Here is a 65,611-nt window from a genome sequence, read left to right as displayed (position 1 = left end):
AATAAAAACCATATTTTAACTTATCATTATTGTCTTTAATTTGGATTCAGAATATTAGAGCAGGTGTTGTAGAATATTCGTTTAAGGTGTATTACATTGGTTTATGCTGTGGAATATTTGTTTAATGATGCAAAGATGTTACATTTGTTTAACTCTGTGAAGCTGTGTTACTTTGCCTGCCTAAAACATTTTATTGGTTTAATAAAGAGCTGAACGGTCAATAGCGAGGCAGGAGAGAGAAATAGATGGGACTAGCAGACAGAGAGAATAAATAGGAGGAGAAATTTGGGAAGAGGCATCTAGGAGCAAGAAAAAGGAGGAGAAGAGGGAGCTAGTAGATGGCCCTCCAGCAGCACAGTAAGCCACAGAGTAAGAATCAAAGAAAGGAATATGGAATAGAAAAATGTAAAAGCCCAGAGGCAAAAGGTAGCCAGGGTATCTTAAGAAAAGTTATTAATAAACAAGCCGTTAAAATGCTCACCTTATATTTAAGGCAACTTTTATAGCGCGGTTCGCTCATCAGTTCACGTCAAAAAACAAGCCAAGCTAAGTCTGGGCATTCATAAGAAAGAATAAGACTTTATGATTTATTTAGGAGCTGGGTGTTGGTCCCCAAAGAATGAAAAATAATAAAACAACCAACAACAAGCAGGTCTTGTAATCCTGAATAGAACTCTCAGAGCCCCAGAAAAGGAACATCCAAACTGCTGTGAGATTATGAGTGCAACTTATTTGTGTTCAGAAAACACTTTTACCTTGAAGTCATTCACCACCTCTGGCTCTTTAATCTTTCCACCACCTCTTCTGCAATGAACCCTGAGAACTGGGAGGACAGGGTATGATATAGATACCCTGTTTAGGGTGGAAAATATGCAGTCCCTTATTCTCTTCATCTTATCCAGTTGGGGGTTTATGGTAATTGCCTTCTACTGCAAAAAGACGTTCCTCTGCTGAGGATTGAGAGATGCACTAATCAACAGATATAAAGATGCCACTAGGACTCAGTTTAATACAGTGCATATTTAGGACAGTAGTAGTGGTAGATTCTCCACCTGGAGCCTATGATATGTCTAGTCATAGGTACTTGGTACATGATAATAAGGCCAGGTATGAGTTTCAGCATATGGACTGTGCCACAAGAACAATAAAAAGGTGATTCATGCCACAATTGCACAAGTGTGTGTGTCTTACTATGTTTGTTGTAATTGTAATTACAAAGGTTACATAATCAAGACTAATAATTATTCTTCTCCTACAGTAGCATATGTCACACTTTTAGCACTTTGAAAGCTATCTAGGAGAGATGAAGCATCCAGATGAGTACCAGTTTGATTCCTCCATGTTCTGTGATTAAAATATGTGGTATTTTCAGCAGTAGGATCTTACCATCACGTTTTGGTGTTATCCAGGGGCCATGTCAGTAGGTTGTAATCTTTGTGGATCTATGGGATCTTACTGGTCAACAACTCCAAAAGAGAAAACCTATTTCTGGTACTGGGTATTTTATTTGCTAGCCTGTGATGTCTAGTAGTAAACTTGCTACTCCATTATAGGATAACTCCACTTAAAGGCCCTTAATAATTATTACCGCTTATTACATATTATGCAATAGTAATAATATGCATGCGTCTATAAACCAAGAAAGAAATAGAAATCATGGGAGCAATACCATTTACAATTACCTCAAAATATTGCCAGTTTCTTATGCAAATGTTGACAGATATTTACATAAACAATACCAGTAAACTGAATATCCTTTTGCCTAGATTTAACACCTTATTATGGTATCCAGCTAATAATGTCTTGTATGTCAGATAACCCCTGATTCATGAGGAGACTCAGTGAACATGATATTTATCAAAAGCTGAGCATGCCTATGAAGGATTTCAAGGCTTTGCTTCAGAGTTCTCAGGACCTAGACTGCTGTGGGATGGTCTGTATGTCAAATGTGTTGCTCTGATTGGTCAATAAATAAAACACTGATTGGCCAGTAGCCAGACAGGAAGTATAGGAGGGACTAACAGAGAGGAGAATTGAGAGAACAGGAAGGCAGGGGGAGACACTGCCAGCCGCCGCCATGACAAGCAGCATGTGAAGATCCCGGTAAGCCACGAGCCAAGTGGCAAGGTATAGATTTATAGAAATAGATTAATTTAAGATGTAAGAACTAGATAGCTAGAAGCCTGAGCCATTAGGCCAAACAGTTAAATAATATAAGCATCTGTGTTTATTTTGTAAGTGGGCTGTCGGATGGCTGCAGTTTGGTGGGACCCGGAGAGAAAACTCCAGCTACACTAGACTGTAATTTATTTATAGAGACTTATAAATTACCTCAAACAGTGCCTCTTCCAGGTGTTGCCTCTTGTAGTAGCAGAGTTGCTGCATCACAGGGTCAGAACAGTTTGTAAAGCAGGTTAGGCTTGCTCTACAAATCATTCATCTGAGCTGTGCACAAAAGCAATGACTTTTCTATTACTTCTCAAATGGGCCAGTGTAAATAGAACAAATTAGGCCTATCTTGTATATATTATATTTACTATAACTTCTGTGGCCTCTTGACTCTATTTATTATATTTAGTATAACTTCCTTATTGACTCTAGGAAGTACTAGATGCAGCATGTTATCTTCCCCCTTAAGAGAGATGGCTCTGTCTCTGTCCCTGTCTCTTTCTCTATCTCTGTCCCTCTCCACCCTCTCCTATCCTTCCACTCCCTTCTTCCCTCCATCCCCACCCCTCTCTCTTTTCTTTCTCTTTGACTCCCTCACTCTTTTTCTCTCTTGCTCTTCCTCTCTTACTTCCCTCTTGAATTCTCAACTACAAATATGCATTAATAAACTTTTGTCTGCAGCACACTTCTTTGGTCTCTGATTTTCATTCCTTGAATTTATCATCCCCAAACCTGAAAGATCAAGATTGCTTTGGGGAACATCAAGATTTCTAGGATCCTAGACTCAAGACAGGCTCAAAGCAGCTGAGAAGGTTCTTTTTCTCTAAAAGATACCCCATAATTAACATATCATTTCTATACTAACCTAAAAAAGTATTTGACTAAACCTGTCAGAAGTGTCACTTGTGATCAGAAATAGTACTATAAGAGATTATTCTAAATTTTCAAGCTGGGTTACGATACTGTGAGTTGATATTCACAATCATGTAAAGTAAAAGTTTGTAAAAGTTTGTGATGCCCCATGGAGCCATTTGACTTCTCTGATGTGTCCAATCCACATTGCCCAGCACAGCAGCTGCCCTTTGTCATCAGGGAACGTTTGTGATCTCATGTGAGAGTTTAAGTTGTCCTCTCAGGGCTACGGTTGGTTGAAATCAACTCAAAAGAAAATAGATGCATGACATTTTTTTCTGTGTTTATGGAATAAAACCTCCAAAACAAAGCACTGCCTTAAGAATTGCTACCAGCCTTCCCACAACCCTGCACTGCTGAGTTCTTTACTGCTTCCAAAATCCCAGCAACTCTTAAAGACCTCTAAAACATGTTTCACAATATAGGTAAGAGAGAAATGATTTCTGAAATAATATGTATCTGTTCTTTTAAGAGTTAAATGCTGGTTAAATTGAAGTTGTTTTATACTTAACTTACCAGATTCCTACTTGGTATATAATAAAATAAAAACAACTTGACTAGAGTATTGATAAGGTATGTATAATTGAGGATATTGTGTGGATCAAGCAGCTGACTATACAGAAGCTTTTGAAGAAGCTATGTGAAAGAAGATTTTTAAAGGATGAATGCCATTACATTATTAATTTCTGACTCATTTTCTACTTTATGGATCTTGACTACAGACAGATGTTTGTCTTATAGATTTGTTCACTCAATTCCACACAATTTAGATTTTGTTATGGAAAGATGGAAATGAAAACACATAACAAAAAGAAAAAAGAATAGAGAAAAACAAAATAGTTTAACATTAATTGGTTTTGCTTGTGATGTTTTGTTATACAATTAAAAATGAATTTAGTTCTGGTGAACTAAAACATTGATTTTAAAGACCTAGGTAATAATTGTGTTTATATATGAATTTCTTCTGATAATTACAGTAAAAATGATTATTCTGTCTGTTTAATCATTTTTCTAATTAAAATTTTAAGACTGATTACATAAATATTAATTCCTCTGTATTGTCATATTCTTCTGAGATTATTTATTTGAATATATACACATATACATACACATATAGAATGATGAACATATGGAGGAAAGACAAAATAGAGGATATATGTTTCATGAAGTCATACATATTGATATATAAATATGAACATTTGTTATTGCCTGTAAAAAATACATTTTATAGAATAATTCATTTAATCACTGAAAATATTGCATTTTATGTATCACTTGTATAAAGATTAGATGTTTGGTACCATTTTATTCTGCCAGGAAACATTAAACTAATAGAGATGAAAATGCTATTAAATAAAGCTAGAACAATAAGTGGAGAAAAATTAGTTCTAACTTCAGTCATAACAACCATGAAGCAAGATTTAAATATGCAAAGAACTATTAGTAGAACATGTATCTATGTTCCCAGAGGACAAAATTTGTGGTATTAAATTTAAAACCAGTAACATTTGCAAGTACAGATTTATAGGAAAATGTATTTTCATATTATTCAGAAGGGAAATAAAAAACACTCAGAACTGGCAGTAATCAAGTAATCAATGAACAGCAGGGAGAAGACAGACATTCAGCCGGTGCATGGGAACCTGCCCCTCACTTAGTTTCCATTCTTTCTCTGTAAGCCCAATCTCATGACTTCACACTTTTTTCATTGTATGTTTTCTGGGACTCTTCTTCTCATCCTGATTTTTATTCTTTTTTTCATGCCTCCTAAGTTCCTTTCCTGTACTTTTTCTCCTCTTAATAATTTTCCTGTTACCCTATGACGTATTTGTCAAACAAGTTCCACAGGTAGCAGCTTAGAAATTATGAATAGACAAAAAACTGTCCACCCTCCCACTATCTTTGGCTCTTCCAGAGCGCCTTTCTTTTCTGTGACATTCCTACTGCTACTCAGTTCCCATTACTCTTCAACATATTCTTTTTCACATTCAGGAAACCATTCTCAGCAATGCCCATAAGTTTCTTAGTCTTAGCAGTCAGGATCTCTATTGCTTATCTTACTGGAGTATTGGCATTGCCTTCTGTCTTTGGTAATTCTTAGTATCTGTCTTGTCTTTAGGGTCACAATCCTCAACTCTCTAGTTGAACTTTGCTTAGTATGCCTTTCTGATTATTTTTTAAAGCAAATTTTTGACAACGATCTTACTATATGCTCCAGGCATGATTTTCATTCTACATCATTTGAGTGAGGGGATTGCACTATGTATAGCTTTGGCCTAGGGTTTCCTTTCTTATTTTTCCTTTCATTCTACTCGAACCTCTTACAGAAATTGTTAGGATGCTGCTGGATGACATGAAAAGACTGAAAGGAATAAAAAGGTCAGTCAAGAGGAATCATCACACCCCAACTTTTCATAGATAAAGGGAGTTATCACTCTTGTAGATTGTCATTCTGGAAGTTGCAGTGTACAGGGGCTGGATTCTCCACATTTTTATTTGGAGGACTTTTTGACTACATGTTTTCATTTCCATTTCTCCATAACAAAATCTAAGTTGTGTGGGATTGAGTGAATAAATCTATAAGATAAATACCTGTCTGTAGTCAAGATCCATGAAGTAGAAAATGGGTCAGAATTTAATAATATAATAAAACTTCCTTCACATAGCTTCCTTCAACTGCTTTTTCTATATTATCTTTATGGTCCATGCAATGTCCTAACTATCCATAGCTTATCAATACTCTAGTCATGTTGTGATGGAAACATTACCTGGATGTTCAGAGGTTGCTCATATTACAAAATTGTAAATGTGTCTACATGATCAATTTCTTTCTTTCTTTTTTTTTTTCTTTTCTTTTCTCTCTCTCTTTTTTTTTTTTTTTTTTTTTTTTTTTTTTTTTTTTTTGGTTTTTCAAGACAGGGTTTCTCTGTGTAGTTTTGATGCCTGTCCTGGATCTCTTTCTGTAGACCAGGCTGGCCTCAAACTCACTGAGATCATCCTGGCTCTGCCTCCCCAAGTGCTGGGATTAAAGGCATGTGCCACCACTGCCCAACAACCAATTTCATTTTATTAGCATTAACCTGGGAAGGAAGTTTTGCTTCCTTTCTTTACTGACACTTATGCCCACGCTGAATATGCAAAAAGCAATTAACTTAGTAGTCTAAAAATTTTAGGACTGATCTTTTATCCTAATCATTATTCACATTGTCATTTCCTGTGGTGGTATTGTGTTCCCCAAAATATTGTGCACCTTAATAAACTTATCTGGGGTCAGAGAACAGAAAAGCCACTAGGTACTTAAGATAGGCAGTGATAGCACATGCCTTTAATCCTAGCATTCCAGAGGCAGAAATCCATGTGTTCAAGGATACAGCCAAGCATGGTGACTCACGCCTTTAATCCAAGAAAGTGAGCCTTTAATCCCAGGGAGTGGTGGTAGAAAACAGAAAGGTATATAAGGCGTGAGGATCAGAAACTAGAAGCATTTGGTTGGTTAAGCTTTTAGCTGGTTAAGCTTTCAGGCTTCTAGCAACACAGTTCAGCTGAGAGCCATTCTTGATGAGGACTCAGAGGCCTCCAGTCTGAGGAAACAAGACCAGCTGAGGATCCAGCGAGATGAGATAGCTGTGGCTTGTTCTGTCTCTCTGATCTTCCAGCATTTCACCCCAATACTTGACTCCAGGTTTGATTTTATTAATAAGACTTTTAAGATTCATGCTACAATTTCCCATGTTGGCTGGCCATTTTACCCACATATTAATTATATGAGTAACATTTTTAAAAATCATATTATTTCATCACATTTCTATATTTAAAATCATTGCATATTTCAGTTTTTTAATTTCACCAAATGCATTCTGTGAATTGAAGTAATAAGAAATGAAATTAAAATGTTATATTGATATGGTTATTATTTTATATAAAATGTATTCTTATATTTGATTTATGAATCCTAGTGAACATTACTTTTCATGTGTTTCATTTCAGGGGATACACAGTGAGGACTCAGAAATGAAAAATTTAACTTTGCTGACAGATTTTGTTCTTACAGGACTCACGGGCTCTCCAGGGCTACAGGTGCCCCTTTTCTTGTTATTCCTCGTGATCTATCTCATCACTATTGTAGGGAACCTTGGTCTAATCACTCTTATCTGGAATGACCCTCACTTACACATCCCCATGTACTTCTTCCTTGGTCATCTGGCCTTCGTGGATGCTTGTCTATCATCCACAGTGACACCAAAGATGTTACTCAATTTCTTACAGCTGAGTAAGATGATTTCCTTCTCTGAATGCATGATCCAATTTTTTTCCTTTGCAGTCTTTGTTACTGCAGAATGTTTCCTGTTGGCAGCGATGGCTTATGATCGCTATGTAGCCATATGCAAACCTTTACTTTATCCAATGATTATGACTAGCAGACTATGCATATGTTTAATAGTCCTATCTTTTGTAGGAGGAATTCTTCATGCTTCAATACATGAGGGATTTTTGTTTCTATTAAACTTCTGCAACTCCAACATAGTGCACCACTTTTACTGTGACATTATTCCACTGTTAAAGATTTCCTGTACTGATTCTACTCTTAATTTTCAGCTGGTATTTGTTTTGGCTGGTTTAATTCAAGCCTTCACCATTGTGATTGTTCTTGTGTCGTATACACTAGTGCTGTTTACAATTTTGCAAAGGAAGTCTGTCCGAGGCATCAGGAAGGCTTTCTCCACCTGTGGAGCCCATCTCTTATCTGTGTCTTTATACTATGGGCCTCTTCTCTTCATGTATGTCCTTCCTCCATCTCAAGAAGCAAATGATCAAGATATCATAGACTCTGTGCTTTACACAGTCATAATTCCTGTGTTAAACCCAATTATTTATAGCTTGAGAAACAAGCAAGTCATGGATTCCTTGAAAAACCTGTTAAAGAAAAAGGCTTAGACCTTACACAGTTATTTCTTTTTTAAATTTAGCATTAAAAATGTCACATTTTTTGCCTGTGTAAGTTGCTTGTTCTACTAAGAAATGTCCACAGAACTTTGAATTTTACTTTTCTTGTCTTTCTTTGACTCTGTCTGAATAAACTTTGCAATAATTACTTGATTTGTCTAATAAAATCCCTAAAATGTTGGTGTCTGTGGTGGTTTGAATAGAGAATACCCCCCAAATGCTCATGTATATAAGCATTTGATACATAGCAGATGTTGCTGTTTTATGATAGTATGTAATTTCTAGTATAACAGACTTGATGGAAGAAGCGCATCATTGGAGATGAGTTTTGAGAGTTTTTTGTCTTGCCCTATGTCCAATTTGTTCTCTCTGTTTCCTGGTAGGCTGACAAAATGTGATCAGTCAGCTTCCTGCTTCAGTTGCCTGTTACCATGACATCCCAGTCATCATGGTATGTGATCCTTTGGAACAGCAAACCAAGGAAAACCATTTCTTCTTCCATAGATTTCTTTTAGTCATGGTGTTTTATCACAGCAGATAAGTCATGAACACAGAAGATGGTGCCAGAAGTGAGGGATCCATGTGAAGAACCTGACCATCTGTATTTTTGGAAGAATATGGAAGACTTTGAAACTTTTGAATAGAAAAGTGGTGGGATGCTCTAAGCAGAGATTAGCAGATTATGGTATGGTCCTGGTGCATGGGTTTAACAAATTAGAGATTAACCTTTAGTCACCAAAATGCATCACTATCACATTATGAAAAGAGCTACAAGCACTCCCCCTTGGAGTCATTCAACAAGAGCAAGCCCAGATTTGAATTCTCTCTTTCATGCTCCCCATGTCTTCACTCCTCTGTCTGTCCTTGGTGAGAGTTTGAATTGTCTATGTGTGTCCTTCTGTGTAAATGTGACTGTGACTATGTGTGTCTGTGTCTGTCTGTCCCTAGCAAAGGACTCTGCTCTCTTCGTTATTTGACAGTGTGAAAAGATCACACAGGAAAAGGAAGGAAAGGAATATTTTATAGAAATTGTTAACAGAACTTTAGAAGTCAGTGGTTTCAACCAACTGATTCCAAATGACCCAAAGAATAAACAATTCTACAAACATCATTTTTATCACTGAATATCCGTAAATGTTGAGTTTAACCTTTGTGATAGATTTTAGAACTTTGCTTTCAACCTCTGCATTTGCTGCTTTCAACAAATGATATACATGCATTATTCTGAGTAGTGGTGTAGAAGAGTACGTACTTTAAGACACAACTATGAATAAATAGGAAATACAAGGCAAGTGGGGTTGGTTGTTACATTGTTTTCTTATATGAAGGTTAAATAAACAGGCTAAATACACAGTAGGATAGCAGTCTTAAATCTAAGTTATTTGAGGTATATTATTAACTTTGTCTGTGAGATCTATAGCCTAGAAGACAGTAGTGCTGAGAAAAATGTGTACTGTGGAGCCTGGCTCATGAAATTTCAGAGGGAAGTAAACACTGTATAAGAAACTGGGCTAGAGACTATTTGTATTGCATTTTAGCAAAATATCTGCTTTTCTGCCCATATCTTGAGAATTTATATTAGGCTGAGTTTAAAAGTAATGGACTAGTTTATATAGTGGAGGAAATTTCAAAACAGCATGATGTAGAGTTGTGGAGTTGTTATTTCTGATTAGGCTTATATAGGAGTAAAATGGAAGAAAACAATTAGGGCAAAAATAAATAGAAAATGTAGTTCAGAGAGCAAAAAAACACTAGGAGCTTAATATTACAGCCAAGGCATAAGTGAGGCTATAATTCTTTTTTTTGTTTTGTTTTGTTTTTGTTTTTGTTTTTTTGAGACAGGGTTTCTCTGTGTAGCTTTGCGCCTTTCCTGGGACTCACTTGGTAGCCCAGGCTGGTCTCGAACTCACAGAGATCCGCCTGGCTCTGCCTCCAGAGTGCTGGGATTAAAGGCGTGCGCCACCACCGCCGGCTGGAGGCTATAATTCTTGAAAGATTGTTGCCAGTGAGGAGAGGCCTCTTGCTCTGCCTTGAAACAATAAGAAAGGTACACGGAAGTCAACACCATACTCAGCTAAATTTCCAAATTTTCAAACAGTGCCTAACAGTTTTCTTCTCCTAGAAAGGAACTAGATACAAAAACTGCAGCTGATAAGATTCAAGGTGGCGAGGGTCCATCTTAAGCAGGCAGACAAACTTGGCACTTTCATCTACGTGGAACTGGTTTTGGAGGCATGACAATTACAAGGGTGTGTGAGGGGAAGCACGGATTCTTCTCCCAGGGTGTTAGAGGTACGTGAGGACAGGCAATGTATGACAGGACTGGAGTTGTTTCAAAAAGGCCCCGAGAGGCCAGGACTCTGGAGTGGCTTCTGCATGAAGCCGTGGAAGTGAAGACTGATTCCCACTGGCCTCTCGAGGTCCTGGAGATGCCATAAGAAATCTGTCAAGGAGAGCTGTTTAAAAGAGTGTAACGGTGGGCGTGGTGGCGCACGCCTTTAATCCCAGCACTCGGGAGGCAGAGCCAGGCGGATCTCTGTGAGTTCGAGGCCAGCCTGGGCTACCAAGTGAGCTCCAGGAAAGGCGCAAAGCTACACAGAGAAACCCTGTCTCGAAAAACCAAAAAAAAAAAAAAAAAAAAAAAAAAAAAAGAGTGTAACGGGTCCAAGAGAAATGCACTTTTGAAGGCAGAGAAGTTGGAGGGTCAGAGTCATCTAAGCCTTTTAAAACTGAATCATCAGACACTAGACATTGAGCTAAAGGATTTCTACATGCCCTCCTGGGTTTCTGCATTGCTTTGGCCCACCATTTCGTCACTATACCCTCCACGTATTCCTTTGGAATGGGAATGTATATTCTGTGACAATGTGTATTAGAAGTGTACAACTTGCCTTTTTATTTTATAGGGGTCATAGTTAAGAAATTGCCTTGAATATCAAAAAAGACTTTGGACTTTTGACACGGTTAAAGACTACAGGGACTTTAAAACTGGAATAAATGCATTCTATATCATGTGATGGCCATTACCCCATGGGAGTCAGGGAGCAGCTAGTGTTGGTTTGAATGACAAATGTCCCTCACTAGTTCATGTATTTGCAGTTACATGTCTCCATTGTTTACAGGCCCCCAGCTGGTGATGCTGTTTATGGATGTTATGGAACTTTAGAATTGGAATTTTGATGGAAGTGGGTTTTGAGAGACAGCGTTATCCTTTTCCAGTTTATTGTGTTTCCCGGTGTGCTGATGAAGTGTAATCAGCCCACTTCCTGCTCCAACTGCCTGTACTGTCCTGTCCCCATCACTATGTACTCCAGCCATATGAGAACATAAGCCAAAGTAAACTCTTTCTTTCACAATTTGCTTTTGGTTATGGTATTTGACCACAGCAGCAGGAAAGTAACTAATACAGTGACTTTAAAGAAGTATTTATATCATGATAAACAATACAGGTTTCTGTTTAGGTGAGCAGATGAAAATCCACTAGCATTTTGAAGTTCCTTCCAGAGTTATTGAGAATTGGTATAATTTTTCTCTTTTATCAGGTGATAAGGGAAAATAAATATATCAAAGAGAGATGAAGAGTGAAAGAAAAGAGAGAGAGAGAGAGAGAGAGAGAGAGAGAGAGAGAGAGAGAGAAGAGAGAATGCCCTTAACTCAGTTTATTTCCATGAGGAGTGAAAAAGGACTTACTTTTTTAAAAATATTTTTATTTTATAATTAATTTAATTTACATATCAGTCACAGAGACCCCTGTTCTCCCTCCTCCCACCCCCCAGCCTTCGCCCTAATCCACCCCCCATTCCCACCTCCTCCAAAGCAAGGTCTCCCCTGGGGAGTCAGCCCAGCCTGGTAGATTCAGTTGAGCCAGGTCCAGTCCCCTGCACCAAGACTTTATTCATATAGTATTAGGTGATGTGTTTGTGAGCAAGGTAGGAAAAAATAAATGGCAGTATAGGAAATAAATGGTCTTGGTCATCTAGAAATGAAGGCAAAAGGAAAAGGAAATCATTAATGCATTGGTATTTACTAGAATATTTATCATAAATAAGTAGATTTTAATGAAATAAGTTATCAGCAAATAAGATATTGCTAGGGAGATACAATTATAAAATGCTCAGTAAGTTTCTTGAAAAAAGGGAAAAACTTATTTTGATGTTTTACATGTGAGTCCTTATTATCTTTTTTCATCTCCACATCCCTTAAAACTAATGAGTGAGAACTTCAGCAGACATTCCCTGATCAATGGCAGGTCTAGCAAGCCAGAAGAACAGGTAGGACACCCACGCACGGAACACTTTCATCTCCTCAGTGGTTCCCACAGACCCAATCTTTAGTTATCCCTGTCCTCCCCACTCCCCAATCCCATTGCTATGTGCCAGCCCCCTACTGGGGTGGACATTCCCTGCTCCAGTGCAGGCCACCAGAACAGGCAGGAGAACTCAGGCAGAGACTGTAATGCTGGACCAAAGACCATGTCAGCTGCCAGAACTGCAGGTAAGCTGCCTGCCCACGGACTCCTCCACTCTTGGTTCCCCACACCTGATATTATACCCAGTGACACTTCGCTCGCTCTTTGCCTTGTCCTCCGGACCCCAACTTGGGTGGATACTGCCTGCTGGACCAGAGGCTATGCCAGCTGCCAAAACTCTAGGTATGTGGACCTCCTCTACTCTTTTGGTGTGCCTCTAACAGTATCTCAATCCCCGCTCCTCTCCTCATCATTGTGTCTTAGCTCCCAATTAAGGTGGAAAGCCTCTGCTCAAAAAGAGCCCATGACAGCTGCCAGAAGTGCAGCCCCCACCTTGAGCAGAGAACCCCTGTTCAACCACAGTCCACATGGACCAGAAGACCAAAGAGGAAACAAAAACCAAGAAATAAAGCACCTATCCAAATTAAAATCCAAACAAGAAAATAAAAAAAAAATCCAAACATAACAAAAAGGTAACAAAAAAAGAAAAGAAAGAAAGAAGGAAAAGAGAAGAAAAACAAACCCCTGGAGTCCAATTTGTTTTGGCCAAGTCATGAGGCTTGCTCAGAAGTGTGGTGGATATGCTCAGTATGTGTTCTCGTTTTGTTCACCCTTCAAGTACAGTTTATTTATGTTGGGATTTGTAGCCCTTCAGTGGAGTGTGGTTCACCTACCAGAGGCAACATTCTTAAAGGAAACTGACTCTCCCTCCTGCAGCAGCTATCAATCAGCATAGTTTCTCATCCAGGAGTGGGAATTTGTGTATACCTCCCTTCTCCACACTAGGATTCTGTCTGGGCTAAGCTAGCAAGGAGTTTGTGCCTGCTGTCACGGTCTCTGGAAGTTCATATAGGCAGCTGCCCTGTTGTCCCTGGAAGACACTGTTTCCTTGTAGTCACCCACTGCATCTGGCTCTTATAGTCTTCCTACCCCTTCTCTTACAATGGTCCAAGCCTTGGGAGGAGGGATGCAATAGAACTGTTTTAATTAGGACTGAACATTCTGAAGTTTCTTATTCTCTGTACTTTGGCTCTGTGTGAGTCACCGTGTTCATCACATCTACTTCAAATAACAGCTTCTCTGATGAGAGTTGAGGGACGCATAAATCTGTGGGTACAACAATAAATCATTAGGACTCTGTTTAATACTATGACCGTATAGTAGAATAATAGTAGTAGGGACTCCCTAAGGACATGTGACCTTGTCTATCCACAGGTTCTTGGCCCAGTGGTGATGATAAGTATGGATTTCTTCTTTTATGGGAGCAGGACTTAAATTCAATCAAAAAATGGGTGGTTACTTTCATGTTTAAAAGGTCTGTAGTCACATGACCATTTAAGTTAGAAAGATTTTATGTACACTTTTGTGCATGGTTTGTTTTATTTTTCAGTATAAATAGTGAAAATATAGAGCAGAAACTTATAAGACCTCTTTGGGAAAATGCCTAATTCTATTTCTAGTTGGAGGATTTGCACATTACCCAAGATTCCACATATCCAGAGGGAGGATTGTACCAGAAAGTATTGATAGTATATAAAATACTCTCAGGAACAAAGTATCCAGATTGAATTTATTCTACTCAAAGAATAATTACTAACTTACTTAATCTGAGAAAATATGCTAAAATCTATGACTTTACGTTATTGACATTCAAACTATCGATAATTTCATATTATATTTATAAAACAATATGTACTAAAAACTAGCAATTATACTCATGGTATAGTTTTTCTGTATTAGTTGTATTTGTTTTGCAGCATCACAATGTTTCTTTTTAAAAACTGTGCAAAGAAAGAAATGACAGAAGAAAGGAGGAAGAAAAGGAACAATTTCAAAATGATAATCACTCAGGTTTTGTGTGGAAATTTAAAAAGTTTCAAACAATATAAAACTCACACAAAATTGTTCAGTTAACTAGACAATATTAATCAAAAGATACTCTTAAACATTTAAACATCTGATTGTGTGTGGTATTAATATACTGAAACCGTATATTGGAAAATCCCATGGGAGTAACAAGAGTAGATAAGACAGTTATCAAATTTACATTGACTTATTTGGGTTATATAACTTAAGTGAATAATTAACAAATTATTTTGGAATTATATTAGTGTACAGTTTAATAAATACAGTCCAATGATTTAGAGACTAATACTTTATATGTACAACAATTTTATTTTTTATATTTCATATCAATAAAATCACTTTAAGGAACTATAATTAGTGAGCTGTAGAAGTTGAGGATTTTTTAAAAGTATTGTAAGTGTTTATAACTTTCTTAACAGCATTTATTACCTCCTTATTTCTCAGACTGTAAATAAAAGGGTTTAACAAAGGAATTATTATTGTATAAAATACAGCCACTGGTATATCTTTATTCCCTTCTTCAAATGGTCGAATATACATGAGAAGACAGATGTAGAATATAGACACGGAAAAAAAGTGGGATGCACAAGTAGAAAATGCTTTTCCTCTCCCATCCTTCGATTTCATCTTGAAAATAGTGAAAAGAATGCAGGAATAAGAGACCAATACAGTACCAATGGTAAAGACTTGAATTGGCATTGAAAAAATATATATCATTAGTTCATTGATAAAAGGGTCCGTACAGGAGAGCCTATAGAGTGGAAGAATATCACAGAAGAAGTGATCAATATGATTTGATTTACAGAAAGTTAACCTTAAGAGACACCCTACATGAATCATAGAATGCAGATTACTGGCTATGAAAGTGGCTATACTCATCTGAATGGAGAGCTTCTTGGACATCATGGTGTGGTATTGTAGTGGGTTGCATATGGCCACATAACGATCATAGGCCATTGCTGCCAGAAGAAAGCAGTCTGCAGTTTCAGCAAAACAGAGAAAATAGAATTGTGCCATGCATTCATAGAGAGAAATCCTTCTGTCCACAGAAAAGAAGTTCTCTAGCATCTTGGGAGTGATGGCGCAGGAGCAGCAGGAATCCATGAGAGCCAGGTTACCCAGAAAGATGTACATGGGTGTGTGAAGACGGCGTTCCATGTAGATCAAGGCCACCAGTCCGAGATTCCCCACCATGGTCACCAGATAGATGGCAAAGAACACCAGGAATAGAAGGGTCTTCAGGTCTGGGTGATCCGAGAATCCTACCAGGATGAATACTGTTGTCAAAGAGTGATTTATCTTCTCCATTCTCATTTCTCTGATGAGACAATAATTAAGAAATTTGATTGATATTATGCGCAGAATATGTCTAAGTCTCCCTCTCTAGTTACAGTGAGCAAGTGAGGATATCTTCAATTTACCTTAGCTGTCCCCTGAAATATGTCATGGTAGGTTAAGTCATATGAGAAGAAATCACACATAGATTATACATATAAGTATAGTCTTGAGATTTCTGTTTAACTCTTAAATGCCTCACATGGATTATTATATGTCATTGTACAAATTCATGGTCAGTGTATGTGATTTTCTATTTTTCCATATCTAAAGAATCTTGATTGTGTACTTTTAAAAAAAATCTATAGGGTCAATGTGATCTTTAAAAATAAATGTCCCTGTAAATATTTTAGTGACTAATTTATAAAAAATGTCATAGAATTAGTTTGAAAATATTTTTCTGTCTTAGTTATCTTTTCCCAGTAAGATTGTTGTGGGATATTTTAAATGAAGGCTCAGTTAACTTTTTAAGTTTGGATAAGATTGTGTAATATATTTTTCTCTTAAAATTATTTTTCTATTGATTTTAATATATTTGGGAACTCACTTTATCTTGTTTGATAAATTTCCAAAGAATTGCTTCTCCTTTTAATTATCCCTGTATCCTAATATTTTCTGTGCAGTTTCTAGTGTTTAGCATGTATTCTTCATCCTGAGTCTTATGGACAAGGTGTCTGTTCACAGTGTACACTCTGACATGATAAATGTCTGCTGTGTACCTGCCAATATTGTCAGGATGAGGCAATGTTTTCCTATTGTTTAGTTGAATAAAGGTTTTTTTATTTATATGATTAGTTAAACTTTAAATTCTATTCCTCCTGATCCATATGTTAGAATTCAATAACCACCCAAATTTATTAGATTTTAGTTTGTCAAGTGTAACACTGAAATATTTAAATCCAGAAACAACATGTATTTTTACTGTTATAATCATTTTGTTTCCCTAGAAATTGCTACAACTCTTTGGCTTTAATAGAGCTTAAAAGGATTTTTTTAAGAACAGAGTACATAGTTATTTAAATAACATTGCTTTAAAACCACACTTTATGCTTTCCCAAATACACCTTCCCACTGCCTGAATAACCTTTATTCTAGAATAGAGTTCAGCATTTTTGTAGGCTTAACTTTGTGTGCCTTTGCTATTGTTCCTTTTATTCTGTGGCCTTCAATGTAATAAACTGAAATCATGAGTATTGCAATGAGGAAAAAAATAGAAGCCAATAATAAACCCTGGTAAGAAAAACTCCATTTAAGCAATCAATATAGATGGACTGAGCTATTTGGGGCCACTTGAATGCAACCCACTTGGTGGTCAGAAGTTTTCCTTGCACTGATCCCCTTCCCAGCCTCAGGACCTGAACCAAAGCTGAGGCTGGGCCACTGCACATAGTTATTCAACTAATATGAAATACTTTTACTACCCATCCTAGAATTATTTTTTCAGAGTTGCAGATAGCTTATCTGAGCTCAGAATGGACAGAATAACCTACTTACTTCTTCATTCTGTCTTTTCAGTATATCTTCAATTCGGAGACAAACGAAACATAAGTAGATAAAGTGTAAAAAATGAATGCTGAAGTATTTTAGATTTGCTTCTCCATATTTAGAAATGAATCTGAAACTCATCCACACACTGTGAGCTCACTACCCATCATATTATATAGCCAAATAGAGTCACCTGATGCTTACAGAGGCCTTAAAGCATTGGGGAATAATTTATGAGAATCTAGGACATCTCTCTCTCTCTCTACTCATAGGTCAGTGACAATTCTAAAGGGAGTTACTTGGCATTAACATTAGGTATTTCTGCAGAGACTCTAGTTGGAGAGGCTGGTTCCCAAAACACCATTAAACCAAACACCTTAATTAAAAGTAAGAGAAATGAGATTTTGAGGTTAAATCTAGTAGACATGAATAAAGTTTGCCTTAACACCACCTTTACTGTTCACATATTTGATTGCTTGTGCCTCATTGATCTTACATGGAATTGATATTGGGCCAAGAAACAACATGGACCACTTGGTAACAAACAAACTTGAAAAGAAATTTGGATTTCTGGATAAGACAACAAAACCTTGTGCAAACAACTGGCATTACATTATTTTCTTTCACAACCTACAGTGAATGTGACCATATCCTAAAGATCATTTTTGTAAGCACTTCTGACATTGTTTTCTTTGGCAACATTTATGTGTTGAGGAACAGAATTTTACATAAAGTTGGTGTGTACAAGGCTGTGCTCATGTATTCAATTCCATGATAAATTTACATCTATGAAAGTATTACCATGATCCTAAGCTAACATTTTAGTGAAACTCCTACTCTAATCCTTTCTCAGAAATAGATATTATTTTGCACAAGAAATGGTTTTGGCTCTTAATTATTCTCCATGTCACTATCCTTAGTCTACATACTCATTACCTTGGTTTCCTGAGAGTTTCATGGACTGGAAATTTAACATCATTAATGACTTTATTTCTCATCATTCAATATTAAGTATCCACCTCCAGGGATATAGTCACCATTTCTTTTTCTTGTATTAGATTTCAAATGAGAACATTTAATCTTAAATGCCCTCTTAGATGTCTTTATATATCTAAATAATTTTAACCATCATATAAAGTCTTATTCCTACTTCAAATATATTATCATTTTCTTTTCTTTTTATTTTTGGTTTTGTGAAATAAGGTTTCTCTGTTTAACAGTCCTGGATGCTCTGGAACTCACTTTTGTAAACCAGGCTGGCCTTGAACTCACAGAGATCTGCCTGTCTCTGCAGGCAGAAGTTATGAGAACACATGCCTTAATTCTTTCAAACAAGTCTTGTCCTAAGTCTGTCCTGCAATCCCCAGTGGTCGTAATGTGTCCACCTCCTCAACTTCACTGTGCTAGGGCTACAGGTAGCATGGCCAACTTGAAGCTTTTCACTTGGTTATTAGAGATGCAATGTGGGTCTTTGATGAAGCTTTCTGATGGCACTTTCCATTAAGCTTTTATTTCACTGAGGTTTTTATTTTAAAGATTTCATGTCTTTTTGGCAAATTTTTCTCAAAGACTTGATGATGCCTTGCCATTTTGTATATTCTCTAACTGGCATGTTTTCTGAAGTTCAGCACTACCGATTTGGCATGATTATCTTTTTAACAAGAACACTTCTCTCTCCAGAACTTCTAACTATGACTCAGAATGGAGAAACTGGATAACAGTAAAGACATACAACTAAGCGGGGTGTTCAAATATACCCAAAAAAACAGTTGGAAATGGGAACTGTGCACTCTGAAAAGATGAGAAGGCAAGGCCATAGATAATGGAGTCTGTCAAAGTTAGGCTTTCTATTGCTTTGAAGATACACCATGACCAAGGCAACTCTTTTTTTGTTGTTTGTTTGTTTATTGGGACAGTGTTTCTCTGTGTTGTTTTGGTACCTGTCCTGGATCTCGCTCTGTAGACAGGCTGGCCTAGAACTCACAAAGATCTGCCTGGCTCTGCCTCCCAAGTGCTCAGGTTAAAGGCATGAACCACTGCCTCCTGGCCCAAGGCAATTCTTATAAAGGAACACATTTAATTAGGGCTAGCTTAGAGTGTCAGAGGTGTAGTTCATTATCATTACAGCAGCATGCAGGCAGATGTGCTAGAGAAGCTGAGAGTTCTACACCTGGATCCACATGCAGCAGGAAAAGAATGCCACAGAGGATGTGCCTTGAGTTTTTAATACTTAAAAGACCACCCTTAGTGACACACCTCCTCCCGCAAAAACCACAACTACCCCAACAAGGCCAACCTCCTAACAGTGCCACTTCATATGGCTAAGCATTCAAACATATGAATATATGGTGGCCATTCCTATTCAAACTACTGCATTCTTCTCCCTGGCACCCACTGGCATATGGCCAAAACATAATACAAAAATGGATTTAGTCCAAATTCAAAAGTCCCCATAATCTATTTATAATAAGCTCAGTATTGTATAAAAGTTAAAAGTTCAAAATCTCTTCTGAGACTCATGTAATCTAACTGTAATGCCCTTTTAAAATAAAAATGAAAAAGCAGATCTCATAATTCCGACATATAATGGCATAAGACACATGTTACTCTTCCAAAAGAGAGGAAAAGGGAACACAATGAGGGAATACTGGACCAAAACAAAGCACAAAACCATCTGGATGAATTCCAGACTCTGCATCTTCATGTCTGATGTCAAAGCATTCTTCAGATCTCCAATTCCTTTCAGCTTTGTTGACTACAACATAATTTTTTTTCCCTTGGGATGGTTCCACTGCCTATTAGCAGCTTTCCTTGGCAGCTATCCAATGACTCTGGCCTCTCCAACATCTTGGGGTCTCCATGGCAACCTAGACTTCACCTTTACAGCTTCATCCATGGCCTCACTAGGCCTCCATGAAGAGATACCCTGACACATGCCTGGCCTCACAGGCTTTCCTTAGTTGAGGAGGAAGATTCAATAACCCCTTTCTACTATCCTTTACCTCTAAAGCCAGAGCCATATGGCAGAAACTGTCAAGTTCTGCTGCTTGCTGGTGCTGGAACATGGCCCCCTCTTTCAAATACATCTTTACCAGCTTTCCATTTTCAAAGATTTCCTTCACTGCCTAAGCTTGGCTGTCCTGGAATGCTCTACAGACCAGATTGGCCTAAAACTTAAAGATCTGCTTGTCTTTACCTCCAGAGTGTTGAGATGAAAGGAGGCATGAACTACCACACCCAGACCGAAATGTTAATTCATTTTCACAACTTGGAAGCTTAATTGCGTGGGATTGTTCCTTGTGGTCACCACTCCCTTCATTCTATCTAGCACCAGGCTTTAATCTGTTTATCTCATTGAACACGGAATTCATCTCCATTCCACTTCCTGGTGCACCTTTTATCCTCAAATTATACATTTTGTAACTTTCCTTTGTCAGCTTGCTCCTTTTCATTATAGGCCTTTGAAAAAATGAACACTAATGACCCCATGACAGAGTCAGTACTAGCCTGTTTTGAAATTTATGCCAACACAATTATCCAAAACTCTTCAATTCAGCCTCAGCAAACTTTTCAGACAAGGGCAAAAAGCAGCCACATTCCTCCCCAAAATCTCACAAGAATAGTCTCTAGGCCTCATACTAATATTCTTATCCTCAGAAACCACTTGAACCAGGCCCCTACTGTTCAAATCAACCTCAGTACCATGTCTTCCATGCTCCTACAGGGATGGCCCATTAAGCTCTACTAAAGCATTCCACTGCTTTCCTAATCCAAACTCCCCAAATCTACATTCCTCTAAACAAAAGTATGGTCAGGTCTATCACAGCAATACTGCAGTCCCTGGTAACAACTTCTGTCTTAGGGTTTCTACAGCTGTGAAAGGACACCATGAATACAACAACTCTTATAAAGGAAAATATTTAATTTAATTGGAGCTGGCTTATAGTTTCAGAGATTTAGTCCATTATCACCATGGTAGAAAGCATGGTGACATGCAGGCAGACATGGTACTGGAACATGAGAAGTTCTACATCTGGGTTCACAAGCAGCAGGAAGACAATGCCACACTATGTGTGGCTTGAGTTTCTGAGACCTCAAATCTACCCCCTGATGACATACCTCTTCCAGAAGAGCCACACCTACTCCAACGAGGCCACACCTCCTAATAGGGCCACTCCCTGTAGCCAAGCATTCAAACACCTCTGACACTCTAAGCTAGCCCTAATTAAATGTGTTCCTTTATAAGAATTGCCTTGGGCCAGGAGGCAGTGGTTCATGCCTTTAATCCGAGTACTTGGGAGGCAGAGCCAGGCAGATCTTTGTGAGTTCTAGGCCAGCCTGTCTACAGAGCAAGATCCAGGACAGGTACCAAAACAACACAGAGAAACACTGTCCCAACAAACAAACAAACAACAAAAAAAGAGTTGCCTTGGTCATGGTGTATCTTCACAGCAATAGAAAGCCTAACTTTGAGAGACTCCATTATCTATGGCCTTGCCTTCTCATCTTTTCAGAGTGCACAGTTCCCATTTCCAACTGTTTCTTGGGGGGGAGGAGCCATTCCTATTTAAGCCACCACAAAGGCAAAACAATGAAGTTTAAAATTAAGAATATAATAATATGACACAAAAAAAGCAAAAGGGGAGATAAAACAAGGTGAGGACAGCCAAGACTGTGGAATGAAAATACCAAAATAATAATGAGAGAAAGCAAACAAAAATTTTTAAAAATTAAGAATAATTACCAACACTCCTTTATAAGAATATAGAGTAGAAGACACTTTGATTCTTTCTCTCAAGATACTAGTTCTGAAGTTTACAAGGAACAGGAATGGAGGTGGCCTAAGATGCTGCTTCAATGTTCCAGATGTGTTAACCCAAAGAAGCATCCATGGATGCTGGGCCTTGCTCTGTTTTGCCTGCCTTGGCCATGAATAAAGACAACAACCACAGCGGGGATGAACTTATATTTCCAAATGTGAGCCTGGCAACGCAGTGAGTAGAAAAGCAATCTTAAATCCATTCCTGCCAGCCATGACAGAGGAAGAGCCTTTGATATTCTCTCGAGGCAGTGGCATTTGGCCTAAACAAAGATGTGAGGGATGCATAAAGAACACATGCTTTGCTACCCAAAGTCTCTGGGGCTCTGTGTGCTGGGTGACAAAACCAAAGCAATCTGCACTGATGGAACAGGCAGCAAGGATTGAGTGATCCTCACTGTCTAGTCATGCCAGTCTCTGCCACAGGCCCCTCCACTACCCACACATAGTTCAGTTCATTCATCTTCCTGGACATTGAACCTTTATTCCCAAACAGAAGCACCCTCTACTTTCCTCTGCAAAAGAGCTCCACTTCCTGCTGTATAGATTTGTGATTCTGCACCCAAGTTTCTACTGGTTTCCTGACTTCACACTAATACTGTGCGTGGTCCCATGTCTTGATACTAAACAGCAGAGGAGATATAAAAATACATCTGGTTCTGACCCCTCCACCCTAGCTATGCATTTGTCAGTAAAAAAAAACCCACCTTAGCGCCAGTGAGCGAGCTAGCAACCAGGGAATTCCTTTTCCTGTGCCTTCTTGTTGCAGAGAGAAATTTCAGGTCTCCCATTATTATTTACTTTACAAATCACAGTTTCTGCTGTGGTGGCACTGACAGAGACCTTCCTTTCTCTTTTGCTTGTGGCTCAGCTGAGGGGAGGGGTTGACTGGAGGAGTGCCCTTCCTGCTGTGTTCCAGTGCTAATGTCAGGTTCTTTTTGCTGTTGAAAACCTGTACTGTCTGCTGTTTATTGTTCTCATATGGCTTTCTGCTCAAGGCTATTGTTTCTGTCCCCGCAGCATCACACCTTTATTCCCCCAATCCATGGAGATGCCAGGATGTGTTGTGTGTCTCTAACAGGGCATTTTCTTTCTCTCAAATATTTTTCGTAATTACTGATCTGATATTAAAATATTTCCACAATTTATGATACTCCTCCCTCTATGGAATAAGTCATATAAGTCCCCTCTCTTTAAATTTTATGTATATTTGTTTTTTACTTTCTAATGAATGGTATGGGAAGGAAATAGACAACTTCCATTAGTGAAACCAAGCATCCTTACTTTTAGTCAAACAAGCTAAGCTATGAACAACAGCAGTAAGTCATGTTGATGCAAGTACCCTTAAGGGAATAAGCATACTTAAATTCTATGATAATCTATTCCAAAAAGATAAATCTAATGATGGAAAAATATGAGAAAGGTCCAAATAAAAATGATATAAGATGTATGGGCAGAACTCTTCTCAAGTGTCAAGATCATCTATGACAAGGACAGTCTAAAGCCCTGCCACATTGTATAAGAAATTAAGCAGAGTTGACAGCTAAAGGCAAGTTTTGTATCTGTTGAGATTTGCTTTGTGGCCAAGTATGTGGTCAATTTTAGAGAAAGTTCCATGGGATGCTGAGAAGAAGGTTGGAATAACCTCCTGTGTTCTATCAGACCACCATGGTTTAAAGTTAGATTTCAACAACAACAAAAACTACAGAAAACCTACAATCTCATGGAAACTGAATAATGCTCAACTGAATCACCAATGGGTTAAGGAAGAAATTAAAGACTTCCTAGAGATTAATGAAAATGAAGACACCACATACCCAAACTTATGGGACATTATGAAAGCAGTGCTAAGAGGGAAATTTATATCACTAAATGCCCACATAAAGAAGTTGGAGAAATCTCACACTAGTGACTTAACAGCACACCTGAAAGCTCTAGAACAAGAAGAAGCAAAGTCTCCCAGGAAGAATAGACGCCAGGATATTATCAAAGTGAGAAGTGAAATCAATAAAAAAATAAATAAAGGCAAGTTGACTTCTTAAACTGAAACATGGGCAAAAATTGACATTAATGGAAAAATGGATTAAAATTCAAAATGAAGCCTACAGATAATAGTATTGTATTAATGTATTAACATCAAACTCTGTATTATCAATTTGTTTGTTCACAATCTAATGCCATTAATAACAATGTTATCATGCATGGAGGAAAGGCTAGGAGGTCTCAACCCTATACAAAGAAACCTCAAGCAACTATGAAGTGCTGAGAATGTGGAAAATAGTTTCACCCAGATAAGAGTAGTGGTAACATTTGGTTACCATTACATGATGTTCATTCCTAAAAACATACATTCAAGTAATGTTATACAGACTGAGAAGGTTGGATTTACATATTTAGGAATTTATATGTGTGTTGAATATGCATTTATATATACAAATATGTATACCTATGCATATAGATACATATATGCATAAACACATGTATGTGTGAAATAACAATTAATGAAAAATGAGGCCACAAATTTGAAGTTTAAAACTTCTAGCTTATGTATCTACTAATCTAATATAAGCTGAGGAAATGAGTAAAAGAATCTAAAAATTTCTATGATTTACATATTATTAATAATTTCATGATATTAATAAAAATATTCTGAAGGAAGACAACTAAGTTTATACAGTAGGTTTTCTCTATTACTGTATTTGCTTTACAAAAGGGGGAAAAAGAGAAGGAAACATTTCTGAAAAAAGTTAATGCCTAGAAAATTTAGATTTGAACATTCTGGAAAAATAACACAAATTTTTTTCCATTAGATAAATAAAATTAACCAAAGAATATTGCACATTAAACCATTCAATTTCTGGATTATATTAGTTTACTGAATTTGAAATTATAGTAGTAAAGAAAAATTTCATGAGAATAGTGAAAGAATAGAACAGTTCATTTTTTTCTTTTTTTTAGTGTTAATTATTTAATGTTCAAACGAGCATATTATATTAATATATAATAGACAATCTATTTGAAAACACAATTAATTACACTTTGCAAATTTTTTTTCACTTAGAAATATTCTTACATTTCTCTAAAAGTATATGTAATCAGATGTTAACTGAGCACAAATTTCATTGAAAATAATGCAAAACAAATGCAGAACACCTGGGAACTTGATAAATAGACCATACAACAGCCACACAATGGGGTACTGTCATATTTGCTAAAAAGAAATTTTGTATGTACTTAAACAAACGATTATCAATTTAACCTTTTAGGTTCAATGTCAAGAACAAACAGAATTATCCACTACAGTTTAACTGTATGACATATATAGTAACAGTCATCAGAAACTTCCATCGGAAACAGTCAGAAGCATGGTGAAGATTTGTTTTGTACTAAAACAAACTGCAAGGGCAGAATAATTAAAACCTATAGAAGAATATACAATTTTTTTCCATACAACAAATTTATGTGAGGATTTTCCTGTTACAATCAAAGATAGTAGTGTATTGATAAATGCAACTGACCAACATGACACTCAGATATAAATTTCTAGTACTACAGTCATTCCATTGTTTCCTTTATTCAAATTCAGTCAAAGCTTTACTTAAAGTTCACCTTTAATCCACGAGTGAGCATTATTCAAAACCTAGTAGTTTTCATTAGATAAAAGCTTATTCTAACTATCAGGAATATTGTACATATTTTTGCAAAGACTCTCCCATCACCAAATAGGTGTCTAAATTTTACAGATGAATGCTCCTGGTGCTATTAAATGATATTCAATTAATTCCCATCCTGGTTGTATTCTATTTATTTTAAACCTCTCCTCCCATAAGATTGTGCAAAATTTCATTTATACTCTAAGTCATGTATGACTTCAGCTTGAGACATAGATATAAGTATTGTTTCTGACATTGGAATGAGCAAAGCATAACAGATAATAACATGCCTGATTACTAAAGTATAAGGTGTAAATTCTGCTACATTTCTATGCATTAGAAACATCAGAATCCGTGAATTTTAATATAAAATACAATGAAGTATATCAAATGAGATTCCCTTATCTCGCCTAGTAATAATGTGGTTAACTCTCAATATAAACACTTTGAATGGCAAAAAAAAAAAAAAAAACCTTTGCCTTGCTAAGTTTCAAGAATATCTCCTTGGATTTCAGAATTTCATTGAACTTTCCTATACTTTCTTCCATTACTGACTTTACAATATCAATGTCTTGGTGGTCACTTTACCTATTCAGAGGGACTGATCCATTTGGAGGCCCCTCAGCCTTTGGTTCATAGTTCATGTGTTTCCATTCGTTTGGCTATTTGTCCCTGTGCTTTATCCACTGCTGGTGGGAATGCAAGCATTTTTTTCTTGTTATATAGTTCAGATTAATAGTTGACAAATTATTTTGGAACTGTATTTGTGTGCTGTTTAATAAATACAGTCCAATGATTTGAAAATTAACACTTTATATAAACCACATTTTCAATTTTCTGTATTTCATATTCATAAAGTTATTTTAATGAGTTAAAATTAATGTGCTGTAGGTGCTGAAGAGTTTTTTAAAATACTATACATTTTCATAACTTTCTTAACAGCATTTAAAACCTCCTTATTTCTCAGACTGTAAATAAAAGGGTTTAACAAAGGAATTATTATTGTATAAAATACAGCCACTGGTATATCTTTATTACCATCTTCAGATGGCCCAATATACATGAGAAGGCAGATGTAGAATATTGACACAGAAAGAAAGTGGGATGCACAAGTAGAAAATGCTTTTCCTCTTCCATCCTTCGATTTCATCTTGAAAATAGTAAATAGAATGCAGAAATAAGATGCCAAGATAGTGGTAATGGTAAAGACTTGAATTGGCATTGAAAAAATATATATCATTAGTTCATTGATAAAAGGGTCCGTACAAGAGAGCCTATAGAGTGGAAGAATGTCACAGAAGAAATGATCTATATGATTTGATTTACAGAAATTTAATCTTAACAGACAGCCTGTCTGAATCATGGAATGCAAGTTGCTGGCTAGGAAAGTGGCTATACTCATTTGAAAGGAGAGCTTCTTGGACATCATGGTGTGGTACTGCAGTGGGTTGCATATGGCCACATAACGATCATAGGCCATTGCTGCCAGAAGAAAGCAGTCTGCAGTTTCAGCAAAACAGAGAAAATAGAACTGTACCATGCATTCACAGAGAGAAATCCTTCTGTCCTTAGAAAAGAAGTTCTCTAGCATCTTGGGAGTGATGGTGCATGAGCAGCAGGAATCCATGAGAGCCAGGTTGCCCAGAAAGATGTACATGGGTGTGTGAAGACGGTGTTCCATGTAGATCAAGACAACCAGCCCAAGATTTCCCACCATGGTCACCAGGTAGATGACAGAGAACAGCAGGAAAAGGAGGATCTTCAGGTCTGGGTGATCTGAGAATCCAAGCAGGATGAACTCTGTTGTCAAAGAATGATTTTCCTTCATCATTCCTGATCTGTGCTGAGACAAAATTATAAAATAATTCAGCTGCAATTACAAGCAGAATTCATCTAATTTCCCAGATCTAATTTCAATATGAATGTAGAAGTACTTATACATCATCCTCTCCTGTCTCCTGAAGAGCAGCATGCCTAGCTTAGGTCATTGTGCAAAATTACCCATAGATAGTGCACAAGGGGCTGTCCTGAAATGGCTGTGGAACTCCTAGAGTGAAACTCAGCTGCATGAGCTAGCCTGTACCCAAGAACAAATTCATGGTCTGTCAATTGCTATTTCCCATCTTGAAAGGTTTGTTTGTTTTGCTTTGTTTGTTTTTTTTTTTTTCAAGACAAGGTTTCTCTGGGGTTGTTTTGGTGCCTGTCCTGGATCTCGCTCTGTAGGCCAGGCTGGCCTCGAACTCACAGAAATCTGCCTGGCTCTGCCTCCCAGAGTGTTCAGATTAAAGGCGTGTGCCACCGCCGCACAGGTGAAAGTTCTTATAAGAGCATTCTCCAGGCAAAAATCATTCTAAGTATTGTATTATGGGATCCAAATAATGATGAAAAATTAATTAGCTCTTGAATCAGGATGGTTTGGAATAAATGAATTTCTCCAGCTTGCAGTTTTCCCACATTAAGTAATATTTGGATATTTTCAGAATTTCTTAATCCTTTAAGGCAGTGTAAGAATATATAGCATCATTACATTATATCTTTTTACTTACAAATCACTTTTATACTGATTTTAACCTAGCCTAGTTCCTACTCATCTCATTTGTCAGGCTTTCTTCATTATCTGAGTATCCTAACAGTTGTTCTAGTTTTAAGGCTCTTAGAGGTATAGTTAACATGAGACTGTGTGGCAAAGTGTCTACTCCCAGATAAATATTGCCCATTCTAAATACCCAACTTATATAACTCCAACTCATTCAGAAGAAACCAATAACTTCATTTCTTGTTAAGTGTGTTAGACGATTTCCACTTAGTGGATTATTGAAATCTATGAAGTCATTTGTTTCTAATCTACTATATTTTGGATTTCAATGATCACTCTGATTTATTATTGTATACTGTTGTAGTACGACCAGTATAACATTGTAGTGTTTTAAGGCAGAAACAGTATGGGATTCAAAGAATGATGCAATTATCTTTTTCCATATGAAATAATAAATATCTCTGGGCTTAGCACATTATAGGTAGAACATTTTGGAGAAGATCATATTGTAGTTTTTCTGCAGGCATCTTAATTATTTTATTTTGAAAGTTGCTTTATGTTAATTAACTCACAAATAAAACCATCAAATAGGTGGTTTAAGGACATTCAAACCCTTTCCAAGACCCAGACTCTGTACATTTAAAATAATCACAGTGAAACAATGGTGATTTGCTTAGGATTTTAAACTTTCCAAACTGTATTTTTTTTTTAAAAAAGGAACACATTGTAATTAGCATTTAAATGACCTTTCTTCTAAACTGAACTTAACATACTATTTTGCTCCTCAATCACACAAAATATGATTAATTTTTCTATCATCTTATACTAAAAGATATAATCAAATGAATAAAATAAGACATTTCAATTTCAGATCTATATCATTTTATGATATCCCTTTGACTTAAAGGGTTTTGAAAAGATATTTAAAGAACTGTGAAAGACCTATCTTTTATTATTTTACCACAGCATAATAGGGAAATCAACTGGAAATATTTAGGTGTAGTTTTCAAAAGTTATTTTTTATTTAGAAGATCTAATAGAATAAAACAACTGAAAATTCATTTTCCCTTCTCTAGTACAAAATACAAATATTCCCCTGAATCAGAAATCTGTTTTACTGCACATCCTCAAATTATTTTACAGAGTCATTAATAACTTACCTGGACATTTGCTTATAAATTGTAGTACTTTTGAAGTCAGATCGACTGGATAACTTATTTAATATCTCATTATATCTTGCCAGAATATGTTCAATTTAGACACATGAAAATTAAGTAGATAAACTGTAAAAACAATAAAAAACATTGAAGTGCTTTAGACATCTAGATTTCTTTATGTTTCTAAGTAAATTAAAATCCACCCTCATATTTTGAGTTTATGGACATGCATTTTATATGAATGGCTTCCCATATGATGTATCTTTTAGTTTTAGGATATTCAGAATAAATATATTGTCTTTAAAACATTGGGGAAATAATTTTGAATATCTAGGACACCTTCTTTCCACATGTGTCAGTGTCATTAATTAGCCAGCATCAGGGCAGGATAACGTTCTGTTGATTCTACAGGGATTTCATTGGCTTGATTTGCGCATTTCTGTAGAGACTCCTTATTGGAGAGCCTGATTCCAAATCTCCAGTGAATCAAACAGCATTAATTGAAGATGGACTGAATATAAATGAATGAGATCTTGAAGGTAAATCAAACACCTTATTACTAGAGTTAACTCATAGATGTATGTGGTTTGTTCCACACTTGACTATACCATCATCTCTTATTTTACCTAGTTGAGAATTGTAACGGATACAAAATACTATCTATATGAATTACATAAAGTAACAAAAAGATTTCGATATATTGGGATGTGTGGATAAGAGGGGGAGGACCTGGTTCAATCAACCAGAATCACATTCATTCCTTTCACTACCTACAATGAGTCTGACCACATCCTACAGATCTGTTTTCTGAGACATCTCTGACATTGTGTTCCTTGGGACACTTGTGTAGGAAGATAACCAGAGTGAATTTGCAGGTAGTGGAAGAAAAGACCATGGTTACTATCCATCTCTTCCTTAGCTCCCCATCTAGAGGGTAAAAGTACATATCCAATTCTTTATAGACAAACCTCTATTATGTATTAAAAATGAAACTATACCACTTGTTGAGTGAAGGAGGCTAGACATAGAATGACAAGTACGGCTAAATCTCTTGTGGATAATCCAAAGAAATTGACACCACACAAGTGAGAGTAGAATGGTAGTTCCCAGAGGCTGGTAGGACAGGAGTTTGGTATAGGTGGGGAAAGTTAGATCAATGGGGAATGAGTTACAGCTAGATGGGACCAAGCAGCTCTATTGTGCTATTTCAGAATAGAGTGGGTCCATACAGATAACAAAAATGTACTTTAAGATTCAGAACGGGGAAGGGAATCTGAATTTTTTTTGAGACAGGATTTCTTTGTGTAGCCTTGGATATCCTAGAATTACTTCTGTAGACTAGGCTAGCCTTGAACTCACAATGATCTGCCTGCCTCTGCCTCCTGGGTGCTGGGATTAAATGCATGTGCTGCCATTGCCTGTCTGGAATTTTGAAATTTTAACATGAATAAATGATAATATCTTTAGTAAGTGTCTTTAACTTAATTTAAACATTGAACATGTATTATAACTTAAAATGATAACCCATTAACATATACCATTTATGTCTTATATGTTTGTTAAAATAAATTAACATTTGCCTCATTGCCGTATTGTTTTTGTACATTGTTACTGGCAATTTGCAAACCTTGTGAATTTTTTGAGACATGTTCTCACTATATAGCCAAATCTAAACTCCACCATCACCTCCCTAAGCTCTGAAATTGTAGGTATATGCCAGCAAGCCTAGTCCTCAGGCTGATATATTTACTGATTAAGAAAAAAAAGCCTTTTGTCACTAATATACACTGTATTTTGATTAAATCCAGTCTCATTGCCTCCCCCACAATCTCTTTACTATCCATACACATGACCACTTTTCCCTCACCAATTCAAATTTTCCCTCCCTCCCCCCCCCCTGTTTCCTCTCTCTCTTGAACACTGAGTTCACTCACTATTGCCTATATGTGGACATATGTTGGACCACATGTTAGAGCATGGGTAGCTTTTACGATGCTGCATCCGTGGAGAAAACTTACTGTCCCTCCTTCATCAGCTATCAAATGACAATACCTTCTCAGGTAAATAACCCCTCCACCACCCATGTTGGCCCCCTGGCTGGCATGATCTCTTCGAGGTCTTGGTTGGTTTATGTATATGCAATCATAGTTGCTATGAGGCCATGTGCAACGATCCTGCCATGCCCAACAAATACTGTTTCACTGCAGATGCCCATAACTTCTGGCTCTTACAACCTTTTCATTCCTTCTTCCATGATGATCCTTGAGCCTTAGGGCTAAAGAGTGTGATATAGGTGTCTCATTAAAAATAAGACTATTCTCTTATTCTTCTACATGCTGACCACTTGTGGATTTCTAGTGTTAATCACCATCTACTATAAAAAAAATGAACTCTGGTGAGGGTTGAGAGATGCACTAATTTATAGGCATAATTTTGACCAATAGGTTTAGACTAGTTGCTGCGTGTATTTAGTAGAATAATGGTATTGATTTCTTCCCCAGGGCCTATGACCTCACCAGTTTGGGTCCAGTTAACAGTATGAGGCATGAATTCTGTTTCACAGAAAGGGCTTTAAATTCCATCAGAACATAGTTATTCCCGTAACAGTCATGCCACAATTGCACCAGAGGGCAGATTTTGCCAGGCCTGTTATTGTAGCTTGTGGAGGTCACAGCTGTGTGAGATTATCAATTATTTTTTTCTTCCCTGATAGCATAAGTAAAACTTTCCAGCAATATAGACAAGTCAGTAGGATTGAAGTTTCCAACTTGGTATCCACTTTATTTCTCCATGACCTATGACCCTAGTATACATCTTGATTATAGAGTCCCACTATCCAATCCTGAAAGATTTCCAAGAGCAATGGCAAAGGCTTATGTAGCAGGAATCTTCAAAGTTCTTATTAGTAAAATCAAACCTGAGGCCAGTTATTGGGGTGAACGCTGGAAGATCAGAGAAGCAGAACAAGCCACAGCCACCTCACCTCGCCAGTTCCTCAACTGATCCTGTTTCCTCAGACTGGAAGCTTCTGTGTCCTCATCTCAATGGCGCTCAGCTGAACTGTTGCTCGAAAGCCTGAATACTTAACCAGTCAAAAGCTTCTAGTTTCTGAACTTCACGCCTTATATACCTTTCTGCTTTCTGTCATCACTCCCTAGGATTGAAGGTGTGAGTCACCATGCTTGGCTGTATCCTTGAACACACAGAGATCCAGGTAGATCTCTGCCTCTGGAAAGCTAGGATTAAAGGCATGTGCTACCACTGCCTATCCTCTATGTCTAATATTGTGGCTGTTCTGTTCTGTGACCCCAGATAAGTTTATTAGCATGCACAATATTTTGGGGAACACAATACCACTACAGGCTTATAATATTTAGGGTATTCTATGTGTCCTTACTGCCAAACAAATTGAAAAGAAATTACTTAAAAAGAAATAATTTAAATTAATACATTTAATTTGATGGTGTCTGGTGTCTAAGAGTGGCTTTGGTTCCATACATGCATGAAACACTATTATACAGTGTCAGAATATGGTTCAAGGATGGATTTACATGCCAAGGATTCTTAATGCCTGTGAGAAAAGCCCAAGAAAACAAGACAAGAGTATTGTGAGCTCAGTTTGTTCAGAACATGGAACTGTTTTTGGAATGTGTTTTCACGTTCCTTCCAGGTGTAGCACATAAAAGTAAGTTTACTTCATTACAACTCAGTTGGCTATTGTTATTTGTTTATATGCCTCAATGGAAAAAACATGGTTTTTGCCATATGGTTTGCCCTTGTGATTGCACACCTTACTCGTGTGACTCCCCTTAACCCTCAGAGTATCAATTGTCTGATGCTCTGAATAATGTTGGTTATTGCATGAGAGTTTAGTCTACTTCATTTATCGGCTCCATTCTCCCAGGTCCCCAAAAATACAGTAACTTCATGTGAGACCTTTTTATATTTGTATATATAATATCTTAGGAAGCTTATTTATTAGTAGGTTTCCATACAGCATTTTCAGAAGTCTTTACTGTTAGTTACACACTCCTTCCTCTACCCTACTTCTTATCTTCCACCCAACCACTCTTGTTCCATAGCTCCTCTTTCTACTCCATACTATCTAAACTCTATACCCCTTTCCTTTAAATACAATTCCCAGTCCTCCTTACTTGTTTCCTGACTTCTATGGGCACTCAAATTTAAATATATACTTCCAAAAGAGTAAAATCTAGAATCCACATATTGAGAGAACATATGACACATGGATTTATGGGTATAGGTTGCCTCACTTAGAATGGTTATTTCTCGCTCCATCCGGAAATTAGACATCAAAACGACCAACAGTCCAATTAAGAAATGGGCTATAGAACTAAACAGAGAATTCTCAACAGAGGAAACTCAAATGGCTGAAAGACGTTTAAGGAATTGCTCAACATCCCTTAAGCACAGGGAAATGCAAATCAAAACAACTCTGAGATACCACCTTACGCCTGTCAGAATGGCTAAGATCAAAAACACTGAGGACACTTTATGCTGGAGAGGATGTGGAACTCAGGGAACTCTCCTTCACTGCTGGTGGGAATGCAAGGTTGTACAACCACTTTGGAAATCAATATGGCGCTTTCTTAGAAAATTGGGAATCAATCTCCCCCAAGATCCAGCTATACCACTCTTGGGTATATACCAGAGAAATGCTCAATCATACCACAAGAGCACTTGCTCAGCTATGTTTATATCAGCATTGTTTGTAATAGCCAAAACCTGGAAACAACCTAGATTGCCCTTCAACTGAAGAATGGATAAATAAATTGTGGCACATATACACAATGGAATACTACTCACCAGAGAAAAGCAATGACATCATGAGCTTTGCAGGCAAATGGATGGATCTAGAAAAAATCATCCTGAGTGAGGTAACCCAGACTCAGAAAGACAAATATGGTATGTACTCACTCATAGGAGGATACTAGATGTGGAACAAGGATGACTGGACTGCTACTTTTCATTTATAATTAACCAATATTCTATTGTATTTAGGTATCTATTCTTAAGTAGATAGATATCTAGGTTGATTCAATTTTCCTGGTTCTTGTGAATAAAGCTTCAAGGTACATTAATGAGCAAGTATCTATATAATAGGAAAACTAAACACCAAGAAAAAACTCAATTAAAAATTGGTGCATAAAACTAAAAAGAAATTTCTCAAAAAAGAGGAAATACAAATGGTTGAGAAATAAATGTTCAGCATACTCAGTAATCAGGGAAATGCAAATTAATACTACTTAGAGTTTCCTTTTACCCTAGTCAAATGGCAAAGATCAAAACAAAAGAAATCAAAACAACATATGGCAACTAATTGTAGCATGGATGTGGGGAAAAAACTTATTCACTGTTCTTAGGAGTGCAAACAGGTACAGCTACTAGGGAAACCAATGTCTACGTGCCCCAGAGTGCCAGAAATAAATCTATTATATGATCCAATTGTACCTCCCCTGGCATTATTTCAATGGACTCTATATCTTAAAAGTGCTACACAACTTAAGTTTCTATTTTTGATCAAATATCAATTTTAGCTTATTAAATTTTGTCATTTAAAGATATAAGATAATGAGATAAATATTGGATATGAAGTTTGCATTTAATGTATTGTTCCTTTGACTTTGATCCATTTCAAGGACATGATTGTACTAATTTACTTAAATATCATTTTCCTATAAAGTGAGTTGTATTTCACTTTTATATGTCGGGAAACTAAAACAGGTACAAGTGAAATAACCATCTCAAATCTCATAGATAGTGAGAATTTCAACATTTCAAAGCAGAGTCTGTTATTCTAGTTAGGATATTACACTATATGGAATAAATCTCTTACGACTTGCAGTATCTTGCCTAACAAAGTCATTTGCAATCTACAATAAACAACCAATTATTCAACCTCTTTTTAAGTTAGACAGACAACAAGCTGCCTTGCTCTCATTAGTAATAACTCTGTAAACTATACAACAACTTCTCTAACAACCACTCAAATTCACTAAAGCCTTGACTAATAACTATCAGCTTACTGAGTTCTGTTCTTCTTTCCAACCTATGATCAGAGTGTGCTAAGTATGCCTGCCTAACCAATCATATTGAGTGTCTCACTTGTTTACACTTTTCAAAGGCAATAGTCTCCAATTGGAGCATATCTAATCCTACCCTTGTCCCACCCTGAATCTTTATTCTCCTCTGTCTATCTTTGACTTCTGCTAAATGCATCTAATTGTCATGGTTTTCCTTGCTGTAATACAATAATAAACAAATTGTTTGGTCAGTAGGATGGCCCAATGGGCTAAGGTACTTGTTGCCAAAGCTGAAATCCCCAGAACACACAAAGCAGTAAATTCTGATCTTCTCTACTGCTTTACTTCAAAGAAACTTTCCTTTCTACTTTAAAGTATGTGAGAGCTTTTATATCAATTTCTTGAAAAATAGGACAAGACCCTGAAAACAACTGCTCTAGAGTTGGACTGCCAATAGCACCTTTATACCTGGACGTTTTGGTGGCTGTAGTATGTCCAGTTTTTGAGATTCACTTTTCTATTAAATTAATGCAGTTAAGTTGGGTCTCTAATGGCCCTAATCTCTTCAGTTGCTAAAATTTCTTTCATCACAGCTTCACTTCTGTTTCTTTTGTGGCTAAGTGACGTTGTTAAAACCTCCTGCCCTGACTTTTGCTCCCAAATCCCCCTGTAAGTCTAGTAGAAAGAATCCAGCTATATCCGTGTCACAGCCTGAATCCCAAGCTTCCTTCTCATTTCTTCAACTGTGGTAATTACTCCATCACCTTTAAACCAGCTTCTCATAAAATCTCAGTATTTGGAAAATATGTAGAGATGCTTGTATTAGTCACAGTTCAGTGGTTGTAACACAACAACCGACACAAGCAGTTTGATGGAATTGTTTTGGCTCACAGTGTGAAGGTGTGGTCTGTTGTGGTAGGGAAGGCATGGTGACAGGAAAATGAGACAGCTCTTCACATAGTGTTCACAGCAAAGAAGAGAGAGAGATGAATGATGAGTTTCCACTTTTCTTTCTTTCTTTCTTTCTTTCTTTCTTTCTTTTTTTTGGCGGGGGGGGGGGGGTGTTTCGAGACAGGGTTTCTCTGTGTAGCTTTGTGCCTTTCCTGGAACTCACTTTGTAGACCAGCCTGACCTCGAACTCACAGAGATCCACCTGCCTCTGCCTCCCGAGTGCTGGGATTAAAGGTGTGTGCCACCACCACCCAGCTCCTTTTCTTTTTTATTCAATCAAAGACCCAAGTCCAGAGAGAGATTCATATTTGAGTTGTTTAGAGTTTTTTTTTCAAGTTTACATAGATAATCATCTGAGAAGAGGGAACCTTAGTTGAGAATATGCCCCTATCATTTTGACCTATAAGCAAGCTTGTGGGACATTTTCTTAGTTGTCTATTCCTGTGGGAGTGCCCAGCCGGTTGTGGGTGGTGCCACCACTGGGCAGGTAGTCCTGGTTTAAACAAGAAAGAAAACTAAGCAAATCAGGAGATTAAACCAGTAAGAAGCATTCATCCATGGCCTCTGTTAAACTCCTGCTGCCAGGATCCTGTCCTCACTTACCTCAGTGATGGATCATTATTTGCAAATTTATATAAAACCTTTTCACCACCTCCTGCTTTTGCTTATGGTGTTTTATCATAGCAACGACAACCTAACTAAAACAACATTAAAGATGAGTTTCCTGACCTTAATTAAAAACCCTCTGGAAATACAATCAAAACACACCTATAGGTTTATTTTAGATGATTCTAAATTCTGTTAACAATTATAGTTAAAAATCATAGCCCCACCCTTTGTCAGTCTGTGTGCCCACACTCAAGCACAGAACTTATAAATCACCACATTCCACCCCTGATCCCCATAGGCTCACAATCTCACAATGCAAAACTCAGTATTCCAACTTCAGATGTTTCCTTACTCATTAACAATCCCAAGAACTGTTTAAAAGTTCAAACTTGAATACAAGTTTTTAACTATGAACTTCTGTAAATCACACACACACACACACACACACACACACACACACACACACACAGTATATAATCGAATGGTATAGAGTAAACATTCCCATTCCTGTAGTAAGGAAAGATCAGAACAAAGCAAGACAGAAACATATTAGAGCAAACAGTAAATACTTCAGTTTTATGTCTTGAATCTAGATTTTATGATGGGATCATTTGAGTACTAGCCCTAGGACAGACCCACCCATCCAGTTCTGCTGCCTACAGCACATGCATGTGATCTTTCTCTTTGTGTCATGGTTAAAGTAATACCTCTTCATCTGCCTTTTTAAATATGGTTTAGACTTTTGGGATACCTTTAACATTGTGTATATTCAACTCTACAATTAAGATGTTTAAAGTCCGGTACTGGGGTTTTGATTTGCTATCATGAATTGTCTAACTGGGATATTCTTTCTGCTATTATATTTAGACTACATTAAGCCTCTCTTAATATGTGTCCACATACATTTTAAGAAGCTTTCTATAGTAGTAGGTTTCCATATGACTTTTTCAACAGGCCTTTGTTACTTATCCTTTCCTATATTCTCTTCTTTACCCTGCTCTCCTATCTCACACCCCAATTCCACCCTTTCTACTCAAATATTTCCCTTAAACCCTTTGTCTTAGTCACTCTTCTATTTCTATGAAGAGACACTATGACCAAGGCAACTATTAAGTAAAAGTATTTAATCAGGGCATTGCCAACAATTTCAGAGGTTTTATAAACTTATCATATCAAGAAACTTTAGTGGCCCCAGTACAAAATTGACAAACACTTGAAGAGAAAATTAATGAAATATGTATAAGTATGTCAAACAACAGCACAAATACATGGAACACATGATAGACATAATTAGTCACCAGGTATATGCAAATTAATTTTCAACAAGATCCAAGAGCTCATTTATTAAATGGATATGTTTGGAAAGATTATTTCTACCAGAAGTAATGGTATAGAACTTTTATAGTTGAAAGTTATTAATAAAGAAAATTAGGAGATAATTATGCAAAATTGAAGGGAGCAGTAACATTTTGGTTTGGTTAAGAACTACCTGCCTCTATCAGTTTGTTATGTGATTCTTCTGCAGTCTTCAGAGTGACTCCTCTCTTCATATATTCTATTTTTAACTCAATATTTCTTTATCACTAGTAAAATTATAAAAATATCAGGCAACTTATTGAGTCATCCAAAAACAACTAATGCCCTTTGATTTCCCCCTTTCTCGTCAGTAGAGTAAGAAAACAATGACAGCAAAAACAAAACTAGACTAAAAACAATGCTGTTATGATGTGAGGATGCATTCCATTATCCAGATATCAATTCTAAGTGACAGAAAAGTTAAGTACTTGTTCTCAATGGGCATTGATTTTTATTGGGATGTGTATGAGCTTTTTGCCTGCATGTATGACTGTTCACCACATACATGCCTGATAGCCTCAGAGGCCAAAAGAGGGCCCCGGGAACTAGATGTAGGCAATTGGGAGCCACCATGTGGATGTAGGGGACTGACCTGAACTCAAATACTCTAGAGCAGTAGGAAGTGCTCGTCATCACTAAATCATCCCTCCAGTCCCAAGAATGAGTACTAATAGACAAGTTCTCAGGTTAATTGGTCAAAAGGAAAAGATGAACATGCCCCTGCTGTGTTAAAACATCCTCTAGAGCCTTCCTTTGAGTTTGGAGAGTCAATTGTCTCTGACCATGCTTCTAACTCATGTGTAATCTCAAATATGCATATGCTACCTCCTCGGCCACACATGCCTCCTCTCTGCTTCTCTCTCTGCAGACAATCCACATTTCAATTTTTTTTTTTTTTGGTTTCTCCAATGCTCATGGGTCTTTCATAACTTTGGTCTTTTGTTGATGAAAGGCTTGTGAGCAACTGTCCAAAAGTGTGACTCTACTGTGAGGAACACCCCTGAGCCCACCAACAATTACTGAAGACAGGAGCTCAGGAAATTCAGAGGCTAGACTCTCATGCTAGGGAACCATGGATGGAGTCCACCTTCTCCTGAGGTCCTGTGCTAGTTTTTCCTTTCTCCTTCTTTACTCCCAGGATTCCTGATCAGATTACAGCTTAGATTAAGGGAGGTTGACATGTCTGTAGTTTAAACTGTAGTTTGTGTGAGAAGAACAGCCATGCTTTGGCTTGAACTTGAAGTAATTTAGAGATGTTGGCTCTCCTCAAGTCATATTTTGGTTACCTCAAACAACCATATGACAGAAGTTTTCAGAGCAAGATATTATGTCCATAAGGTTTCCCCATAATTAATTACCATAAAACCAAATCATCCAGTGAAGACATGATCTACACAGTTAGTTTTCCAAAAAAGAAATACAAGCAGGCAGTAAATACTTACCATTCTTAGCTAACACTACGGTGAGACCCCATCTCACTGTAGCTATAATGGTTATCACCAAGAAATCAAATGACCACCGAAGCTCATGAAGACATACAGAACAAGGAAAGCGTAATCACTGCTGGTGGGAAGGCAAACCTGTGAAGTCACTATAGAAATATACATGAGTGTTCTTCAAACAACTGAGAAAAACTGTGATTCACCTATCCTGAGATTGGGAATACACACTAAGGAATCTGAAGCACTGTGCCACAGAGATACTTGTACATGTTTGTTGCTACACTTTTCATAATAGCCAGAAAATTAATCCAACCTAGGTGCTCATCAACAAACAAATATGTGACAGTTATGCACAGTGAAATGTTTTAGTCACAAAAAAATAAAAGTGATATTTGAATAAAAATGTGCAGAACTCAAAATCATTATGTCAAGTGAAATAAGCCAGATCAGAAAGAAAAATACTGTATTTACCTCTTATATACAGAACTTAAATTTAAATTTATCTATATACATATTTGTGTGTATGTTTGTTTATGTGTCTTTGTAGGTCATGAAAGTAAATAGCAGTTATTACAAAGGAAGAAGGCAAGGTGGGAAATAAGGGAAATCGAGCACATGTCACAGAAAGACTAAAGAGGAGAGGAACTAGAAGAAGGAATACCAGCTGGAAGAACGAGGAGGAATTCTGAGGGCAGTGGCCAAGAGAATGAATGTGAATAAAGTAAAATAACATCTTCATATGAGGACATAATGATGAAACATTGTAGGCAAACCTTAAAAAATTATTTAAATAAAATTTTGCCTAACCAGTCAGAAATAACAACTGGGATGAGAAATGGTAGCATACAATGAAGTTTCTATATCCAAAGCTATATTTGGACACTATGAGTAGATATTCATAGTGTAAATGTCTGAAATGCCCCAGTGGGATCATTTGGACTCCTCACATGTCCAGTCCACAGTGCCCAGCACAGCAGCTGCGCTTTCTCCCTGGGGAATGCTTGAGCTACTCATGGGAACTTTGGCTCTTCATTTCTCCTTCTTTTGGCAAAGGCACAGAGGGTCACATCTGCTTGACTCATGTGTTAAAAGAAAAATTATATAAACATTTTCTGTGTTTATAGAATGAACACTCCACTATGAGCCACTGTGGTAAGAACTGCTTCCCATGTTACTGCTTTCCTGTAGGACTGTGTTTTTCTATGCTTCGGAAAGACCAACTTGGTCAAGATCTCTGAAGCATCTTCCAGGATGTAGGTAAGAGAGAAATGATTTCTGTAATATCCATGCCTCCATGAAGAGCTAAAAATGCTATTAAATATATACTAACTTTATATTTACCCTTTCAGATTATAGATCAGTGTAGAAAAAAGAGCAATAAAGGATTGTATATTTTATTTTGTGATTAAATATAAGTAAGCAAAATAGTTTAACCTGAATTCTTATGGTTTGAGATTTTTTATCAACTACTTAACCAACTATAGCATTTAGTTATGATGAGATAAAATATTAAGTTGATCTTACATAGCAAACTATTATGGCAATAGTTTCCAGTTTTTTTAAAAAAAAGTGACTGTTTTGTTCATTTGGGAACATTTTCTAACTCCTCTATATTCTCATCTTCATCTAATAATTTACTTGAAGACTATATATACATATACAGAAAGAGAAAGAACAGTACACATATACACATATACATACATATGTATATATTACATAGATATACATACATATATATGCAAATATATTACATGGATATACATACATATACAGACAAATATATTACATGTTTCATGAAGTTTTATACACTGATATATCTGTGTATGTGTTTGCTTTATACAAACATACACCCCACATATAAATGGATGGGAAATATGTAGAGAACTTCATTCTGTGATGCTATTACCCTTTTTCATACTTTTGATTTAAATGCAAATTTATTTGAGAATTTCTAATTCTTTTATTTGGCGTTGCATGGAATAGAATATTAAATTTTACTTTGCAAGGAAAAAAACGAAAATAAAATTAGAAATATTTCTAGAGAAATTTAATTGTAATTAATGACATAACAAAAATAAAGATGAAAATATGTAGAGAAATGTCAGGCAGAGACAGCATGTACATCGTCAACATGAAACTTGTAAAATCAATGCTTTATGCGAACACAGATTCTCTAGGAAATTGTATTTTGACTTACAGAAAAATAGAAATAAAAAAAAATACTCAGGGCAGGCTAAGGAAGAACAGCAGTGAGAATCAGGTGTTCCGCTGGGCCTCTGACATCTGCCTCCCTTTCTTTTCCCGTCTTCCTCTGGCTGCTCTCTCCCCTAGTTTGTGACATGTCCGTCCTGTCCTGTGCTATTTCTCTTCCTCCTCTTTGTTCTCTTTTTACCCTCCCACATATCCCTTCCCTGTCCTTCTTGCTGTCTTGATACTTTCCTCTTATCTCCTTGATAAATCTACCCTTTTATTTAAAACATGTCTAAACATTCTATAGGCAAAATTTACATTGGGTTAGGAGCTGTAGACACATGGGGACTGTCTGCATTCCTCAGCCACCCCCAAAATATCCTGCTTCACTTTGGGGATCTTGCTACCCTTTGTTCCTTTTATTCTCTGACACCCCCTCTGTCACATATAAGGAACTGTTCTCAGGGAAGTTCCTAAGAGTTTCTTAATTCCAGCCCTCCACTTCCCTTCACTTGTCTACCACTGTTTTAATTAACTGTTGACATTTTGTTTGATGTTGTCATTATTAGTGTCTGTCCCCACTTAAGGACCACAGTGTTCATCTATCTAGTTTAAATTTATTTTTTGTTGTTGTTTTATTTATTTTGATACAGGTTCTTGCTCTGTGACCAAAGAATGAATCCCCCTGCCTCAGACTCTTAAGCATTAGGACTTATAAGAATGGGCCACCTTTTTCCAACTTTTCTTGTCTCTTTTGATCCTCAATGGAGCTAACTGTGCTTTTGGTGACCAAGAAAAAAATGCATTATTAGGTGGAAATTTGGAGCTAATGGAAATGTAAGGGGATTTAAATATTACTAAGAAAAATGATCAATAACAGCAAGTAGCCAGATAGTCAGTAAACAGCTAGAATCAGAAGCCAGCATGCAGCTCACTGGGGCTGTAAGTGTAGCTAGACCTAGTGCACTGTGTGTCAAATTGACAGATGCACTGCATGGCTGAGGTCAGGGTGGTGCTGCCTTTGCTGCTGAAACTACCTTTTGTATCTGGGTGTCTCCCCACTTCCTATTCTGAACCATGTCTAGGTGGGTGAATTTACATTTAGGCCCAGTCAGAATGTAAAAGCCATTTTCAAATGCCATGGCTTCTACTGTGGTGGACAGCCACTGCCTAGGTGGGCAGGAAAGGGCTCAGGTGCTTAGCAAAACATGAACTCTACCTCTGCTGTAACTTCTCTAGTATTAGCATCTTGCATTTATTCTTTTGCCTCCATTGCCTTCTCTTGGTGTACTCTGCCATGCCAAGTCACGCATAAACTTACCGTTCGCTCCTCCCACCATTGTTTTCAATATTCACCACTGCTCACTCCTCCTACTAAGTACTTGTCAAGGGCATGCTCACATGATGTACTTCTCACAGCTTTGCTACTGAGTCCAGTCATCATTATCAGTTCTAGATGACCACATGTACAGTCACCACATGATAACCCTGCCCATGACACAGGTGCCATGTGTCACTGTACACTCTAATTTACTCTTTTTTTAAAGTTGATGTTGTCACTGCTTCACCATTCTCAAGGTCCTATCACCTCACAAACATTCGTATCATCTGGAGATTTTTAGAATGCAGACTTTTAAACATCGTTTTAAAATTACGGTGTCATTTTCTATGGAAATAAATTCCAAATTTTGCACAATGTCCTGAAGTAATTCAGACATATGATGTGGTTTAGAAGACTCGGAACAACAACAACAATTGTTTTCTAACTTATATTTCCCACTAGTTTCCCTTCCCAGGAACATATTTTCTCTACTGCCACATATTTAATTAAAAAAAACTATTTTAAAATTTTTCTAATGCTATTCCCTATGGTAACATTTGAGTGAGTCAAAAATGGTCAGTGTCTTCCAATTGTTTAACATCCTTGACATCCAGTGCCTGAGAGAATGCCCAGAGGTTAAGAGCAGTACTGCTGTTTTAGAAGACTGGAGCTCAATTCATCTTGTACAGCTTACAGGCATATGAATGCCTATAACTCCAGCTCCAAGGGATACTACACTTCCTTCTGACCCCGTGAATACCTACATTCATACACACACACGCACACACACACACACACACACACACACACACATACATAACTAAAAATATTTTAAAGTCTTTAAAACTCCTTACCATAGTATTCAACTCATGCTTTTAAAAATTAAATTGATTTTTTTATATTAATCTAAATAATTTGTTTATTATATAATGGTAAATAAAACTTAAAGGTCCTTCTGATAAATGTTTGCCTTCCCTTCAAGTCCACATCTCCAGTTTTCAATTTAAAAATTCCAGCAGACAACTCTTTTATATTCACTGCCTTTCATTTCAGAACCATCCCATGAGGAAATGGAGGAGAACGCAACACTGTTGACGGAGTTTGTCCTCACAGGACTCATTCACCAGCCATTGTGGAAAATCCCTCTCTTCCTGATCTTCTTGGTGATATATCTCATCACCATTGTGGGGAATGTTGGTTTGATCACTCTCATTTGGAATGACCCTCATCGTCACATCCCCATGTACTTGTTCCTTGGAAGTTTAGCTTTCGTAGATGCATCTATATCTTCCATAGTGGTTCCAAAGATGCTGCTTAACATCTTCGCTAAGAGCAAGCTGATCTCTCTATCTGAATGTATGCTACAGTTTTTTTTGTTTAATATCAGTGCAACCACAGAATGTTTCCTCTTGGCAGCAATGGCCTATGATCGCTATGTAGCCATTTGCAACCCTTTACTTTATCCAGTAGTTATGACTAATGGTCTGTGTGTACGTCTGATAGTCCTGTCTTTTGTAGGTGGAATTATTCATGCTTTAATTCATGAAGGTTTTTTATTGAGATTAACCTTCTGTAATTCCAACATGATACATCATTTTTATTGTGACATCATATCACTGTTAAAGATTTCCTGTACTGACACATCTCTTAATTATTTAATTGTTTTTATTTTCTCTGGCTCAATTCAAGTTTTCACTATTTCAACTATCCTTGTCTCTTACACTATTATTCTATTTACAATCTTAAAAAAGAAATCTGATAAAGGCATAAAGAAAGCCTTCTCCACCTGTGGAGCCCATCTCTTATCTGTGTCTTTATACTATGGCCCTCTTCTCTTCATGTATGTGCACCCTGCATCTCCACAAGTAGATGATAAAGATATGATAGACTCTCTATTTTACACTGTCATAATTCCTGTGTTAAATCCAATTATTTACAGTTTCAGAAATAAGCAAGTCATAGATTCATTGGCAAAATTATTACAGAGACTTATTTAGATTTCTTATAGTCATCTGTTCTGTTTGAGTAAATAATCACACAACAGTCAAGGTACAATGTGAATGTGTGTTCACTGTCCAAAGATTTTTACTACTGTAATTCATCTAAAACTTTAATTAACGAAAGTATAAGTGTCTATAATCTTATTAAAAGATATATATATATATATATATGCATGTATCCATATATCAAGAGCATGAGAATACTTTCTAACAAATGTTATTACATATGATAATAACTACATCAGAAAAACAAATGAGCCCAATGTTGAAGCTTTTTTTTTCAGTGTGGCTATGTATATGAATTAACTGTTAAAAATAATATCATTTCTACAAAGCACAATTGAATATTATTTCCTTGACACCAATATTAGTGTGTAGTTTGGAGAAATATCACATCGACTGTTTGGAGGAAAAGGTTTTTATTTCACTGAATACATGCATATCTATGGTATATGGCTAGCCCTCAACACATCTTTATTTCACTTCTTAGAGAAACTCGACCTAAAAATTACAAGAGAAATCATCAGAAAAGAGAGTACAATGAGATACTTAGGACTTTGTGGGAACAATTGTAAGGAGGTCCTCTGAGCTCAGAGTGCTTGCATGAATGAACAGAGGCTACTATTTCTGCAGTCTAGGGTGCCTTCTAAGGCCTTTTCCAGTGCTGCCTTATATTGTCTGATGGTCTTGATCTCGAGACCTTACATAGTTCAAAAGCCAATAGTAGACTGGACAAGCTGAGAAAAATGTGCAGCAAAGAGTGTAGAATGGAGGCGGGGGTCAGGGGAAGTGTCAATTGTATTTACTTTAGGTAAAATGAAACTATTAAGCTAAAGCATTCCGTAACACACAATTATTGGAGTATCTATTTGAAAAGGGGAAGCATTGAGTGAATATTATCAATGATTAATTAATGGTAACACATTATGATACCATAGAACAAAGTAGATTTGGGGGTGGGGGTGGGTGGGGGAGATGTAAAAATGAGAACACATAAGCAAGTGTACAGGTGTGTGTGTGTGTGTGTGTGTGTGTGTGTGTGTGTGTGTGTGTGTGTGTGTGTGTAGAATTTTCCTGTTGGCCTTCACACATTGTATGTCTTCATGCATCCTGAGGTATCCATCTACAGTTCCACCTTGCATATTTCTATTGGTTTAGCAGAGGCACTCACTCCAATATCACACCTCTATTGATGTAAAACTGTGGTTTTTACATCCTCCAGTCTGAAGATGCTCTCTTCTTTCACAAATGATGCTGCTGGGCAATTACTCATGACCAAAACTGATGAAATCAAACCCCTTTTAATATTTTAAATTATTTTCATAACTACAAGACTGTATGCACATACCTTATTAATAGCTAATAGTATTTAATTTTGCATATAGCTTGTATAGATCTATTCTATCTGCTGATGTGGGCATGTTTATATTTTTTCTTTACCATGCATTTCTCACACCTGCATGATTTGAGGTCCTTTCCAGTGAAACCTTCTCTAACTCTTAAGTCTCTTTCTTCTTTCACAATTCTTCAAATAAAAAAAATTATGTCCAACATGCATCACTGAGAGACTTCTGGATCTACCTTACTGTCTAATGTACTTGCGTTCACTTAAAAGTCTTCTACAAAGTCATCTCCACAGAGAACCCCTGCCCTAAATTATTCCACCCCTGCCATTATTTCTCCATCTTAGTTTACTATTGAAACAGTTTCTTTTTTTCCCAAAGTCTGACAAAACTGTGACCATATGACTGCTTTCCTATGAGGCTTTCATATAACCTCAACTAGGACAGGAAATTTCACTCATTAGAAGAATTTAATAACTTAACGCTTCTTGGCCAAACTTGACCTTATATGACACGTAGCTTTGGCTTATAGATTGCAATCTAAATTCCTACTGCTCTGTGACTTTTGTTGTTTCCATCACAGTAGCTTACATATGTAACAGCTTACATAAATGTTTGTAAAGATGAAGTGAATTGGTATAACAAATACACAAAATGCAATGATTATGTCACTCATTCTTTTTAATGAAAACTCAGCCCACATTTGGTGAAATGACTCTGCTTGTAAACCTTGATGCCAAGCTTTAAGACGTGGGACTTGGATTAAATTACCCCAGAATTCACATGGAAGAAAGAGAAAATTGACTCTCATAGGTTGTTGTCTGGCCTCCACAGATGCTCTGTGGCATACACACACACACACACACACACACACACACACACACACACACACACACACACACACTACATGAACAAACAAATGAGCCCAAATATATTACTTTGCTTAGAATTGTTGGTGCATACAAACTCAAATTGTTGTTGCCACTGTTTTTTCTTGGTAGACATAGATATCATACAATTAAACTGACAGTTTCATTAGCTTGGATTATTGATAGACTGTGACGAAATATGATAGAGAAGCAATTGCAAGGGTCAAACTGATCACAACATGTAAGTATTTAAAGCAGATATTACTATATTGTATAATTCCAGAGATCCACATCTCAGTATGCTTGAAGGTCATTGTGTCCTCAGAAGTTCCCCTGAGGGGACACACCAGAAGCTCCAGAAACAATGAAAGTTAATCGGTACAATGTTTGTTACCCTTTCTTCCTAGACACCCCATGTTATTGCATAATTTGTTGCTGTTATATTCTCTTATGTTGATTTATTTTAAATTATCTATTGCTTTATCCTGTCATTAATATTAATAAAGAGTAGACTGATAAGGTATGAAATTTGAGTCTACTTCCTCTTCCATAATGCAGTTTTATTCCCCATTACACATTATATAATGGATATTAATTCAAATGTAAAGGATGTAGTAAAGGACAAATTATCACGTAAAAGAGGGTATCATACCACACTGCTCATCAGTTTGTATAAAAAATAATTTATGTTTTAAAACTACCATATGAATATATTAATAATAGTTGACATACACTATATTATAAGGATACATTATTTCCTCACTTGGTGATTTAAAAGAATCCATATCTCTCATTAATATCCATATACATAATGTTTGTATTATATGAATAGTATACATAATATATATACATACTTTTACAATATTTTATAAAATATTTTAAAGAAATTTCTGATAAATTATCTTAGGCTAGTACTTAGGAGAAATTCAAAGTTTTGACTGTGAAAGTATTCTTCAATCTGAGATCTGGCTGTGAGAAAATATTGAGCATATATATGTTCATGTGTCTTAAGTGCCCCTTGAGAGATCTTTCCTTCCTCTGACCCTTTCAGACAGTGGTTCTAAAAGTTTAGTGGACATCAGAAGCACCAAGAAAGTTATGAAAATAATTAATTCCTTTCACTGAATTTTATTATTCAGTAATATTCTTGCTACTGTTGTAGGAAGAGTTCCACAATGCCTATGGGTGATCAGGTATCCTTATAGTGGGATGTAGAGTCCTTTGGGTATGTTCAAGAAGAGTCTAGCTAGATCATGTTGCATACTGACTTTAAAGCTTTTTAGAGAGCCTTCACACTAACTTCCATGTGGATACACTGATTTGCACACTCACCAGTAGTGAATAAGTGTCCCCTTCCCCACATCCATACTCACATTTGTCATCTTGTGTGGTTTTGATCTTAGCCTATCTTTTTTTTTCTATAAAAATGTTTTGTCTATTTTTCCATTTTAAAATGACAAGAGCATGGTTAAAAATTATTCAGAGAAATCATAAAAGACAAACAAAAATATAATAGTCTAACTTCTTTCCAACCCACTTGCCTGAGTAGCAACCCTCAGCATCTTGGAGTGAGTCATTTCTCCTGTGGCTACAGAATGGATAATCATGCACAAGATGGCATATGTGCACACATACCCACAGTCTTTACCCTCTGTACTACAGCAGAAAGGGGATTGCACCACACTGCTCCAGCTTCCCCCACACAGCAGCAGTACCTTCTAGAAGATGCTATGTCATCTGCAAATGGCTACCAGTATCATTTCCAATACTTCTTTAGTATAACCTGAGCAAATTCTCAACTTATAATGTAGCCTTTAAGCTTTTAGGCTTCTGGTACCTTATGGAGTTGGTTTCATTGGTTTATACCTTTCCAGGAAATCCTTTAATCCATAAATATTTTTATATGTAATTAAAAACTAAGTATATAGGCCGGGCAGTGGTGGCGCACGCCTTTAATCCCAGCACTCGGGAGGCAGAGCCAGGCGGATCTCTGTGAGTTCGAGGCCAACCTGGGCTACCAAGTGAGTCCCAGGAAAGGCGCAAAGCTACACAGAGAAACCCTGTCTCGAAAAACCAAAAAAAAAAAAAAAAAAAAAAAAAAAAAACAAAACTAAGTATATATTCTTTTGAACTTGTATTTGATATTTCTGTGATTTATTCACATTGTCATTTTTCATGTCCTTTCATCATGCCATTGATTTTTATTGGGTGCATGTGCAGCAAACACAAGTGTATACATACACACAACTGCTAGTGAGCTCTGGGGATTACTGTGTGCGTTGCATGTGTGCAGCATCTGTGCAAAAGTGAGCTTCTGTGCACACACATATCATCACGTTAGTTCAAGAGGCATTTCCTACTTACAATTTTGTAGCTGGAGTTTTCTCTCTGGGTCCTGCCATGTCCCGGCAGTCCCTTAGCCCACTTATAAACATACAGACGCTTATATTATTTAAACTGTTTGGCCATTAGCTCAGGCCTATCATTGTCTAGCTCTTACTCTTATATTCAGCCCATTTCTATTAATCTAGACCTTGCCATGTGGCTCGTGGCTTACTGGTACCTTACATCTTCCTTGTGTTGGCAGTGGCTCCAGGTAGTCTCCCCCTCTGCCTTCCTGTTCCCTCAATTCTTCTCTCTGTTAGTCCTGCCTATACTTCCTGTCTGGCTACAGCCAATCAGTGTTTTATTTATACAGAGCGATATCCACAGCACCATTTCCAGTCATCACTGTTTCCAACTCTTGCCTTTAGAGCACTTAATTTCCTATGTTTCCTTTTCTAAGGCTAATCACATCTTTTGTTCACATGTTGAATACGTATTTTCTTTTCCTGACTAATGTGAACAAGATGTCATTTAAAGTTTAAAGATTTTTGTATCTGAAGAAATAGTTTCAGTTACATAACATCAGTTTTACTATTTTCTGTCACCTTAGGTGTTAGTTTTACTACATCATAGTAATATAATGTGATAGTTGATTTTATTTATTTTATTTTATTTTATTTTTCTTTATTAAGAAAATTTCTACTCACTCCTCATGCTATCCACAGACCCCCCTCCTTCTTCCCTCCCCCAGGCCTCTTTCCCAAGCCACCCCGCATCCCCACATCCCCCAAAATCGAGGTCTCCCATGGGGAGTCAGCAGAGCCCTGCTCACTGAGCCTAGGCAGGTCCAAGGCCCTTCCCACTGCACCTAAGCTGTACAAGGAGTCGCACCACAGGCACTGGATTCCCAGAAGCCTGTCCATGCACCAGGGACAGATCCCTATCCCCCTGCCTGGGTGCTCCACAAACAGTTTGAGCCAAACAACCGCCTTCCGTGTCCAGAGGGCCTAGCCCACTCCCATGGGGGCTCCACAGCCACCAGTCCACAGTTCATGGGTTTCCACTAGTGTGGTCCATCATCTTTGCACATCCTCCCATCATGACCTCAATGTCCCTCGCCTGTAGTATCTCTCCTTTCTCTCATCAATTGGATTCCCAGAACTCAGCCTGGTGCCTGGCTGTGGATCTCTGTATCTGCCTCCATCTGTCACTGGACAAAGGCTCTATGATGACAGCTAGGTTATTTGCTAGGGACCTTAGCCTTTCTTACTGTGAGAAGATGAAGTCTCAAAGTTGTTTTCATTTGTATTTCCTTGTTGGTTGAAGATGTTAAATATTTTGAAGTGTTTCTCATCTGATTGCATTCTCATCTGATTGAGAGCTCTCTGTTTAGATTCATGCCCCATTTTTGTCTTGTTCATTTTCTTGATGATTAGATTTGGTTAGTTCTTTGTATATCTAGATAATGGCCTTTTGTCAGATGTACAGCTGGTAAAGACTTTTTCCCATTTGTAGGCTGCCCCTTCACTAGTGATAAAGTGATGATGTCCTTGGCTATACAGAAGCTTTTTAATTTCTTAAGGTCTCATTTATTAATTGCTGGTTTGAATGCTTGCTCTATCAGAGTTCTCTTGAGAAACCCTTCCTATACCAATGAGATCAAGTGTATCCCTTACTTGCTCCACTATCATATTCAGGGTGTCAGATCTTCTGCTGAATTCCTTGATCCATTTGAGGGTGAGTTTTATGTGGAGTGAGAGATAAGAATCTAATTTCATTTTTCTACACATAGCTATCAAGTTTGGTTTGACCAGCCACATTTGCTGATTCTGTCTTTTCTCCAATGAGGATTTTTAGTTGCTTTGTAAAATTTCAGATGACTTTTGAAATGTGAGTTTATGTGAGAGTCCTAAATTCTAGTCCATTGATCAATGGGTCTGTTTTATATGCAAATATAATGATTTCTTATTGTAGCTTTGTGTATAACTTGAAAACTTGGATGGTGATACCTCCTGCAGGTTTTTTTAAATCTTTCTTTCTTTTTCATTTTTTTTTTGTGATAGCCTGGGTATTTTGTAATTCTGTATGAAATTCAAGATTATTTTTCAATTTCTGTGAAGAATTGCATTGCAGTTTTGATGTTGATGCATTGCAGTTTCATGGGAACTGTGTTGACTATGGATATTCCTTTTGGTAGGATGGGCATTTTCACAATACAAATTATATAGATCCAGGAGATTGTAAGGTTTTTTCATATTCTGAAACAGGAAGAGTTAAATCGGGGTAGAGGGGAAAGTAGGGCAGAGGATGGAGCATAAACAGGGATGAATAAAATAAATTACTTTCTGAAAAAGGCATATGGAAACCTACCTACCACTGCAGAATACAGGTTCTGACTATATGATCAGTTAAAGCAATAAAGGATATTGTTGTCATGAGATATCCTCTATTACAAAAAAACATTTGTATGTATATAAATATATGTGTGCACACACATTTAGACACCAACACTCACACATTGTTATATTTTAAATAGACATTGTCTACTAAAAGGCTAATTTATTGAAATAAATTTTCTCAGGATATTGGGTGGAATCACTAAGAAGTGATTGGTTGCTCCTCAAATTAAAATTCATGGACATTGTTGTTTGGGCAGGATAGCTATTGGCCTCTATCCTATAACATCTGTTTTTGTTTTTTCTCTACTCTTCCCCATGACTTGTACCTTCTTAGTATAATTTTTATCAAATTTATGACTAAACTAAGAGAGTTTAGAAATGTTCAAGCATAAGGTGTTATTTGCATTATCAAGACAATATTATTTTTGGATTTTCTCTTGTAGGAAAAGTAGACAGCCAATTTATTACAATTATGTTTTGATTAGTACAGACATCATGACATCAAAGCACTCCCTGCATTCAATTTCATATATAAACCAAAGTTGACATAAAGCCACAATGCATGTCACTTATGATGAAATATAATGAAATTAAGTGTAATTTTAACTTATGAAGCTAGACTTGCTCAGAGTGATTTGATGTTTCTCAATCCTTTGGGAAGATCTGAATTTTGCACACACTTCCAACAGCATTGCCCAGTTGATGATCTTCACTTTATCCCACAGGGAATCCTAAGGCATTGAGAGGGGAATTTCAGTTCTGCACCTCCTCTTCCCTAGGAAAAAATGCACAAGTGTGCAATTGGTTGACACTGTGTTCAAGGAACAATTATATAAACAGCATGTCCCTTAGCTTTGTAAGTGAAGCCACCCAAGTTTATCTGTGAACTCCATGGTCATCAGAACGGTGCTGTCATGTGTTATTTCTGCTTTTGAAGGATCTCTACAATTCCTTAGAAGATATTGGTAACATTTTAAATATTTCCTAATATTAATCTTTGTAAAGAAGATTTAAAATTGGCAATGTTTAAAGTCTATGAACTTATAGTAATTTCAGAATTTGTGTACAAAATGCAGAAATAGCCAGGGGGTATTTTTAAAAAGTAAAGATTGAAAAATCTTCATATTTTATTTTCATGACTAAAATCAGAGCAAGGAGCACAGCTATAAATTTAACTATTTCCTATGAAAAGAGTTATTGTCATTCTACCCTACTTATAAGGACTTTGTAAGTTGTATTGAGATAAAATATGAGTGCTTCAAAATCAGTTCTCAGATTGATGACATTATTCTTGGATAAGAAATAATTAGACAATTCTGATATAAAGACCCATCCAAGGAAATTACATTTATAATTAAAAGTGAAGGTTTTACAAATTAAATAATAATTCCTTTATGCCTCCCCATGTGACAATAATTTCATTGAATAACTTATCTATATGTGATATAGGTATAAAATATGTATAAATTAATATTTACCATTATAACTATATATGTATGTATACACATATATGATATATGATGAACACTGGTACAGTTTTGCATAAATACATATAAATGTAATTGGGTACTTTATTTATAATAATATTGACTATATATTTGTAGGAGAATATATCTAAATGTATGTGTGTATATTTGTGTGTATACATATATATATATATATATATATATATATATATATATATATATGTTATTTGAAAGATACATACACTTTATTTGCGGATTTTCAATGATTTTGTGATTTGGGGTAAAATGTAGGCAAACTCATTCAAAATAAAATCTTACTTTATCTATACTATTAATGGCATTGGTTCTTTATATAGTCTGTATCTGATCAATATTTGGCTTCTGTTATTTACTAAAAATTAGATAAAGTATCACTTTTATGTGGAATGAACCTTCAGACACTGTCACTATACTTGTAAAAATACAAATTTAAAGCTGAAATCTCCTCAATCACATATAGATTCTATAATAGAATAAACTTGAATTCTTAAATAAAGTGAAGTGTTTCTGATAATACAGCTATTAATGAACACTGGTGTTAGGAAAAATATTCCCTCCAACCTCTGGGATTTCCCCATGATTTTGCTTTGGACATTTCACATGCTCCCTCTTGTCTCCTTGGCTTACCTTTATTATACTTATCAACTTATGACTGTTACTTTTGCCTATTTTTATGACCTTTTATTTTCTTTTCTTCCATATGAGTTTAATTTTTTATCTCTGCTCTCTTTTCTTCTCTGATTATTTCCATTTCTTCTCAATTGCCTACTCTTTCTTTTGAGAACTGCTTAAAATATTTTACAGAAGAAGCAAGTTAGATGGATCTCTGAAACATAGACAAATGTCAGCTGTCCTCTGTCCTTGATGAAGGGTGCTGTATCATTTATGTTATTCATTCCCATGGCATGCCATTCCCATTAACATCTTGCTACTTCATGATTTTAATGCCATTCAATAAAGGAAACTACTCTTGTTGAAGCGACTAACAATCTCTGCAATTCCCCTCTCAGCCATTTCTCCTCCCTTTCTCAACCTCCCTATAGTGTTGGTTTTTGCACTGTGTTCCTGTGCTACCTTTATTTTATTTCTTTCCCTAGTGTCCACAATACTGTCTTCTGGTTCACTCCTGTGCCTTTAGTTTAGCTTAATATGCTTTCCTTGTCTCTCTCTTCTCTCCCCTTTTGGACATGTAGGCCTTTGGTTTAATATAGGAAATGAGTTTATTGAATGGGAGTTGGTACTAAAAGAGAAAATGGAGGAACTGGGCATAGACAGATGGTTTGGCAATTAGAAGCACTTATTGCACTTGCAGAGAGGTCCCAGGTTCAGTTCCTAGATCCCATATGGTGGCTCACAACCACCTACAACCCTATATCCAGAAGATCTGAAAAATTAAAAGACTTCTGGTAAAGATTTCATACCAAATACTGTTCCCATAATGACCTTAAAATATTAATGAATATTCCATTTTGTTCGTTTTATTTCATTTCAGGCAATGTCCAATGAACAACACATGGAAAAGGAGAATGCAACATTGCTGACTGATTTTGTCCTCACAGGACTCACAGATCACCCAGGGATGCAGGTGCCCCTGTTCCTGCTATTCTTGGTGATATATCTCATCACTGTTGTGGGGAACCTAGGTTTGATTGCTCTTATCTGGAGTGATCCCCACCTCCATATCCCTATGTACTTTTTCCTTGGGAGTTTGGCTTTTGTAGATGCTTGGATATCATCCACAGTGACTCCTAATATGTTGGTTGACTTGTTATCCAAGAATAAGATGATATCACTTTCTGAATGCATGATACAGTTTTTTGCCTTTGCCTTTGGTGGAACCACAGAATGCTTTCTTTTGGGTACAATGGCCTATGATCGCTATGTAGCCATATGCAAACCGTTACTTTATCCAGTTATTATGACCAATAGACTATGCATCCGACTACTAGTTTCAGTATTTGTAGGTGGCTTTCTTCATTCCTTGTTTCATGTATTGTTTTTGCTCAGATTAACCTTCTGTAATTCTAATATAATCCATCACTTTTATTGTGATATTATACCATTGTATAATATTTCCTGTACTGATCCTACTCTTAATCTCCTATTAGTATTTATTTTGTCTGGTTCAATACAGGTATTCACCATTATGACTGTCCTGGTTTCATATACACTAGTTCTGTTTACAATTTTAAAAAGGAAGTCTATCCAAGGCATAAGGAAGGCTTTCTCCACGTGTGGTGCCCATCTCTTATCTGTATCATTATACTATGGCCCTCTTCTTTTCATGTATGTGCTGCCTGCATCTCAACAAACAGATGATCAAGGTATGATGGACTCTCTGTTTTACACGGTCATAATTCCTGTGCTAAATCCAATTATCTACAGCCTGAGAAACAAGCAAGTCACAGATTCACTGAAAAAAAGATTAGGGAAGCATATTTAGCTCTCTGGAGTCTCTTGTTCATTCACTATAAAACAGCCATGGATGTTTCCAGTTTGATATATTTTTGTTTTTTGAAAATGTTCAAAGACTTTTGCAATTGTAATTATCACATTTCTTTTATACTCCGATTAAATCAATCCTTCGAGTATTTTGACAATGATAAGGCCACATATCTAATAAAATCCTTAAAATATTTCTAACCTGAAAATGTTGAAGAAACTTATTAAGTTTTCATGTTATGCTAAATAAAATAGAATGAAAACATTACACTGGTATATGTGTTCTTCCATGTGGCTTTACTATTTCAGTAGTTATTAAAAAGCAATTGAAGAGGCAGAGTGCTGGGGAGGCTCTCAGGAATCCACAGGGATCACACCACCTTGGACTGCTGGCAGTGGTCCAGAGGGTGCCTAGACTGGTCTACTCTGGTGGCCGATCTAGCGAGTACCCTAACTATCATCATAGAACCTTTGTCCAGTGACTGATGGTGGCAGATGAAGAGATCCAAGGCCAGGCTGAGTTTTTTTTTAATCCAATCAATGAGAGAAAGGAGAGATTCTGCAGGCGGGGAATGTCGAGATCATGATGGAAAGAAGTGCAGAGATGACCGGCCACACTATTGGAAACCCATGAACCATAGACTAGTGGCTGTGAAGCCCCCACGGGACTGGACTAGGCCCTCTAGATATGGAAGACGGTTGTTTGGCTCAAACTGTCTGGGGAGTACCCAGGCAGATGGATCGGGATCCATCCCTGGTGCATGGACACGCTTTGGGGAATCTGGTGCCTGTGCTATGGAACCTTGCGCAACCTTGGTACAGTGGGAAGGGGCTTGAACCTGCCAAGGCTCAGTGTGCCGGGCTCTGCAGACTCCCCATGGGAGGCCTTGATTTGGGGGGTGTGGGGATGTGGGGTGGCTTGGGAGGGAGGGATGGGAGATGGGAGGAGGGAGGAGGTGTGATCTGTGGGTGGTATGTAGAGTGAGTAGAAAATTTCTTAACAAAGAAAAATGAAAGAAAAAAAAAAGCAATGCTGTTTCTTTCCAGGTAACTTAGTGGGATATATGCCACAGCAGACAGGGCCATCTAGGTTGAACTCTTTAAGTGTACTTATAAACACATGAAAAACAAAACAAAATAAAACAAACAAACAAACAAACAAACAGGAAATCTACCAGTTTTTCTGACTTCTTTTTTCCAAAGTTATTTCTTTGACTTTAGTGCTTATAGAACTTCACACCACATGTCATGGAAAAAATCACTGGAAAATGGAACGTAATCATGAAAAAAAGACAGTAAGGGCAAGGCCATACTTTGAGCATTCTCTTAACTTCCCCTGTTTCTACCCACCAGGAGAGATGCCTACCTGTTCTTTGTTTATGATGTCTTGAAAGGCCTCTTTTTGGAGGGAGGATTATCTTACATTGTTTTGTTACAGTTTATTGGTGTATATCTATATAGCTATATTTTAATGATTTTACATATTTTTATTTATTTATTTATTTTTGTCATTATTTTCAAGAATTTTATACTAGAATACAATGCCATATGATCATATCTACCTCCAATTTCTCACTCCAAATCCCCCCATATTTATTATACATAATCCTGGGTTTCATACAGAGAGGGTTTTTTTAATTATATCATATATTTTTCTTGACTAGATCATTGTATGTTATTAGGCAGTCAGTTCATATAACTCCATAAGTTAGAAAGCTAACGGATAAAATGGGAGACTTAAGTTTCTATAAGTTTAACTGAACAAAAGAGGCACAATACAAAGGAAATTGTCTTTATTTGGCAATTTAAAAAATCAGTCTTTAAAAAAATAAAACACCCTTTGGCTCTTTACTTTCTTTAAAATGATAGTTACATTAAACAAATAAAAATATTTTACTGTTTCAGGAGTTACAGACCACTATGTAAATTTCAAATGTAAATAAATGCAGCAATAAGTAAATTGAGCTGTTTGTTTTCATTGAATATTTATGGAAAATTCTGCTAATACTCAAGGGAAATTCTGTACTTTATTACTGTCATATAAAATTTTGACAAACTTCCCCCTACACTGGAGCCACACAGTTAACAACATACCCCGAAAATATTGTGCAGCTGCCTACACATCTTCCTAAGAAGAGCAACTGGTTTAATCAATGTTCATGGCTTTCTAGTTTGAATGTGCTTGGCCAGTGTCCACTGGATCACCATGTCAACAAAGGAAGGTTTCTGAGCCCAACCCTACTCCTAAAACAGGATCTGCATTTTTTTAATAGGCTGTCTTAGAAGGTTCATGCTATTCATGTTTGATTCAGAGTTCTAGACACTGCCCATTGAGCTACTTCGCCTTTTTTCTTGTCTTTCTCCTTTCCCTTGACACTCAATGGTACAATTTCCTATTAGATGTCAGCTTGACCTGGTGGAGTCAGATCAATCTGGGGTTGACACCAGAAGGATATCTAGATCTTTGGCCTTACTAAAATCATGCTTAGACTAACTCAGAGCTACACAAGTCAAAGCAGAAAGAAAATACATTTTATATATAAGTGAAAATTTGTCAAGTCTTCTTCTAAATTCTACCCTGAGGTAGAAAACCAGAAAAATGTAAAATAATATGCACATTAAAAACACACTGATGTGCAGTCATGTCATGTTTATGATTCCAAAGGCTGCAAAAACCCAGTGGAACTGTTTGGAGCTTCTCTGTGGATGGTCCAACTCTCAATGCCTAGGAGAGTAGTCACTGTCCTAAAGGGACTTGCCCATAGAGTCTCTTGGGGAATTGATTTCTTCATGCCTTTGTCTTTTGGTAAGGGCACATCATTGTCCAATTGATGAGGTCTTGTTTTGAAGGTATATTTATACATGAAATACCTCCTCAGCTGGAGAAATGCAGCCTCTAAATGAATCAGTACACAAGCCCTGCTGCCCATACTTTTCTCACTTCTGGGTTAAAATTGGGCTTTCCTACTTTATCAGACCTAGGACTTTGCAACTTTTCCTTGATTTCCTTTAAGATATGGGTAAGATATAAATATTGTTTAGAATAGTCATGCTATTTATTAAAAACTTAAATTTTGTTTAATACATAATAACAAGAGTGTATTTATAAATTGTTCAAAGAGGAAAGTAAGTATAGAAATCTATTAGAATATTGTATATTTTCTTTTGTGTCTAAAGTCTAGGAAAGCAAAATAGGTATATAGAAGATAGATTTGTTCTTCAGTTGGCATTCATTACCTGTAAACCTAACTGTAATAATCTTATAAGATACATTATGGGAAGCTATAATTCATTTGAAAAATGTATTTACAATAATTGTCATGTGAGATATTTCTCAGTTGTTTATGATACAAAGAACTTTTTATTAAATATATATTTTAATTAATATTTGATGTGGCAGTAAAATATAAGCTCGTGTTTTTTTGTACCCAGTTCTTATAATGATTGCATTGTATATTGCACACACACACACACACAAACACACATACATGAGAAATCATACCAGAAATGTATCTCAAGTGCTCTTTTCACCACCTACAGCTTTAAGAAATATGTATGCACAAAAGTATTTTAGAATCCTAAATTACTTTCTGACTTGAACTTTCCTAGAACTAAGCCCATTCAAACTCAAATTCAAATTATTGGTTATTTATACAGCCTATTTTCAGCTTTTACATTTGTCTTGACACTGTTCTTCCAAAAGAACTGTTGGAGATGAGAAAATATTTTCAAGCAATGTCCATAAACAAAGAAAATAAAAAGTATGTTTTAAAAAGATGTAAAGGCAGTTTTAAGCGGGTACATTATTTGTAGATTGAAAGACACACATTCTGTTTCAATATCAAGGAAATGAGGATGAGGTGTGGTGGTACATGCCTTTAATTCCAGCATTCAGAAGAGAGGAAAGGGCTGATGGATCTTGGTACATTTAAGGCCAGTCAGGTCTACATGGTGAAACCCTGTGTCAACATAAATAAACAAGCAAATAAATGAATAAATGCAAAGAACGGAATAAGCAAGAAAAGGCATATCTAGCAGAAGAACTTTTTGAAGATAAGCAGGATGCAGTGACTCAGGCTGCCTGGGAACTGGCGAAGATTATAGTTATCTGTAAATCCCTATAAAAGTCCACATAAATAGCAAACTGGATATTCTGAAATCTTTTAAGTCTTACAGGGAGTTGGAAAATTATTCCGTTTGTAATTTTGTTTCCAAGTTGCATGTGTATGACAAAACTCATCAACCAATCTGTAAGCTTCATAAAATGTTTTCTCTCTTTGGCCACTTAACTACCTACTTGACCTTTAGGTTTCCAAAATTAACAGAATGTTTTTAGTAATTTGGTTCTAATTTCAATAATCATCAAGATAAGGAAAAAATCAAAGTGTGAAAAGAGCATTTGGCTAGTGGTATCACATTTATGAACAGCACAAAGATTGTAATTAAAGCTTGAAATCTGATTTTTATTCAGTACACAAGTTCTACAGAAAACTAAAATTGGAATTCACACTTTGCATCTCTAACTGAACCACACACAAAAAAAACATCTTCCTATAAAGCCTCTGGTCCTTTCCTTTTAACTCTCTTTTTTTCAGTCTTTCTGACACTTAAGAAATTTCTTCCTGCTCATTCCCTTTCATTTCAGGGAACAGCCAGTGAGGCCATGGGGAATGCAACACTGCTGACAGAGTTTGTCCTCACAGGACTGCCGCACCCAGCTCAGTGGGAAGTCCCGCTCTTCTTTGTTTTCTTGGTGATGTATCTCATAACCATCATGGGAAACTTCGGTTTGATCACTCTCATCTGCAAAGACCCTCACCTTCACATCCCCATGTACTTATTCCTCAGTAGTTTAGCTTTTGTGGATACTTGGGTATCATCTACTGTGTCACCCAAAATACTGGTCACTTTGTTATCTCACAGCATAAAGATCTCTCTCTCAGAATGCCTGACACAGTTTTTTTCCTTTGCGGTCAGTGCAACCACAGAATGTTTTCTCTTGACTGCAATGGCCTATGATCGTTATGTGGCTATCTGCAGACCGCTGCTTTATCCAGTGATCATGACCAATAGATTGTGTTCCTGGCTAATCATTCTGTCATTTGTAGGTGGCTTTCTTCATGCCTTAATCCATGAGATTTTTTTATTGAGGTTGAATTTCTGCAATTCCAACATAATACATCACTTTTATTGTGATATTATGCCATTGCTGAAGATTTCCTGTTCTGATCCTTCCATTAATTTCCTGTTGGTATTTATCTTGGCGGGTTCCATTCAAGTGGTCACCATGATGACAGTTCTAGTTTCTTACACATGTATTATCTTGACAATCTTACAAGGCAAGTCTTTCAAGGGAATAAAGAAAGCCTTCTCCACCTGTGGAGCTCATCTCCTATCTGTGTCTTTATACTATGGCCCTCTTCTCTTCATGTATGTGCGCCCTGCATCTCCAAAAGCAGATGATCAAGACATGATGGACTCTCTGTTCTACACAGTTATAATTCCTGTGTTAAATCCAGTTATCTACAGTCTGAGGAATAAGCAAGTCAAAGATTCAGTGATTAGAGCACTAAAAGTAAATACTTAGATCTGATAATGACATTTATTTTCTTTTGGACAAAAGTCACCTTTTTCATGAATGTGAAGTTGTTATAACCCAAATACTACAGAGGTAATAAAAGCAATTGGTTTGTCTTCTACCGTGTTTGCTTCCATAAGTGACTCTTTTCCTGAATGAGAAACTGGTCATTAAGATGAGTATGTGACTAGCATACATAATCTGCCAAGTTCTATTTTCATTTGAGTATGGGGAAGGTCTTTGGACCGACTGGTGATTTAGACTTCTTAGCAGCCTGTTAATGGGCACGCCTAACCTACTGATCCCTATGATCTAGTTTATCCTTAAGAATTATCTCAATACTTTGCCTATTGGAAATTGACAAAAATTAAGTACATATACATTTACATATATATTATATATTTATATATATGTACTTTATATAGAGAGCCCATTAGTTTTATTACATTTGAAAGTTTTGTTCACTAACAGTGGAAAAGAAATGAAATATTTATACCATGTGAACAATGTTGAGGACTTGATACTCTTCTGACAAACTTAAATGATGACTATGAAACACTGTGTATTATTTCAAAAGAATGTAGTCATGAAGGACGTTAGTATATTGAGAGTTTATTCAGTTGTCTGGAATACTGTTCATGTTGGACAAAAATTACTCTATGAAAATATGAGTGGTAATTTGCTAAGAAGGTGAATTCATTCTTTTCCTCCAGGTTTATGTTGTGTATGTGACTGTGTAACTGTGTATATACATGTCTGCACATATGTAGGCACACTTGCTTACAGGGACATGTACAAGGTATCTCAACCAAGCCCATAGCTCACTGGTATAGCTATATAAATAGCCAGCTTGTTCCATCTGTCACCAGCCTCCCCCATCTGAACAATGGAACTAAAAGCGGGACACAGCATTCAACCAGCATTTGTGTGGGTGTTTCATATTGATCTCTGATCCTGATCTTTAACTTTGTGCACCAAGCACTTTATTCACTCAACCATCTCCTCAGACCTAGATTTATTTGCTTTTATTTGCATTACTATTTCATTATTTGTGTGTGTATGGGGGGTGGTGATGGTGTGCTAGCCATGCTGTGGCATGTGTATGGAGATCAGAGGACAAGTTGCAGGAATCAGTTCTCTCCTTCTACATTGTGCCATCTCACTGACTTCCTAAATTCATTTCTTTATATAAAAATGTAAAATAATTCATAGCTCTTTTTACCTTTAAATGAGTATATGCACCATTTCTCCAGCATTTTATAATGTCCTTTCCTATTCAGGAAATTACTGACCAAACTGGTCTTGGGCTAAAGGAAACAATGTGATTAGGAATTAGGTAAAAACAATAAATTAACAACTAAAACTAAAATAAAACACACTTAAAGGTAGGCCTCATGCCAAGCATTAGAGTCCCGACATGAAATGAATTCAGTGGTAAGGTTGTGGACTTTTGTCTCATCGCTTTGTTTGAGTGTGGTTTTGTTTGTTTGTTTGTTTTTTGTTTCCATTTTTCTTTATTAAGAAATTTTCTACTCACTCTACAAACCACCCACAGATCCCACTTCCTCCCACACCTCAGCCACCCCACATCTCCACATCCCCCAAATCAAGGTCTCCCATGGGGAGTCAGTAGAGCCCGGCACACTGAGCCTAGGCAGGTCCAAAACCCTTCCCACTGCACCAAGGCCATGCAAGGCGACCGGTCTAGTGAATAACCTGTTATCATAGAGCCTTTGTCCAGTTTTTTTTTTTTTTTGTCTTACTGACTTTTAGCTTGTGTATTAGAGTTTTCAATTGTGTGTTTTTATGGGGAGTTGTGTGTGTATGTGTGTCTGTGTGTGTGCACGTGTATGTGTATTTTTTTGTTTTTTCTTTTAAAATAATCTGATTTGTTTGTGGGTTTTTGTTTGTTTGTTTGTTTGGGTGAGTGGAGAGGTAGGAAGGATCTGGGAGGAGTTGGGGGAGAGAAACATCATCAGAATATATTGTTTGAAATTATTTTTGGCTTCTCAAATTCTGATGTGTGGACATCTGATGAGTATGGACCATGTATTAAAGTTGCTTTAATACAGGAATTTGTTGAATCTTTTAAAATTCTCCCCACAGTTCCTTAAGGTTCAGTATCATTTGTAGAGCATGTATGAACAAATATTAATAAGCTCTGGCCCTGGCTTCTGATGGAAACATGCCAATGCTGCTGAGAGAGAAAAAGGGGGAGGAGGAGGAGGAGGAGGAGGAGGAGGAGGAGGAGGAGAAGGAGAAGAAGAAGAAGAAGAAGAAGAAGAAGAAGAAGAAGAAGAAGAAGAAGAAGAAGAAGAAGAAGAAGAGAAGAGCCTGATTTCAAACAACCAAGAAACAATATTTATAGGTGTATCTGGAAACCACCTAAGTGTATTGATCACATAGGACATAATTTCCTAATTAACAGCACCTATAAACGTTCTGAAGACTTCTACTCTCCTGTTTGTGCTTGTCTTCCTCTTTGCAGTAAGTGTTCAGTATACGATGAAGCAAGACATCTGCCCCAAAGGATGAACTATTTTGTTGATTTAAAAAAGTTTTGCTTGGGAAACAGTTTTGTGGTAAAAGTCACTAACTCGATTCCTTCTTTTCAGTGAGGCTGGTCCTAGGTATCTTTGTTTCTCTGGGGAAAAAATATCTTATGAAGTTGGATGTTTCAACTTTTGGAAAATTAATTTCAAATAAATAATTTATTATCTGCAACAGTAGGACATTTACCTCTTTTGAGATGGTGCCATCCATGTGAAACCTATGTGAAAGTAAGTAGTGGTGACATTATATGGTTATTTTTTGATAGAAGTTTAATAAATTTCCAGTGAGACATTATGTTTGTAAATGTTTTTAAGAAAACAAAGAATATAACTCTATCTTCTTCCTATCCTGTATGTGTGTCTGTGTATGTGTATGTGTTTATTTCTACCTATTCATCTACCTAGATCTAACCAACAACCTACCTTTCTAACTACAATGTTATTATCATAAGACATTGGCACAGATGACGATGAAAGTAGAGATATCCCATCTGTAGTCTATAACCTGTTAATCCACCTGTTCAAAGTATGATAATTTTTCAATGAATTATACAGATCATGGTACAAGTCCAAAGACCAGGCAACATAAGTGCTAGGTGAAACAGATGGCTCATGATACAGCTCAAAGGGAAGTGGAATACAAATTCAACCTTTCTTCACATTTTATTTTTATCATTTCAACTCTCAAAAGATAAAAATCCATATGCATATTGGACAAAGCCATCTTTTCCATGCAGTCCACAAACTCAAATGTTGATCACTTTTGAAAAAAAGTCCCATAGACTCATCTAGAAATACTATGTGCCATCCTGGGAATCCTGTGGCCCAATGAAACTGACATACAATTGGCTATCAATGTCCTCTTTTTGTCAACATACATAAACATGCATACATAAGTGTTAATCTCCATACAAATACAACAGCAGAGGTCTAAGTATCTCCATTTTAGCATAGTAAAACGACCATATACCAAAAGTTTTATAAAAAGCAATCATTGGTCTCTTGTAGTCTTGACAATTGAAGAGTCAGAGTTGAAATTCCCAGAAGATTTTTCCAGTCTGGCACTCATCACTTAAAATCAACGGCTGTGAAAGCATGAGAACCAAAGTTCAGATCTGAAGACCTATGTAGGAAGCTGAGTTTCTCCTCTGTGGCTGTAAATTGAGTGCTCTGGAGGAAGGGGGCAGGAAGATCGCTGGGGCTTACTGGTTTACAGCCTAGGCAAAAATTGTGAGCTCCTGACTGAGAAAAGCGACCTTGCCCCAAAGGAAAAGGTGGAGACTGATCAATAAAAACAGAACAGTGAACACCCTTTTCTGGTGTCTTCATGCACCTGCACAC

The 65,611-nt window shown here is 36.8% G+C and overlaps 6 protein-coding genes across 6 annotated transcripts; 4 read left to right on the top strand and 2 right to left on the bottom strand.

Moving 5' to 3' along the window:
* The first annotated feature begins 7,074 nt into the window (after window positions 1-7,074).
* LOC102909403 (olfactory receptor 5H2-like) lies at window positions 7,075-8,016 on the top strand. Its single transcript, XM_006981589.4, has one exon. The coding sequence runs from the start codon at window positions 7,093-7,095 to the stop codon at window positions 8,014-8,016; it is 924 nt and encodes a 307-aa protein (XP_006981651.1). The 5' UTR covers window positions 7,075-7,092.
* Window positions 8,017-14,713: 6,697 nt separating this feature from the next.
* On the bottom strand, window positions 14,714-15,673 carry LOC102909091 (olfactory receptor 5K16). The gene has a single exon (XM_006981588.1). It carries the CDS (start codon window positions 15,671-15,673, stop codon window positions 14,714-14,716), a length of 960 nt encoding a protein of 319 aa, XP_006981650.1.
* Window positions 15,674-26,528: 10,855 nt separating this feature from the next.
* LOC102908784 (olfactory receptor 5K17) lies at window positions 26,529-27,482 on the bottom strand. Its single transcript, XM_006981587.2, has one exon. The coding sequence runs from the start codon at window positions 27,480-27,482 to the stop codon at window positions 26,529-26,531; it is 954 nt and encodes a 317-aa protein (XP_006981649.1).
* Window positions 27,483-40,898: 13,416 nt separating this feature from the next.
* On the top strand, window positions 40,899-45,383 carry LOC102908470 (olfactory receptor 5H19). Its single transcript, XM_006981586.3, has 2 exons — window positions 40,899-41,003; window positions 44,311-45,383. Exon 2 carries the CDS (start codon window positions 44,328-44,330, stop codon window positions 45,252-45,254), a length of 927 nt encoding a protein of 308 aa, XP_006981648.1. The 5' UTR covers window positions 40,899-41,003; window positions 44,311-44,327; the 3' UTR covers window positions 45,255-45,383.
* Window positions 45,384-55,193: 9,810 nt separating this feature from the next.
* Window positions 55,194-56,301, top strand: LOC102908155 (olfactory receptor 5H18). Its single transcript, XM_006981585.3, has one exon. It carries the CDS (start codon window positions 55,194-55,196, stop codon window positions 56,139-56,141), a length of 948 nt encoding a protein of 315 aa, XP_006981647.1. The 3' UTR covers window positions 56,142-56,301.
* Window positions 56,302-60,803: 4,502 nt separating this feature from the next.
* LOC102907854 (olfactory receptor 5H8-like) lies at window positions 60,804-61,727 on the top strand. Its single transcript, XM_006981584.1, has one exon. It carries the CDS (start codon window positions 60,804-60,806, stop codon window positions 61,725-61,727), a length of 924 nt encoding a protein of 307 aa, XP_006981646.1.
* The last annotated feature ends 3,884 nt before the right edge of the window (window positions 61,728-65,611 follow it).

The sequence above is a fragment of the Peromyscus maniculatus genome, chromosome 12 (genome assembly GCF_049852395.1).
Source record: "Peromyscus maniculatus bairdii isolate BWxNUB_F1_BW_parent chromosome 12, HU_Pman_BW_mat_3.1, whole genome shotgun sequence".
In the NCBI taxonomy this organism is placed as follows: Eukaryota; Metazoa; Chordata; class Mammalia; order Rodentia; family Cricetidae; genus Peromyscus; species Peromyscus maniculatus.
This window is presented reverse-complemented; position numbering and strand designations above follow the sequence as displayed.

What these genes read in the sequence shown, in the direction of transcription:
- LOC102909403 (XM_006981589.4), top strand. Translation starts at nt 7,093, where the DNA reads ATGAAAAATTTAACTTTGCTGACAGATTTTGTTCTTACAGGACTCACG.
- LOC102908784 (XM_006981587.2), bottom strand. Translation starts at nt 27,482, where the DNA reads ATGATGAAGGAAAATCATTCTTTGACAACAGAGTTCATCCTGCTTGGA.
- LOC102908470 (XM_006981586.3), top strand. Translation starts at nt 44,328, where the DNA reads ATGGAGGAGAACGCAACACTGTTGACGGAGTTTGTCCTCACAGGACTC.
- LOC102907854 (XM_006981584.1), top strand. Translation starts at nt 60,804, where the DNA reads ATGGGGAATGCAACACTGCTGACAGAGTTTGTCCTCACAGGACTGCCG.
- LOC102909091 (XM_006981588.1), bottom strand. Translation starts at nt 15,673, where the DNA reads ATGAGAATGGAGAAGATAAATCACTCTTTGACAACAGTATTCATCCTG.
- LOC102908155 (XM_006981585.3), top strand. Translation starts at nt 55,194, where the DNA reads ATGTCCAATGAACAACACATGGAAAAGGAGAATGCAACATTGCTGACT.